Consider the following 72,089-nt stretch of genomic DNA (forward strand, 5'->3'; position numbering starts at 1 on the left):
CTTCTAGCTTTCTTTAGCAATACACTAATGGGTTAGCAAATGCTCAGCAATTCCTACCAATTCACAGATATAACTGTGTCTTTGCCCATTTAGTTCTTGTTGGTTGAGATTTAAAAGTAACCCAAGCCAATCCTGAACTGGCACTCTAAAATTAATGGCTTGAATGAGCAGGCTGGCAATGCTTTAAATGGCTCATTGGGAGGATTCAATTGTTAGAGTTCTCCAAATCAAGAATTTTAAGATAAAATGAATATTCTCTATCATTCTTTGGGAAGTTATTTTTTGGGATGCACCAATGGGCATGCTTGCTTCAAGCTTGACCAGCATAGCTCTTTATGGTAATATTGTAGTGTAATTTAAACTTCAACTCAGTGATTGCACCTTGCTGGCAATATTCAGCAATTGTGATTTGAAGAGTTGCCCTGAGAGAACTTTTCCCCCAGTAACAATATTGGCAAAATGCAGATAAATGCCAGCTGTTCTAACAGGCTGGCAGACTTTGGCTCTTGGCCACAATGACATAGGGAGAAGTAGTTTATCAGAGTTGAAATAAGGTGCCCAGGTGGAGAACACTTGGCAGGCAGCAACATTGGCAAGGTGGCATTTGAAGAGCAGGTGGCACTGTGGGCACAGAGAAAGGCAGTCAGGAGAAGCTGGCAGAGAGAAGTTGGAACAGAAGAAAGTTGCACCAGTCTATCAGAGTTGAAATAATATGACCCCGATGGAGAAGGATTGGGTAGGCTCATATTTGAGGAGCAGAAATTATAATTATAAAATGCACTCACTTACTGGACCACTGCAGCCAACAGACTTCTGAGTCACTGTGGCACTGTATACACAACGAAAGACTGACTAGAAGAAGCTGATAGAACAGGACTGGCAATCAGAGATAACTATGACTTCTTGTTCTAAGCAGTAGCAATATCAATAGCACTCAGACTTATATGCCACTTCACAGTGCTTTACTGCCCTCTCTAAGCAGTTTACCAAGTCAGCAAATTGTTCCCAACAATCTTGGTCCTCCAACCTTGGAAGGATGGAATGTTGAGTCAACCTTGAGCTGGTGAGAATCAAACTGCCAAATTGCTGGCAGACGGCAGTCAGCAGAAGAGCCTGCTCTGCTGCATTCTAACTACTGTGCTACCACGGCTCATAGTAAAGTAACTTTAGTCAAGCCATTCCCAAGCAAATGTGTTTGGCATCAAAACCAACATTCTTGACAAAACCCTCTCCTAACTTTAGCAGATTTGTAGATATGAGAGCCATTGCTCTAATCCTACTAAAACAAAGTAAATTGTTCACATCAGCAATTAAGAGACATTCACAGTTCACACACCATATTCCCCTTCCTGCTTATCAGCAATACTATACATTTGGGACCAATCATTCACTCAGTGATAAGAATTTTATCCCTTCTCCAGACATGCAAAGAATACTCTTTCTATCTTTGACATTTTTTAAAAAAATGAGTTTCGTTTAATGAACAAAATCAGTCTGCAACCTCAGCTGAAGTCCGAAAGCATTAGCAATGGAAGCAATTCAGATTCCAGGGAGTAATGGAGTAATACAACATTGCCTACCCTATGGAATTCATTCTCCCTCCCCTTCTCTTTTGGCTGTCCAGCACTACGAATAATCAATGGATGCAATCTCTATGTCTTGTGATAGATAGGTGCAATGGAGGCTTATATATTATATGCCTTCTTTGTTTGGATTCCAAATTCTAGTAAGGGATGCTTCAATCTCCTTCTTTGTGGAGTTGATAGTGTTTGTAAATTGCTGCTGCAAAATAACCTTTACTTGCCATTGACAACTTCTGAGAGTTTGGTCTGAATAGTCCCTGCTGGGTCTGTGGCCTTATAAAAGAGTTGCTGGGTTTCTTCTCTTTTGCCTATTGCCAGTCCTGTACTTTTCATGTAATCCTGACTATTTCATCTTCCTACTGCTTCAGAGACTTTCAGAGTCTCAGAGCTGCACTTACACAAATTCCATTTCAGATGAGGTCATTAATGTTAATTATGTATAAAACTTTCCCCGAAACATTGGCTGCAGTTGTCTCCAATTCCATCTTTCAGTCACCAAAGGTTAGTGCCTTTTCCATAAGGTAGCTCTCCATAAACCACTGGAAGGCTTCAGAAAAATCACGTGGCTGAGGAAGACAGTGCAAGTGTTACAACGTTGGTGGCCTCATAAAATAGTCTTCACTGTGGAGTGGCTCACTCATACCAATCACTTCAATCAAAGCCACTCGTGGATTTCTAATCTAGCCACTTGAGCTCAGATACATGGAGTTTTACTAAATCATCAAATCCTTGAAAAGTCAGTGCAGAAGATGTCCTACCACTCCCTGTTTTCTCCACAGCTACAAGCTGATAATGAGTCTTGCTGTAATGTTGATCCATGGTTTAAAAATAAGTGGTCTAAGTATTAGATGGGCATGAAGACAACTGGTTACGTTGGACGTGTCACTCTGTCCCAGCCCTAGGAAGGACAAACAACGGCAAACAATGCCCGAAAACATTGACAAAAAACTGCAGAAACTGGTCCAGGGTGTCACTAGGAATCAACACTGACTCGAATGCATAAAAACAAATAATGCTAGATGCTACAGTTTTCAAGCATACTTGTTCCTTAAGCTGGTTTTCTAACTCACCTGATCTGATTGTTTTATCAGATCAGGTGAGTTAGAAAACCAGCTGTAACAAATATTAGTGTTATTGTTTGTCACCATGAAACCATGGAAAGCTTCTCCAGCCTTGGAGGCTACTTCTCTATAATATGGTTTACAGCTCACATATGGTATGGGATCCATTTATCATTTTGGCATATAGAAGTGCCCATTGATGGCTTGTCTTCTGCATTCCAATATTTTGCTCACCAAAATCCTGAGGGAAATATGTACATGACCTCCACTTCTGCTGCTCCAAATCTCAAGCATGAAATACAAGAATGTGCATAGCTTTGCTAGCAGCAATATCTTGCTTAATGACTCCCTGCTTACAGTGAACAAGGAGATCAACGTTGTTTGACTAAAGATAGTGCAAGAGAACATAGTACACTCAGGAGCAATTATCTCCATTAGATGAGAAACACTTTTTATCAGCTTATGCCAGCATCCCTCCTAACCTTTGTTAAGGGGATTTCTCACATTAGGCCTTCCTCTTTATATATAAACTACAAGGCTCACGATGAATAGAAGAACATTGCTCCTCATAGATGCAGGACTCAGAAGGGAATGGTTTGTTTGTTTTTTGTTTACTATGGAATGTATAAAGTACCCAACCCAACCTAAATCAAACATGAACTACAGCAGAATGAGCTACATTACCAACCAGAGCCAGTACACAGGAGAAAAGACAGGTCTATAAATGACTAATAGGATTGGGGCCAGCCAAATCTCAGGGGAGAATTTGCTATTATATCCCCTCATTATGTTATCCTCTTCTGTCAATTGCTGTTTCTTTATCATTGATATGATCTTCCCAATGGAAAACTCCTCTTCTTCCCTATAGACAGACAAGTAGCAGAAAACAGAACAATCTTTTATTTTTATTTGTTGTAGAATGGGAGTGCAAAGAATTAGATGGGAGAGAAATAAAAGGGAATGAATAAAGTAACTAGAAGACAGAAGAAGTAGTGTTACACAGAGGCAAATCTTACATTATGTGATAAACAAATAGGGTTTTAATAATATATGGAAGAGATAGGAGAACAGTGATAAAATGTCAGTGTTAAAATCCACGCTTTAGGGCATAGTGAATAGCTCAACAAGCCTATTACTGAGGCATCAATTGACGGTACAATAAAACATATAAATACTAATCTCCGGGAAAAGAATTGAAATCACTGGGAAATTTTATAACTATTTTATGGATATCTCCTTATCCTTATATGCTAAAATTATTTTAAAATGCCTTAAAGGGAAATACTGTCCCAGATTACTAGAAACAATCTTGAATAGTTCTTCTTTTAACTATAATCCTCCTTAAGATCATTTGCAGTAATTAAGAATCTCACTAGCATTCTTGCAAGGAAAATAAGATGTATATCTTCATATTGCATACCTTCAGATTAATCTTGGCAAATAGCAAATCCTATTGGGAGAGCATTTAATTGCATATATTTTGCCAGAAAGATAAAATATCCTCTATTCTGATATCATTGGATGATGATACTAAAGACTTTGAGGTGCTGGTATGAAGGTATTGAAAGAATTAGTGATAGCTCAACAGATGTGGAAGAAATTTATCCATGTATTACATTAATTATATATCCATAATTAAAATGTATAGCTACATAAAAAGGGGGTCCAGTGGAAACAGAATCACCAAGCAGGATATCCCATTATCATCTTTACTGTTTAGGTTTGCAATTGAATCCTTGGTAAACAAAATTTGGTTGAATGATAATATTCAGGAAATTAAGCAGTAATTGTCTTATTTGTCTTATTTGCTGATAACATGCTTCCTAACACCCCTTACTAAAACAGAAAAAGTATGATTCTCTCATGTGGGTCTTTAGATATGTTTTCAAATCATCTGTTCAATAACAAAAAATATACAGATCTTTATCACTGATGACTCATAGAATTTGTATATATATAATATACTATTCGTATCTGTGTGCAAAAATTCTTAAAGCTATCAATAAGACTTTTAAGATTAAATAAATCTCTAATGATATTAACAGATTAAGAGAATAAACTTAATAATTGGGTTAAAATTGTGGCTACCATTGTAATGAATACTTTCCCAAAACTCATATATCAATAATATAATTGCATAGCATAATATCAATACTTGAGAACATGATGTTTATGATCTTTACTATTGTAAGGATAAACAACAGACAATAATGGTTTAAATATTTTGATGTTTTGATTCCTAGAAAGGAATCTGATCACTTATCCTCATTCCCTCCTCATTACACTAATCAATACAAATAAAAAAACAATATTCATTGTTCAGTAATTCATTCAGTAATTCTAATTTATTTTCAGTTTTACTGGAAAAGGTACTGTAAGTACAATGAATGCAATGGGTTTATGGAGTACAACAAAAATTCAGCAGTTTACTTGGAAGTAAACTTATTATGCAGACTATCTTGGTTTAATTTCTTTCCTTGTTTTTAGTGGATTATTCATTCTAATACCATAGCATAAAAAGCATGCATTTTGATCAAAGTAATTATTACTTAATATGACTGAGAAAGAGATATAAGTTCTTCTGCATCCTGAGCTGATAAATAGCTTACTATAAGAGGATAATTTATTGATGGCAATTATATTAAATAGCATCAAATACAAGCCATTTGATGCAGAAAAGCAAATGCTTAAAAAACAAGGAAGAGTCATAAACATTCTCATAATGCACATATATGAGAATTGTAAAGGATTATACATAGAGAGATAAATCGATAGCATTATGCTACTTCCTGGAGAATTAAAATGACCAAATCTCTTGTAGGACAGGCAACCTCAGTTCAACAAAACTCCTACAGCATAAACAACTTTAAATAAGGACAATGGCAGATTTATTCATAGTGGTTCTCAATCTTTACTTTCTTGCAAATTTCTTCCTCTGCCCCTTCGATTATGACAATGAAAGTAAACAATCACTTTCTGGAAACAAGTAGAAATTATTTTTGCTGGCTCATGGAAGTTTAAAGTTCTCACTTGGCCTCTTGACCTATTCCCTTGCAAGTAATTGCCTTCTAATTTTTTGCTTTTATTATATTTACCGTTGAGAAATACATATATAAGTATTTGCAAAGCAGACTGTATTTTAACCCAAAATCTTAACATGTGAAAGCCTAAAATAAGAAAAGCCAAATACAACTGTGGGGGGCTTTCTTCATATCACTTGGGTCTTAGTCAGAACCTGCTTAATAGCAGCAATAGCATTTAGACTTATATCCACTTCATAGTGCTTTACAGCCCTCTCTAAGTGCTTGAAGCATATTGCTTCCAACAATTTGGTCCTCATTTTACTGACTTTGAAAGTATGGAAGGTTTTGAGGGTAAAACTTTCCTCTGCATAGTAGGCAACAGACCAGACAGCAAAGAGATACGTTGCTGGTTAAACACACAGATACTCACAGACTCTGAACGGTGAAAAAAAAAACATTCTTTACTCTTAGTGAAAAAACAAACTTGGTTTCTCAAAACAATGATAACACGTCTTCAAATAATCACTCTCCAACACAAAACATAGTTTGCTTATGGTTCTCTTCAGTCATACACAGTTCCTCTTCAGGAGATCAACCATCAAATACCAGGAGCGGGAGCTCCCGGGCTTCCTGTCTACTTTTATGGCTGCCTGATAATAGCACAGCCAATCATTCTTCTTATAACATTTAAAGTCACAAACATAGTTTTTCTATAAGTTACCTACCCAACCGTAGGATAAATATCCAACAGAAGGCTGAGTCAATCTTGAGCCAGTCAGGATCAAACTACTGGCAGTTGGAAGCCTGCAATACCACTTTCCAACTACTGCGCCATCACAGCTCAATATTCTTAAGCCATTGCAATGTGCTTTATATGTAGGAACTTAAATAGTTATGAGTACATTTTGATTTGACTAGATGATATCACTATTTCAAAAGCTATTATGATCACCAGTAGTTTCAGGATACACTTCAAGGAGCTGTTGTTACCTTTTAAAGTCTACATGTTATCTTTAAAAGTTTTCATGCCAGGGTCCTGAGTTTCTGCAAGACTATCTACTTTGTACTTTCAATAGTGTCTATCAGTGGTGGGTTTTCCCCGGTTCACACTGGTTCTATAAAACCAATAAAAAACCAGCGGGAGGCTCCGCCCACCGACCCCGACGTCATCAGAACGCTTCTGGGCATGCACAGAAGAGTGCATGCACAAGCAAAGCAAGCACGCACATGCGGCCCCGTTGCGAACCGGTAGTAAATGTAAGTAGAACCCATCCCTGGTGTCTACCTGTACAATAACTGAAAGCTCCCTCTCTATAGGCTTGCTCAGAGAGAATTACCTGTAGGAATGCCCTATATGGAACAGTCTTCTGTTGGCGAGTTGAGGGTGCTATCCTACTGTTTATTTTTTCAGGAAGGCTATTACAACTTCTGTAGGCCTTGGTACTTGCAATGTTGCAAAGCTTTTTCCTATGGGTTTTATGTTCTGATTTTTGTTTACTTATATGTCTTTATATATCTATATCTATATTGATATCTTGAGCTATATTCTCTCTCTCTCTCTCTCTCTCTCTCTCTCACACACACACACACACACACACACACACACATGGATATGGTTCTGATTTTATTTTTGCTTTCTTATGTTCCAACCTGATTTACAAAAGTTGGATACATATGCTGCTTATTATCATTAGCAACTGAAATAGCTCATAAACTCAGTAAATTAATTAATTAATGACATTAAACCCAAACATTGCAATTAATGAATTGTGGCAGAATCAGAGTTAAGTCAAATTATTTTTGACTTGATTTTGATATATTGACTTAATTTTGATATATTGTAATTGAATATATCAGCCTAAGTGATATTTTACCCACCATCCCCTACTCTATCTTTTCTTGTGCTGTGGCTTCAAAACTTGTTTAGACAACATGTTCACATTGTTAGGAAACATGAATGTACACTAGATTCATCAAGATGTTTTGGCTGAAAAACAGGCCCCAACAAAGTAAATGAGAAAAATGAACAATCATTCAGGCATCAGACTTTCCTCCCATCCCTCATTGTGTGTTTTAAAAAATCCTTGATTGATAGAATGCTATACAAACAGTTTCTAGGTCCTGTTTTTAAAAGAGTTACCATCATTATTTTCTTCAATCAAGAACAACTGAGCATCTTTTCTTCTTTTAAAAAAAATTAGCCAAAAACAAATCCTTTGAGCTCTTGTGTTAAAACTTCATTCTAAGTAATTCTGAAAGGGAGTGCAAAGGCTGTAAATTTGAGCATAGTGCTTAAAACATAATAAAGCAGTTAAAAATCAATAGTCAGTCATTGTTATTCCAAACTTGTTTCTGTAAATAGACAGTTGTTAAGCCCCTTTTAAACAAAATTGTAATCCACAGTGATTGTCAGTTCATTGATGAAGGTTTATTTATATTTTCTTTTTCTATACTTTTTTTTAAAATACAAGCAGAATTGAAGTATGTGGCTTGATCCTTTATGTTTGCAAAGTACGACATCAGTTTTATACCATACAAGTGTGTTACTTCGAAATACACCTATGAACACCTATCATACACACATACAAAAACCCAATGTTCCAATTACAACATTGCATTGCACTGATTCCCAGTTTGTTTCCAGTGCGATTCAAGGTGTTGGTTGTTACTCTTTAATCCACAGACTTGGCATACTCCAGGCTCTTTGCATTAAATAATACAATTTATTGGAACATCAGAAGTGTACCTTCTCTGTCCAAGCACCTGCCCTCTGGAATGAGATTGTCCCTGAGATACAGATGATTCCCACCCTACTAGTGTTTCAAAGTCATTGAAGATCTTTTGAGTCATATGGATACAGGTAGTCCTCAACATATGACCGTAATTGAGCCCAATTTTTTGTTGCTAAGTAAGACATTTGTTACATGCGTTTTGCCCCATTTTATGACATTTCTTGCCATATTTGTCATTTTTTCAGTGCTGTTGTAATTTTGAATGGTCACTAAATGAACTGTTGTAAGTCAAGGACTGTATTTACATAACTTGCAATATCGTAGTCTGTTTAACTATTGACTCAACAATTTGCTGAATTCACGTATCTGTACATCTCCACCCGAGACCACCACAATGATACCCTTGATGTAATGTCTCGCTGCCTGGAGGCCGTGCGGGTCTGGATGGGGAGAAATAGGCTGAGACTCAACCCTGCCAAGACCGAGTGGCTGTGGCTCCCGGTGTCCCTATATAGTCAGCTGGTGCCATTGCTGACTATTGGGGGTGAATCTTTGCCCCCCACAGAGAGGGCTCGTAATCTGGGTGTCCTCCTGGATGCACAGCTGTCTTTAGAAGAGCATATGACGGCCGTGGCCAGGGGGGCTTTTTATCAGGTTCGCCTGATTCGCCAGTTGCAGCCCTTTCTAGACTGGGACGCCTTGCACACGGTCACTCATGCCCTGGTCACCTCCCGGCTGGACTACTGTAAAGCTCTCTACATGGGGCTCCCCTTGAAGAGCACTCGGAGGCTCCAGCTGGTCCAGAATGCGACCACGCGGGTAGTTATGGGTACGACTCGTTGTGCCCATGTGACACCTCTCCTGTGCGAGCTGCACTGGCTCCCAGTGGTCTTCTGGGTGCGATTCAAGGTGTTGGTCACCACCTTTAAAACGCTCCATGGTTTAGGACCCGGGTACCTTCGAGACCGACTTCTGCCACCAGTAGCCTCCCACCGGCCAGTCCGCTCCCACAGAGAGGGGCTCCTCAAGGTGCCATCGGCCAAGGTATGTCGGCTGGCAACACCCAGGGGGAGGGCCTTCTCTGTGGGAGCTCCTGCCCTATGGAATGAATTGCCCCCGGAATTGCACAAGATCTCCGACCTCCGTGTATTTCGCTGTGCCCTCAGGACCCTGCTATTCCGCCAGGCCAGGCTATCAATGTAAAGGATTTTAAATTGGGTGTTTTAAATTTTTGGGTTTTAATTTGGCCGAAATTATTTAATAATTTTAATTATTTTTAATTGATGTCTGAATATTTTGTGTTTTTAATAGGCTGTACACCACCCTGAGTCCTTTGGGAGAAGGGCAATATAGAAATAAAATTATTATTATTATTATTATTATTATTATTATTATTATTATTATTATTATTATTATTATTATTATTATTATTATTACCTGTACATCTCTTGATGTTCAGTTGTTCAGTTTGGGCACCTTTTGTTCCTTTTTTTTCTTTATGGTTGTATCATTTTACTGCTATTTTTCTGCATTTTTACAGAAGCATTTTGGGAACCATCCATAGGAGTCAGGCGATATGTAAATTTAATTAATAAATAGTGTTGAAAATGGTATTTTAACTATCTGTTTAAGGTTGATGCTCAAAGCCTACTCATACATAAATTTTAATGAAGTTTATTTCCAAGAAAAGATGGGTTGAATGTACATGGCAAGATATTATGTTAACAAAATCAAAGCTACCTGGTTCAGGCGATAAATATACTCAAATTATAATACTCCCTTCTACAGTATATTCTATATGGAAGTGGCTTTCCAAAATATTTTCTCAAATTGAATTATATTCTGAATTGGACTCCTTTCTTCCTTGCTCTAGGAATTTACATTTCAATGATACAGCAATGCTGTGTGTGTGTGTGTGTGTGTGTGTGTGTGTGTGTGTGTGTGTATGCATATTCTTTCTAGCCAGGTTTTACCTACGTAAACTAGGTTATTCTGCAGCCCTGGTTCTGTGAAATCTCATTCACAAGTTTCTGGGGCTTTTTTTTTTTTTTTTTTTTTGCTGACAAACTGCAACTCTGTGTTGCTCTCTGGGAGAGTTGCAACACAGAGTTGCAGTTTGTCAGCAAAAAAAAAAAAAAAAAAAAAAAAAAAGGCCCAGAAACTTGTGAATGAGATTTCACAGAACCAGGGCTGCAGAACAACCTAGTTTACGTAGGTAAAACCTGGCTAGAAAGAATATGCACATAAAAGCCTACGAAAAAGGAAAAAAGACATATATATATATATATATATATATATGTGTGTGTGTGTGTGTGTGTGTGTGTGTGTGCAATATGTGTGTGTGTGTGTGTGTTGAATGAAAAGTAATGCCACAAGCTCCATAACTAGTTTAAATAGGATTTTAACAACTGAAATATGAAAATAAACATTGAAAAGAGCTCTTTAATTACCTGTATTTTATGTGGTGAATCAGCACAATTAACTGCACACTTCTACCATCATGGACAAGCTCCTAAAAGCCACCAAGAAAGAATTCCATAATTTGTACCTTCTGCCACTTTCTGATAGTCCTTTCTACTTCATATAACTCAAACAGATGCTCATGAAAGTGGAAACCAATACTGGGTCTGGATTGTGCAGCATGTTGGATAAGATGGTGAGATCCAACTTTGCAACCATCTCTTGTGTACCACTATCCTATACCAACACAACTTCCTTTTTACGTCTCTGAACTCTGCTTAATCATATTTGTTTCAATCTCTTCAGTATTGCAATATTGTGTTTTAAGTTAATAGTGATACAAGTCAAGGAAAGCCATGTGAATAACACCATCTGTGTTCTAAACAAACAAATGAACCTATAACCATGAGTTTATCTGATGAGCTCCAGGTTTTCAATTTTTTTTTCTTTTTGCAGGTGCAGTTTTATAATAATATTTCATGGACTGATGCTTCATTTCTGTGTCATAATGATAAGCCAATTTTTTGTCAGCTGTCATGATGCTCTGAAGAATTTCCTCACTTTCATTCTTGTAACGTGAAGACAATTGCTGGCAAATTTCAATTTTTGAAGCTTTCATCTCTGCCATTAACATGCAAGGAACCTGTCTTTCACCAAACCTGATATTAAAGGACATCAATACTGCGATCCACATTTTTGCTTAAGCACACTGTCAAGTACTTACTGCAAACTTCTATTTCATAAACAATAACATTACAACCTTTTCGCACAGCAGCTTCCTGCCAATGGAAGTGAAGATGCTGAAGAATGCATCAGAGCTTCTAATATGTCAGTACTGCCATCTGTTGGCACGGCATTAATATTTCAATTCCCTTTAAATGATCTTGCAAAACCAACTTCAAGTCATATAGAAGCCCTTAACTACAAGTTTCTTTTTTTCTCTTTACTCCCACAATCCTGTCATCTTGACTGATGTCACTATTTAGTATTTCAAGAGCCAAAATAAACAAGAGAGGAGGCAGTGGGCAACCCTGTCTTGCTCTTTTTCTCACAGTATCTCACAAGGCCTTTATTAAGATCTCCATTAACAAATAATTGTTCACTTTCTGTGAAGTGTAAATCAATCTTACCGATTTTATAAAGTTCCCTCCAAAGTTCATATTTTTCAAAACTTTGAACAAGAAGGCCCAGTTCAAATTGTCAAAGGCCTTTTCTGCATCTAAGAAATCAAAAGCAAAACAAGAAACAAGAGCAGTAAATTGGTGTTTTGTGCATGAAACACCAAGGGAACTTAAAACAATAATACTATTTTGAGATATAAGAGAGACACATACAAAACAAAACACTAAGATGTTCATTAAAGAAAAATTTCAAAGTTAGTATTTTGTGAGCGTGATCATTAAAACAAATTGGCAGAAGCATATAACCGTAAGCCTGAGATTTTTCCCTTTCCTTTAATCCTCTTCTGCTTTTGGTTACACTGAATAGTTACAGCATTTAATTAGTAGCCCTGTTTGCCAAATAGCATTGAGGTGGGAATGTATTAAATGCATATGGTTTGCCTTGTCTGTGGCTCTATAGAAGTCGACAGACAGCAATGTACATATATCAGATTGAAAACAAAGCTGTCATTTTTCTTCTCCCATCCTCTTCTATTCTTTTGATTTTTTTCCATGTTCACATGATGCTTCTATTCAATTTTTGTTTTAACCTGCACATCTTTTCTTTTTGAAATTTAAGAACTTCTACATTTTTTTTAAAAAAAGATGAATTTGCAAATGCATCCTCCCTAATATACATTTGGAAACAGATACATGTTTTTTTTTTTAAAAAAAAAAACTGCTATATGGGAGAAATATGCAAATTAAAGGCTAACTTCATTCTAGTTGTGTATCAGTTCAACAAATATAAACTATGAATAAATTAAATATTTCCCATCTTTAACTCTCTAGACTCCATATATGTAGAGTCACTTTGATATAAAGGTTAAGACATCAGTCTAGAAACTGGGAGACTAGCAGTTCCTTGGGCACAAAGCCAGCTGAGTGACCTTGGGCCAGTCACTTTTTCTCAGCCCTAAGAAGGAGGCAATGCACTTCTGAAAAATCTTGCAAGAACTGCAGAGAATTGTCCAGACAGTCTCTGAGAACTGGACACAATTGAACAGAAGAAAAATATATAAATGCAATATGACTGCTATCTGAACAGACACAAGTTGAACTCTGCTAGTAATCATTTAGGTTTGGTTACCAAAAAGGAGTTAAAAGGAATCCATGCATCCTAATTGTGAAATAATAGTTGCAGTCTGTTTTGGACAGATGCAGCTTCAGATAAGTTTTCTTGATGGATCACTTGTACAATTTCTCCATTTAAAAATGTTCTGATTAACCTCATCCCCCACATCGATGATAAGCCATTCAGCTCCATTCAGTTCAATGCATCATCTTTCTGTCTATTTTTAAACCAGAAGTAGCCATAGAAAATGGCAGGTTGGAATAAAATAATGAGAAGGTTTCTTTTTTCTTAGCTATATTGGTTTTAAATCGATTACCATAAGACCTTTTTCTCACAAAGAAAAAAAAAATGTGTGTTTTAATCAGTACTTCACTGTCTCTTGCTCCTCCCTGTTCATTGCAAGCTGCTTTGATTTTTTAAGATCTCAACAGAAACATGTATCCACAAGCCTTATTTGGTTTTGTTTTCAGTCATCCCAGCATAAAAATGCATGCTTTAGAATTTCTCAGTAGAAACTGAAAATAAGTAAAATTGTTCAGCTGATCTAGAGAGCTGCAGAACACTAATAACTAAGTTTTGTGTGAACTTTGTCAGCTTCCCAGTTTCCAGAGGGCTAATTCCACTGTGTTGTTTCCAAGAGACAGAGATTAATTGGGCACTTTTATCCAAGCATTAGCGATTAGGAAAGCATTTCTCTCATCCATATCTTCCATCATGGGCTCTATTCGCTCAATAAAAAGATGTGCCCCAAACCAATGTGTTCATTTTTCAATATAGTATTATGTGACAACAGGTTACTGCTTTTGTAAAGCTATTACTCTTACTGTCAACATGACTGCTCTGATGGGCTGTCTCATTAGAAAGGGATGCATTGGAAGTGAGTAAAGAAACTAGTTTCAACAATAAATTGACCTCCAGCAAATATGTGTGATCTTTCTTGCATCAGAGACATATCAAACTAAACAACAGTAAGGAAGCTCCCAGTATGTAACTATGCTGCATGTTGTAAGGAATATACAGACACAATTCAAAGAAACAGACTCTGGGAATGTTTAAAGAATTACTGGTATCATGGTCAGTACTTGCCATTTCAATATAAATGCCAAAAGATTGTTTTGAGAAATATAAACACAAACTTTAAAAATTAAATAAGTAATTGATAAAAGGTAGATTTAACCATGTATTTCCCACAAAAACAGATGTTGAAAGGACAGTTCCTGTGATAATGTATGTGAGACAGAGGAATATTCGATTATTCTGTTTTGGGCTACTGCTCTTAATTAAGTCTAGTTTATTTATAGGCTAAAAAAATATGTTTTAAACATTACGGCCAAATAATGATTAATTTGTGTAAGAGTTGAAGCCTGATGGAGATAGCCTTACATTTATTAAATTGTTGGTTGCTTTCCAGGCAGTAAAAGTTACAGAAACAAATGCCCAAATTAATGCATGGACAATTTGATTATTCTTCTGAGAAGAATTTGTGTCCTACACAATAGTTTTGTATTATTAACTGAATGATTTTATATTACAAAATTATTGCTATCATATACTGCTTGAAAATTGAAATTGACAGCTAGATTGTAAAAAAAGGGAAATTTTAATTTATTTATTAAAGTTGGCTTTGAAAGAGAAAATGTGTGGGAAGAACAGAGCCTAAGGTAGAATTAGGACTCCTGGTCTCCTAGATTCTAGCTCGGTACATGTAGTGATATAATAATAATAATAATAATAATAATAATAATAATAATAATAATAATAATAATAATAATAATAATAATAATAATAATAATAATAATAATTATTATTATTATTATTATTATTATTATTATTATTATTATTATTATTATTTTATTTCTATACCGCCCTTCTCCCGAAGGACTCAGGGCAGTGTACAGCCTATTTAAAAACACAAGACAAAACAGCAATTAAAATTTAAAATGATTAAATAAATTTGGCTCAATTAAAACCCCAGAAATTTAAAATACCCCAATTTAAAACTATTATGTTGATAGCCCGGCCTGGTGAAACAACAGGGTCTTCAGTGCGCAGCGAAACACCTGGAGGTCGGAGATCTTACGTATTTCCGGGGGCAGTTCATTCCACAGGGCTGGGGCTCCCACAGAGAAGGCCCTCCTCCTGGGTGTCACCAGCCGACATAACTTGGCTGATGGCACCCTGAGGAAACCCTCTCTGTGGGAGCGAACTGGTCAGTGGGAGGCTATTGGTGGCAGAAGACGGTCTCGAAGGTACCCGGGTCCTATGCCATGGAGCGCTTTAAAGGTGGTAACCAACACCTTGAATCGCACCCGGAAGACCACTGGGAGCCAGTGCAGCTCGCACAGGAGGGGTGTCACGTGGGCACAATGAGTTACGCCCATAACCACCCGCGCGGCCGCATTCTGGACCAGCTGGAGCCTTCGAGTGCTCTTCAAGGGGAGCCCCATGTAGAGAGCATTACAATAGTCCAACCGGGAGGTAACAAGGGCGTGAGTGACCGTCAATCTTTGAAACAATTGTAATAACATTATTGAGCTTTAGAGGTTTATTGTAGTTCTGCAGATCTGCCGTGCTTTGTAAAAATGTAGTTTAAAACTAGAAAAAGGCCTTGTTTATTTAAACTGCCTGTATTATCTTAATATTCCAGTTAAAATGTAATATTTCCCTAAGGGAAAATATTAATTCATTTCATTTCAAGTAATATGTCTTAGAAAAGGCCAGCTTTCTTTCATACAAAATGATCTAAATAATGTTTTGCAATCATCTGAAATGCCCCATGGAAAGCAAGACATTGCTGGCTAAACAAGTCTCTGAAAGATACAACCAAATGCCTCCAGCTTCTCAATATAATTAGTATTTTTTTTTCTTTTCCCACAAGGCACTATATTGTTAAATTGTATATATATTGTAATCTATATATACATTTTATAATAAAGACATCATTTATTACTGTGAGCTCCAAACTTAATGCCTCCCCCAATACTTTGTCAAAAAGTCTTGTTTTCCCCTCCCATAAGGTAGGCAGTGATTTGCAAGTATGATAACAAGCTGGTCCACCAAAAAGAAGATCCCCATTGAGAAGGGTCGACAGAAAGTCTCTGCAGGGAGCTCATCATATGGGATGGGACACTCATCTGACCTCTCACTGATCTCACCGGATGGGTAAACTCATTTTAAAGTAAGTGATCCCTGAACACTTTAAGGCTTTAAAAATAATGAGCATCACTTTAAATTGCACTTGAAAGCTGGATGACCATGAATGTAATTCTCAAGGAAATGGTGTTAAACGGGCATATTTATATGTACCCATAGCTATCCAGGCAGCAATGTACTAAATTTAAACATCAGGTTGGTATTTAAAAGGGAAGCCAATGTTATTGCTATAGTCAATTTTTTATTTTTTTATTTATTAAGAAAATCTATATGGCTGCCCAACTCATGGTGACTCCAAGTAGTTTATGGAATAAAAATAAATACAAATATTTGTATGTATAAATATAGTAATAGCAATAGCAATTAGACATATAGTGCTTTACAGCCATGTCTAAGCAGTTTACAGAGTCAGCATATTGCCCCCAACAATCTGGATCCTCATTTTACTGATTTTGGAACGATGGAAGGCTGAATCAACCTTGAGACTGGTGAGAGTTGAACTGCCAAATTGCAGACAGCCAGCAATCAGCAGAAGTAGCTTGCAATACTGCACTCTAACCACTGTGCCACCATGGCAGGTTTTTTATATATAAAACCCTAAATTCAAAACCCAGTGCGCCCTTATCCCACTAGTGACAACAATTAGACAAACCATTTGATGTGCTCTGTATCATCCTGAGGTTTTCCCACTGGCCCCAAGTCATGTAGGGTTTTAAAGATGAGATCCAGGACCTTGAATTGGATTGGAAACAGATTGGCAACCAAACAAGTGACATGTGTACAAATCTAGACTTGCACAAAACCATGTGGGCTGTCATATTTTGAATCAATTGAAACTTCTGGATATTTTTCAAGGGCTACCCCATGTAAAGCACATTAGAATAGTCAAGATGGGAGCTGACTAGGGTGGGGATGACACTAAACACAACCTGCAGTTGTGCAAATTCATTCCTGGCCACAACTGCCACCTCCTGCTCAAGCAGGAATTGCAAGTCCAGGAGAATCTCCAGGTTATGCATCAGGTACATCTGGTGCAGTGCAACTCCATCCAAGACCAAATATGACAGTTCTTTATGGGCCAAAGAATCCCAACCCAAGGCCATTTGGTCTTCTCAGGACTGGTTTCAGCCCACTGTTCCCCATCCAGTCCTTAACAGCATCCTGGCATTGTGTGAGGCATATTGTCAAGGCATATTGTCACCATAGGCTGAGACATACAGCTGAGTATCATCAGCATATTGATGAAATTTCACCCAATAGTGACATAGATGGATTCTACTTACCTTTACTACTGGTTTGCAATGGGCCCGCGCGCATGCGCAGAAGCATTCTGATGACATCAGGGTCGGTGGGCAGAGCCTCCCGCCAGTTTTACTACCAGTTCTACAGAACCAGTGCGAACCGGGGGCAACCCATCACTGGATCTCACTCAGCAGCTTCATGTAGATCAGCGGCCCCAACCTTTTGGGCACTAGGGATCGGTTCCATGGAGAGAGGTTTTTCCACAGACCGGAGGGGTTATGGTTTAATTTACTGTCTGCATTCCCTGGATGGGGTGTCACTTGTTTGTGCAGCCTGGTTTCTGGCATTCTGAGGTCCGGTGCCGGTCCACATATGGGGGTTGCGGACCCCTGATGTAGATTGTGAATGATAACATCTGACAGGTTATTTAAACTTAAACATAAAAAGTTTTGATTCATTTACTCAGTGCTTCTGTGAGTCTTTGGGCACATGTTATTTTCATCACAGGTGCTATTTATATATCACCTATCTTTTTTAATAACCTGAAACATAATACCTCTTTCATTTCCATTAGTAAAACATTGTAAACAGAATTAGTATTACTGAATACCATAATTAGAAAATTAAGCATTTGATCATCATCAAATGTCTACCTAAAGAATAGTGTAAGTGTGTTGAACAGTCTTTCATAGAAAAAAAAAAATCTCATCTCACAATTTTAGCAATTTATAGAGGGGTACATTCTAAAGATTAAGCACCCATTAGGCATATTGAATTTAAAAACAAAACAGATTTGTTGTTGTGTTGGTGATGACAATTGTGTGTTCCATTTTAGTTGTAAAACCCCAGATATATTTTTTTTTAAAAAGACATCAGTTCACTTAATGCAATGTTCAGTTAACAATATAGATTCTTGTTTTTTTTTTCCATCAGCACTAAAGATAGAAACTGAAAGAAAGAATATTTGATATTCAATTTTGTACTTATTTATCTTCCTAGGATTTTAAATTGTCAAGATTCTTTGCTGTTGGATAAAATTAGATTGTCAAGATTCTTTCCTGTTGGATAAAATTTATATCATCATGAACCGTGAAACATGATTCCCACTCTCTACCTCTTGGGGAGGGTATAGCAATTTACATGTAAAATGCCTGTTACAAATGTAATAACAACGAGACTGTCATCCATAAAAGTTTGCTGTACTGTTCTCTTTTGAATCTCCAAATCAAATAAAAACCTGTGATAGAATAGGAGACAGGTATTTACTTTGAATCTCATGGAGAAAGTTTTATATCATTCAAGACTTTTTTACACTGTACAGTTTTACAATATGAAAAGGATGACTTCAAATTTCCTTGCACATCTTTGAAGCACACCATTTTTCATAATTATAAACATTCTCAAAGTCAATTAGAGATCTATTGTCATATGCATGGAAATTAATTCCTTTTGATTTCTGAGAAAGCACAAAAGTAGTTGTATATGTCATTGCTGTTTCCATTAATAAACAAAGAATTCACTTTCTTTTCTCATTTTTCCTCCTTTTTAATTAAAACATAGCTTAACAGTGACAAAAATTGTTTCTATAATTTACACCAATTGCTTATTATCTACTTCCTTTCTGTAAATCTTTTTTTTTCAAGTGAAACACACTTTGTCAGTGTAGATTGTAATATTTAGGTGTCCTCCTAGGCTCACAGCTAAGATTAGAGCAACATCTGACAGCTGTGGCTAGGGGGACCTTTGCACAAGTTCGCCTGGTGCACCAATTGCAACCCTACTTGGATCGGGAGGCTCTCCTCACAGTCACTCATGCCCTTGTCACCTCACAGTTAGATTACTGCAACACGCTCTACATGGGGCTACCCTTGAAAAGTGTTCAGAGACTACAGTTGGTCCAGAACGCAGCCGCGCGAGCTATCATGGGTGCATCTAGATACACCCACATTACAACAATTCTCTGCACTGTTTCCTTATTGGTCTCTGGGCACAATTCAAGGTGTTGGTTATTACCTTTAAAGCCCTACATGGCTCAGGGCCAGGTTATCTTTGAGACCGCCTTCTACCACATAGCTCCCAGCAACCGGTAAGATCCCACAGAGTTGGTCTCCTCTGGGTCCCGTCAGCTAAACAATGCCAGCTTGCAGGCCCACAGGGGAGGGCCTTCTTTGTGGCTGCCCCAGCTCTCTGGAACCAGTTACCTCCTGAGGTCCGGACCACCCCCACCCTATTGGCCTTCCGAAAAGCGGTGAAAATCTGACTTTTCCAGCAGGCCTGCGACCGTTGATCTCACTGTTGCAATCTTGTGAGAGCCAGCCATGAATGGTGTGAATGGGTTTTAATGTTTTAATTTTAAAATGTTTTTATAATGGTTTTTTTTTAAATGCATTATAAGCCGCTCTGAGTCTCCAGAGAAAGGCGGCATATAAATTGAATTAATAAATAAATAAAATAAATATTTCCTTTTCTTAGGGACAGTAATACAATTTCATAAATGTTAAGAGAGAATAAATTGCAACATCTCCTTTTCTGATGTTTCTTTGATCTCTAAAGCAGTTCCCACTGAATCAGATTTTTAGAACATTCAACATTCATTTTGATTCTGGAAGAAATCAGAGATTTGTCCCAAAGTGAGAAGAGCAGGTAAGGATGGGAATAAAGTTTGCATGGCCCAGTCTCAATTTCTTCACAGTAGCTAAAAAGGTAGGACAGATTATGATGATTATGATTTTATACCATGAAGTCATTGTCAACTCCTAGCAATCACATAGATAAATGTTCTTTATGATGATCTGTCCTTGATCCTTCAGCTTTAGTTCAATGTTGCACTCATAATTTCTGTAACTGAAGTGTTCTGTAACACTTTTCACATGGTCATTCTCTTCTTTTTCCAAAGACCTTTTCCAGCAATAGAGCCTTCTCCAGATATTTGCACAATTTGTCTGAAGTAAGATAACTTGAGGCTGGTCATTTGTGCCTAGAGTGAGAACTCTGGGTTGATTTGTTCAATGATCCATTTGTTTGTTTTCTTGGTTGTCAATGATACTTTCCAGAATCTTCTCCAACACCCAAGTTCACAAGTGTCTGTTCTCTCAGCAGGCATTTCTTTCCCAGCAGCTCCGTCCTAGCCCCTCCCCAATATTGTGTGGATGCTCCCTGAAGAACTCAGGGAATGGATGTGTCATTTTGGATGCAGAAACAGCTTATGAGATGGAAATATATTACTGAATTCAATACATTGTCAGTATTATGTCTAGAGCAGCTTCATACACAAATGAATGAACACATGATAGTATAATAATTGCAGTTAACATGTAAACAGGGGTGAAATCTAAAAATGTTTGCTGCTGGTTCTGTGGGCGGGGCTTAATTAGTGGGCGGGGCTTGGTGGTAAGGTGACTGGGAGGACAAGGCTTGTTGGTCAGGTGGGCGTGGCCAAGTCAATGTCACTTCTTTGCCCTTTTTTAACCTACAAAACACAACACAACACAACTGGCTCACTCACAATATAAAAGCAGCTGTGCTAGACCCAAAATGGCCCCTGAAACAAGCAGGAACCTCACACAGCCACAAAAAGCCCAAAAAACCAACTTTCACACTTTACACACACAAAATTCCACATACAGCTTTGTGAGATTTTGTGTGTTTGTGTAGTTAGAGTGAAACACTACAGAAACACACTAAATCTCAGAAAGCTGCACAAATATTATTTCATTTTTATTTATTTTTATTTTTATATAAAAGCAGCTAAATTTAAAACTTCCTAAACTTTAAATGGCTAGGTCTAAAAAAAGAACAACTAAAAAAAACCCCAATTAACTATTTTTTTAAAGCTCCCAAAGGGAGAAAAAACTTACCCAATAGAACAGGGGTCTCCAACCTTGGCAACTTTAAGACTTGTAGACTTCAACTCCCAGAATTCCTCAGCCAGCTTTGCTTTGCTGGCTGAGGAATTCTGGGAATTGAAGTCCACAACTCCCTGCCTGCTTGATTGCAGGCAGGGAGATTCAGTTGCTTGCTGATGCAATGGATTGCAGGGATTACAGCAAGGCGTTGCGACCAGCAGCTAAGGTAAGCAATCATCAGAGCCATTTAAAAGGAAAAAAGTTTTTTTTTCTTTTACATGGCTCTGGCGATCCAAGCTGAGTTGCCTGACTAGCAGGCAACTCAGCTGGGATCGTCAGAGCTTGGCTCATCAGAGCCATTTTAAAGAAAAAAAAAGGCTCTGATGATCGCGCGGCTCAGCTGGGCATGGGGGGCAGGGGCAGGGATTTTTGCTACCAGTTCTCCAAACTGCCCGCCGCCATCACTACCTATTCGCCTGAGCCGGTCCGAACAAGGAGCATTTCACCCCTGCATGTAAATTCAATGTTACCATCAAATAAACATAATTTTATTTCAAAAATATATTCCATCCAAAGATCACTAGTGATATAGCTAATAATTAGAAAATCGATTGATCATTTATTCATTTTATTTTCTTTGATTTAATAAATAATGGACTATTTTGTTTCTCACAGAAAAATGGGTTCAATCTTGCATTCACTCTATTTACAACTTTTTAAGAGATGAAAACACACAATATGCTACAAAGGGATTAGCTTAATACAATAATTCTACTAACGTTATAAACTGTTGACGTACAAGACTCGCCAATCTTTTTTGAAAAATTATACCATTTTCACACATAAAGATTTATGTGTATCACACATTCATATTTCATTTTTTAAAAATCAGAAAATGTAATATGAGGGGCATGGAATCCAGCATTAAAAATGTCAAACTTGTCCCCACCCCAACAACACACCCCATCCTTTAATTAAGGTAAAGACTTTGATCTATAAAAATGAATAGCAAAATATTGTATGTACCAATATAATAAATTATCTCTACTTTAACTTTCAAGGAGTGTTGTTTGTGTCCAACACTGACCTAAAAGTTCAACACCATTTCTAATGCTGCCCCAATGCATCATGGACAGTTTCGAGAAAGGAAAATGCATACTGTTTTTCACATGCTTTAGGTAACTTTTTAGGTCACAGTCTTATCTGCCACCTTCAATTCTACATATAAAAACACTAGTAAAATTGAAAGGATTTGATTTGAGCTAAACTGCCCTGAGGCAAGCATCCTAACTTGTTTGTCAATAGAATTTGACTGACATGTTGACTGGATAAATTGTTCAGCATTGCAACTTCCTAGCCTATGGAGGACAGAAAAAAAAACCTCCTACTCTTTATATTACCCTGTATTTATACACTCTAAGGGCAGGTTAATGGCATTCTCAAAATGCCTCCAAGTTTGTATTCCTTAAATGTAACAACAGAGTATTGGACACTGCCGAAGTATTTATTATTTTCCTTCAATAAATAATAATAGCGCTCATCTGTCTAGTTCCCTTTGTCCACAATGTGGAAAAACTGGCCTTAAAATTCCAAGCATTTCCATCATTTCCATACCTCTAAAAGCTCTTGAGGAAATGTATGGGGGAAGGGGGAAATTGTCCAATTTATTTATAGTACCTGTGGTGGAAGGTAGTCTGGATTCCCAGGAAAGGAGTGGGGGGGTGTATTCCAGAGGAACATGGGACAGCAAAATTTAGTTTTGTTGGGAGGAAGGGGGGTCAAGAGAGCTCTTTCCTCGAATTCTCAGAGTATTCCTTTAATGATATATGTAACATCCTTTAGATTAATGAGTTTTGTCTATAGGTGTGAAAGAATAAAGAAAACTGTTCAGAAGAATCTCAGCATGTCTTTCTTGATATCTTTGGAAAGAACCTCAGTACCTCAGAGTTTCACACACAATATTCTTCTATTGAATCTTAATAACAGATTGTTGGATCAATACAACTGAATATATGAAATATTCATATATTTCATTTCATATTTCATTAAGATAGATACATTTATCACTTTTCATTTATTTATTTGAATCCTGCCTTTACTATTTTTTACAAATAACTCAAGATGATGAACATATCCAACATTCTGTCCTCCCTCTATTTTCCCCACAAGAAGCCTGTGAGGTGAGTTGGGCTGAGAGAGAATAAGAGGCCCAAGGTCACCCAGCTGGCTTTCATGGCTAAGGCAGGGCTTGAATTTATAGTCTCCTGCTTTCTTGCCTGGTGCCTTATTTCACTCATGTATAAATGTTTGCTCATCACTTTGATTCTTGTTGTGATATTTGGATGAGAAAATGTCCTATCATATGTAGCAAAGCAGGGCACTACCTCCCAGTTCAGGAAGCAATGGATTTGGACAATAGGGAGATATAGATGGAAGGAGGGTGGATCAGGGGTGGGTTCTACTTACCTTTACTACCAGTTTGCAGTGGGCCGTGTGTGTGTGTGTGAGTGAAGCAACGTGTGTGCATGCACGCACTCTTCTGCACATGCGCAGAAGCATTTTGATGATGTTGGGGTCAGTGGGCAGGGCCTCCTGCCAGTTTTACTACCAGTTCTATAGAACCGGTGCGAACTGGGGGCAACCCACCACTGGGGTGGATTCAATTTAAAAATATACTTCATGCCAGAGCGGTTGTAGATACACTGTAGAATCAAGTGAACCTTATAAACTTGTTTAAGACATGGAGAATTTCATAAAATTCTAAATCAGAATGTGTTTAATGGGTGCAACAAGAGAAATAGATCTTTTTAATGGGATCTAAGAGAAATAGATCCAATTGCATCTCTCAGATGGGAGGGAAAAGAAGAAGAAAAAAGCCAAAACAGCCTGTATGAAAATTCCCATAAGACCTGTGGTGGAGCAATGGTTAGAATGCAATATTGCAGGCAAATTCATTACTCACTGCCAGGAGTTTGATTCTGACCAGTTCAAGGTGACTCTGCCTTCCATCCTTCCAAGGTCGGTAAAACGAGGACCCATCTTGTTGAGGGCATATGCTGACTCTGTAAACCACTTAGAGAAGGCTGTAAAGTACTATGAAGTGGTATATAAGTCTAAGTGCTATTGCTATATATTTTTATGATTATATCCTTTCCCCACCCCACCCACCCCACTTTCTTTTCTATTTTGTATGCTATGCATATTCTTCTGCAAACGTTTCTTAGAATTCCTAGCAATATTTTTTAAAAATATTCCTTGAATTTTTTCTGTAAGTTTCATTATAACATTCTGAAAAATGTTTCCACTGTTGGTCGTGAATGTGGTTGCTCTTCCTCCTTCCAGACTGATGACTTGGAGATTTTCTTGGGCTTGCAACTATTGCATAAAGAACCAGTCACAAATGTGTGTAAGAGTGCCTTTACACATGTTCATTTTGTGCACCAATTTACCCTTTCCTCAATGGGAGGCCTTGGATACGCTGATCACTGCATGATTGCATTACTGCAATGTGCTCTCCATGGGGCTGCCCTTGAAGACTATTTGGAAGCTACAACTGGCTCAAAATAGTAGTTGGAAGGTTTTCTAAATGTGAGTTTAGGTTTTGGTAAGACTTCCATGGAAAGCAATCAATAACAATGATGTGCAGTAAGCTATTTAGAATGTCTATATACTTTACTGCTGATGCACAGAAGAGATGATATAGAGACCCCCTCATTTTAATTGTATTAGTGAAGTTGAAAGCATTCACTTACAATATGAATTCCATCTCATAATAGACAAATGTAATTTGGGATATTCATCTTTGCCTCTGAAATCTGGTTTCTTCCCTGTAATTTTAGAATTATGTTACATTAGGTATATGCAAACTTTTCAAGAGTACTATTTCATTCAAGGAAACTTCAAGCGAAAAACCCTTTGGAAAGTTCTTTAAGAAATTTCAAAAAGTAAAGTAAACTTCTATTATTTTTCTTTATTCTTTATTCTTGTTCTTGCGGTCTCCTCCAATACTGATCAATAGCCCGCTGGGACATTGCTAGAAGAGATATTCACATATTAATGGATTGTTCAAATTGACTTGAACATTTTAACATGTCAACAAAAGTTAAACCTATCCAGATTGAATCTGAGTGGGGGAAACAAAACATAGCCATCAGCAGTGGTTTCTTCTTCCTTTTACATTCTCTCCTTATGTTCAAATTCTAATTGTATATAAATATCTACCATAAACCTGATTATGTTTATAATCTTATCTTACTGTCAATCAATCATATTAATATATAAATTATTGGTAAAAATTTACAATATCAGAGAATCCAATCTTGGTCAGTCACCGGGACCGAGCTTTCAAACTCATGCTGAAGCCCATCCTCAGGAAACTTCTCTCTAGCAGAATGTGTGCTTTGGACTAGTCTATGTGTACATAGATATTTACAACATCACTTATCTAGAAATGGGTCTCTTCTCCTTTTGAAAAAAACCTGGAAAATATTCCGGGAGACACATCAAAGTCACAAGTGCCTCCTCTTGCAGATCAATGATACAATAGTTGAGGATATTATGAAAGATGATTATTTCTTTTTCAGCATGTGATTTGGATGCTGTGATTTGGAAGTGCGAATCAGCTAATCAAGACACAAAAAGTTATCATATATGGCATAGATACAAGAATGGAAAGTAAACGTTGCACTTTATCTTGCTTAAGGGTGGTAGAATTCTGCTGTCAAGAAACAATATAATGGAAGCCCTTAAACAGATATAAAACAGCCCCCTCAGCTCTCAAAAAAACCACACTCCCTCTAGAATACAAGTACTAAAGTGAAGCAAAATCTAAAACATAAATTAATATTATAAGCCAAATAAAGTGGTCTGACATGTTAGGGAAAATGGATTACAGAATGACAGAAGTGAAAGAGTTAGGAAGATAGCTGACTAGCCAAAGAGTTCATTTGTTATAGAATTAATTTATATCTTTGAAGCATGGATGACTCATTGCAAATCCAATTGGAATTCTGAGTCCATTCAATAAAATTGATTCATTTAATATAGATCATTATATTGTGTCAATTAAGATTGGATTTTGAAATCAATTGGGAAAATACCATGCCCAGAGGCATCTGAAGTTTATGAATAAAACTAAAAGCATCCAATAATAAACAATTCAGCTAATCAACCTGACTTTCTGATTTGGAGATTCAGATACTTGTATTGGTCATTATATTGCAGTGTTTTTGCAATCCCTCTCACATTCTAGATGTTTCAAATTTGTATAATATCAGGGACCCCATTCCTGGTGCTTTAGCATTCCCATAAGTTATCATCTAAGAAACTTCCTCTGAGTGTCACATGCATCTTGAAAGAAGCTGATTTTCATCCCACTACATTGGGAAGAAGGAATAACCTTGAGGAACAGAATAAGAGCTGCTACCAACACAACGGCCAGATTTAAAAAAAAAAAGTCTACAGCAAAACTGAGAAAACATTCAGACAAGATCCTAGCCTAGTTTTCACAAAAAAAGGGAGGGAGGGAAGACATTCAGATCTGAAAGATTCTGTTTCCATAACTTTATAAGAAAAGTAATATTGACTGCATGACTTTGGTTTCCTAGTCTTGTCGATCTTGAAGGCTGACATATACTCTGTTTTTTGTCTACTAAATAGTAATAGGTTTTGAACCTCTTTCTCTGCTTCAGCCACATCTAGAAACTTCCCATTTTTCAAACAGCTGTTTCTTGCCCATTTTGTTTATTAAAACAGATTGGTTCATGATATTATCTGAAAAAGCTGATGCATAACCCTGTTTCCAAACAATATTGTCAGAATATGTTATTCAGTACACGTGAATAACTTGCAACAACCATATGATTCTCATGGCTAATAAGTTTAAAAAAAAACCAAACCATTCAGTTGTTATATAATGGCTGACCAATCTACTGTTTTAAATGGGTTTACTCATTATTATCTAACTGATGTCATAAAGATGCTTAGAATCAAGCCATTCCTAAGGAAATTATGTTAGTCTTCCCTTTGCAATGGAATATCCCCCTGTAAGTATTCATTCATCAAATGCTCTTCCAGTTACTTCAATGACTCAGATGACTCCTTTGAAGAAATAGAATTGTACTGTCATATTCCATTCCCAGGTCTGGTACCTTACAATACTACAGAATAATACAATAAGAAATACAGTAAGTATTTCTTCCTTCATAAATGCTCACCAAAAGTGTTCCTTAGGTGAATGTTCCATGAATCCTATCCCTTTACTACACATTCATTCTTTCTCTTATCTTTTCTATCCAACTTTCTTTCCTCTTACTTTCTTTTTCTATTCCTTTTTCATGCCATCATTCTCTTTCTCACCCTCTCTCTGTATTACCAGCTCCAGAAAAGTGCCTCTCATCTCTTTCAGATAAATTGTAGCATTTTTTTTCCTTCTTTCACTATATTTCTTATTATTCCCAGACAGGCTTCATAGGAAGCCAATAATTTCTGAATGATGCTAAAAATGTGGACATTCCTATATCTATCACTTAATAAACATATACATATTCAGTTTATTAATACTTCTTTCTACTATTTAGGCATGTGAATAATATGAGCTAAACAATGGGCAGGAAATGACTGAATATGAGAATATGACTTTTAAATTAGTAATCATTTAGATTACTCATTTCCTAAATAGGAATAGGAGTATACAGACTATAAACATACATTCTTTTCAGGAGGAAAATAAGGTATAATACTTGAGATTGTTATGAAGAAAAACTATACTTGGAAATAATTCCCTGAATATTTCCTACAGTGGATTTTATTAAATGAAATTAACCTTACTGTCACACTGAGATGGAAAATATTAAAGAGCATATTCCTCTTCTATAATAGTTGAAAAGCAACTATTCAGGTTCAGGTTTATAGCCATGTGCTCAGAATGCAGGCCTGCTAATCTCCCTGAAAATATCTTTTAAAGCCATAAAGGTATGATAGAAACAAAAAAATAAATAAATCTTTATCTCTGTGTGTATGTAGAGAGATGTGGGTGTGTGGATGGATGGATGGATGGATGGATGGATGGATGGATGGATGGATGGATGGATAGAGATAGAGATGGATACGATAGAAATGGATATAGATGTATGCATACACATACACAGAAACTCTATAAACCTGTGTATGAAAAGGCATCCTCCAAGGAGCATGCATACAACAGAACGTTAAAGGGTCTTCTCTATGTTCATTATTCTGGTTATTAGCTATTCGCTTTACAGTTTTTGCTTTCTTTTATCGAGCTGTAATGATTGCTAGGAGAATAGTGCCAGCACTCTTCTTGTCTTGTTACAACCTCACAATCGTAACAGCTCCTTAATTACTACTCTCCTCAGAATTTTGACTGCAGAGATTTTCATATGGCCTATTATGAAAAAGCCTATAAAAACTATCATCCTTGGTGGATTAGACACAAGATGTGGAGAGAGAGTTTTTTTAAAAATAATTTTCATTTTCTTCAAATGTTGGTAGACTATTCGAAAAGTAAGATCATTATATGTGAATTCAAAATGTAAAAGTAATCCTTCAAGGAATCCTACATGTTTCAGAGTCATCACTAGTAGCATACAGCTGAAAATTTTCCTCAGTTCACAAATTGGACTCAAAAATGCCTACACCTGACAAAATGTCATGCAAAAAAAGGATATATTTTGTCATGTTGTGTTCAAAACACAAAGCATTGGAGAAAGTGTCATTCGGCAACCATACTTTCAGATGCTTGCACATACAAAAACATAAATTTGGGATAATGAAATAAAACCAGAACCCCCCCCCCCAAAAAAAATGGCAATTCTTATAAGGATGAAAAAAAGCAATCTAGTCTTAATTTTCAAAGAATTATGCAAGTACTTGCAATATTTAAAAGACTGCTTTGAAAGCATTGGGGTGTGAAAATTCAAGTGATTGTTTATTTTGATACAATGTCTTATTTAATAACTGTTGGGAAACTTGACAGGACTTTCAGTGCAGTCCTGTCTACTCCAATTTCCCCATCTCTTAAGCTATGTGAGCTAATATTATTTATTTCAAATATTTATATTCTCCCTTTCAGAAAGTGCCTAAAACAGCTAACAATCCATTAACCAATAACCATAAAATATATAACAGAACCACAGAACCATATAGCAATGGAAAATATACTAGACTACAACTAACAGTATAGGCATATATTTTAGATCACTATTCCATGGCTATTTGTTCCTTTAGAACTGATTTATTTCTTAAGGGAATGGAAAGAAAGACTGCTTCACTGGGATCTATGATTACAAAGAATATTCTACAAGTGACAACTGAACTTGAGTAGAAATTCTCTTAGATTTTGGCTCTCCAAATGCAATGTTTCTAAGTTGGAAACATTGAGCATGTGCAGAGAATAATGTTACTCTATGGCATGGGTCCTCAAACTAAGGCCCGCAGGCCTCATGTGGCCCACTGAACCAATTAATCCAGCCTACATAGATCCACGAGGTTACCCCACCCACATCACCCCACCCACCCTTCAGCAGAGCGCAAGACTTGCCTTTGGGAGATCTGCGGGCTGGAACCAAAAGGTAAGCTCAACAATTTTAGCCTGCAGAATGCTTGTGGAGGTCGGGGGGGGGGGGGGGGCGTTAGAAGAGGCAAAAAAACCCAGGCAAAAATGGTCCATTTTTGGCCAGAAAATGAGCCATTTTTGCCTGGTTTTAGCCTGCAGAATGCTTGTGGCGGTGGGGTGTGTGTGAAAAGGCAAAAAAACGGGCAAAAATGGCCCATTTTTCACCTTCACTGCCTCCACAAGATAGAGAGAGAGAGAGAGAGAGAGAAGGAGAGAGAAAGAGAGAGAGAGAAAAAAGAGAGGGAGAGAGAGAAGGAAAGAGAGAGAGACAAAGAGAGAGAGAAAGAGAGAAAGAGAGAGAAAGAGGTGGAGAGAGAGAGAAAGAGAGAGAGACAAAAAGAGACAGAGAGAGAGGGAAAGAGAGAGAGAAAGAAAGAAAAAGAGAAAGAGAGAGAGAAGGAGAGAGGGAGAGAGAGGGAGAGAGAGAAAGAGAAAGAGAGAGGGAGAGAGACAGAAAGAGACAGAGAGACAGAAAGAGAGAGGGAAAGAAAGAGAGAGAGAGAAAGAGAGAGAAAGAGGTGGAGAGAGGGAGAGAGAAGGAGAGAGAGAAAGAGAGACAGAGAAAAAAGAAAAAGAGGGAGAGAGAAGGAAAGAGAGAGAGACAAAGAGAGACAGAGAGACAGAGAGAGATTTCTCAAGCTCCTTGGGGCTGAGAAGAATTACAGCAAAACTGAGTTTCCTGAAGTGGACCACTAGACTCCTAAACAACTGAAAAAATGATCCAGTAAAAAGAAAAGACAACCAAAAGAGCAACATACAAACAAAAGCAAATAAAACACCCCCAGGAGCAAAACAAATTAAAGTTTAATTTGTGTGCATTGTTCAATGGACTATTAAATTGGCACATCTAGTCACATGACCTAGCCATGACCACCTAGCCATGCCCTCCGAGCTGATTCAGCCCCCAACAGTTTGAGGGACCGTGAATTGGCCCCCCGTTTAAAAAGTTTGAGGACCCCTGCTCTATGGTATAAATCTATCAGATTGCAGTTCTCAAATCTTTAGGTCAGTAATTTTAAAAAATCAGCTACTACTTGAAATTTTAGAGGAATGATCAAACTTCATTCTTAATATGGAATTAATGGAAATATGTGGGGGGGTGGAGAAATAAATATAAAGAAATAGATGCTGTATTAAGCCAGTGGACTTTTCCTTACTTCCTGCTTGCCTCAGCATTAGTATGAACTAATAACCATTTTGTAAGCATGGAAACACTCAATGTCATCTTCAACTCATCTCCCAAGCCTGCTACCAAACCAAGTACCCTCTACTCATCTTTTATTGCCCCACATCAAAAATGGTCTTTTCCTATTGATATCAGTTACAAATTGCACTGTGTAGTTTATTTATTTATTTTATTTTATTATTCATATTTCTATGCCGCCCACTCTCCAAGGACTCTGGGCAGCTTACACCAAAGACAGTATACTAAATAGCATATTGCCCCCAACAATCTGGGTCCTCATTTTACCCACCTCGGAAGGATGGAAGGCTGAGTCAACCTTGAGCCGGTGAGACTTGATCTGTTGATCTGCTGAACTAGCAGTCAGCTGAAGTAGCTGCAGTACTGCACTCTAACCACTGCGCCACCTCAGCTCATTATCCTAGTTCATCATCCATGGAGATGATCTTGGATAAACTATTTAGAGACTGATGTTTCAACATCTGCAAAAATATGCTTTGAACACAGGAAAAATAAAGTGTTAAGAAGAGACCCAGCTTGACTCCTGCCAGTCCCACTGGGGTATTAGACAGAAGAAAGAGAAAATGCAAGATTCTGTCACAATCGGGTTTTTTTTTTTAAATATATATTTTATCTTCCTGTGGCCCTAATATATTTCTCTCAAATGGCACTCTGTAGTTACAATCAGAATCACAGTCTGGCTCATATTACCCTTATCTTTTGTTTTATAAAACCCACCAATTTTCTGCACTCTTTAATAATAAATAATAATAAACTTTAGTAATAATTTAATAGTAAATAAATGTTTCTGCAAAGTTCTGGTTTGTTACTTTAATTCCAATTTGTTAAAAAGCATTTTCATCAAAAATAATCTTTCAAAATAATTATCCCCTTAGTTTTAAATTTTTTTACATCCACTCATGGTTAAGCTTTTTGTCAAATTTTTAAAAATCTTTAACTCTTCCCAACTTTTTTTTTCTTTTTTAATCCAGAAAAATATTTATGCATCAACTGGAATTTTCATATCCCATAGCTTAAAAAATCCCTCTTTAGGTATAAATTAATTGCATATAAAAGTGTTTAAGAAAATGAGACTTGTGCAAACCTTGCACCTATATAAGCTACAGTATGGCTGTGAGCTTGAATGAAATCTCTTGACTCCCAGCCATTCATCTCATGAACTGGCAGCAAAAATCTCAGTTCCTGCTATTTACTTGTGAGGAGCAGTCATCTGGAATGCTTCCAGGTGATGATTTATGGCAGACTATATGTCCTTGAAGAAGTGGGGACAGTACTATGATAGAGATCAGAGGCCAGATGCTGAATTCTGGTTAGCGCAGTCGTTCTAGATAAAGGAGACATTGTGAGATTGCCTTCCTATGGCTAAATATTTTCTTGTAGGTCTTTGCTTCCTATAGTTAAAAAATAGCATTCCACTGTGTCTGTAAATGATTGGGATCTGAAGCACAGGTTGTAATTTTCAGCTATCTGTAATAATGTCAAGGGTTCTTTTCTTTTCTGGTGTTATTTTTAGGGACAACCACCAGTCCCTGTCTTAAATGCCTTACAAGCTACCTCAGGTTTTTAATTCTGACACATGAAAGACTATCAAAGATAATGAATTAGGAATCTAGTCAATGACTTAACAATAATTCCTGGAGTTGTCTAACAAGCAGAACTGCCACTCTGCTGTTCTGTAAGAAGTGTTAGGTTGAAGACAATTTGAACAAGACATAGCTTTTCACTCACCTTTTCAGAATTGAGAAATCTGTAGAAGGAGTTTGATAGTAGCAGGTAGTTTGCAAAAGGAAAAAGTTGCTTGGAAAGAGTTATGTAAGGACTTTTGTATCATCCATCTAACAAAATATAGAAAAGGGTAGCACATTGTTGCTATCCTAGTAATAATTAGTTTTAAAGGAATGTGAATCTCTATATACCATAAACTATAAATATGTGAGGAACAAAAGTGATGAAAACATCCTTTCTTTTCACTGCCTGAGTATCTATGCAAAAAGAAATCAGATTGGAAATTTAATTTTATTTCAGCTCAATTGATAAGTCAGTATCCATCATTATGTGCAAGAATCTCAAAGCAAGTCAGGTCTCATACAACACAATTTCAGCATTTAGTCTCTGCTGCCTATTGGAAGGGAAGCATCTCCTTAAAAAGGAAAAAGAAACAATAGTTCAGATTTAGAAAAAGAGTGTTCTAAAAAAAACCCACATCACATTGAAAATTAAAAGGGGGTATAATGTTTTCAGGACAGAAGATGAAACAGGAAAAATGAAGATTTGGGCGAAGTAGATTTTTTTTAAATCAAAAGTTTCCAATATAGAGCTTGACTTGCTTCAGAAATATATTAAAATTACAGTATGATTTCTGACAATATGAAGTGTCAAATACAAGAGCGTACAATATATTGAGTCAGAGTTTTGGTCACTATAGTTCAGTGATGTGTTCCCTAGAGCCAATAAGTTTAATAAATAATAATTATTATTATGCTCTGAAGCATATGGAGTCTGAATTCAGGGTCATTTAGAATACCTTTCCCTTTACAGAAGGAAAGTTGATAGCTTTATTTCACCCTCTAATTTGTATCATGCACTGTGTATAGCATTGTGGTTACCCTATTAAAACAAAAGGGAATCATTCAGCTTGTGGAATTTAAAAGGAAAAGTAAGTTGTATAACACAACACAGTGGTAATAAGAGGGAAAAGGAGAAGGATTAAATTCAGTGATGTACTATATGGATATCTCAGCTCAGATTAACTGTGTTCAACCTGCTAGCACTGTAACTATCATTGGTAACCACCAGATTTGGCATCAGGCAGTTTGTCTCAGACTGTGTGAGAACTTACTTTTAGACTGGCTCACAAAAACACTCTAGTAAAATCTTCTAAAATAAAGCTGACCTAACTTTATGGGTTAAATGTCATGTTAAATTTATGTTATATTAAAATTATAACTTCCATAGCAACTATTATTCCTTCAATCTACATGATTATTTTTACTATAAAAAGTTAAGTCAGACTTTCTAAAATAGCCCAGATCTGAACCTTACTACAATGTTTATTTGGTTATGAATTAGTCACATATGTTAAAATAGTGTTTTCCAATATACGGTAGTACTAAGTTAACTTGAAATTATCTTTGTTTAATGTGATTTCAACTTGTTTGAAAATCTTTATCACCTTTACTGCTCCCTTTTCACCTCATGCATGATGGGAAATAGAATCAAGTAGCAAATATGTGAGAATGAATCCAGGACTGCAAGCCTGCAACAGAGCAGTAATGCAACTAAGAAAATGAGAACTGACGTGCTGCTGATTACTAGACCTTCAGTAAGACATCCAAATTACTAGGTTTTAGTGAACTAGATTTTCTGGCTACCTGTAATATGTACAGTGTTTTTCAACCTTGGCAACTTTCAGATATGTGAACTTCAATTCCCAGAATTCCCCAGCCAGACATTTTGGGAGTTGGCTCACACATCTAAAATCTGTCAAGATTGAGATACATGCTGTAATATATCTAATACCTTAACTTTTTAATTTGATCATAAGATAGGCTGGCAGAGAGAAGAGACTAGTAACAGCATTAAATTCCGTCCCCAGAGAAATCAACTGGTATCTGTGAGCTCGTAACATTTTGAAGCCAATGATGCTTTTGAGTTAATCAGATAGTCATTTCTGTATCAAAAACTAAGCAATATGCAACAAAGAAGATTAGATGAAGCTTTTGAGAGATGTTTGTAAAATTACTGAAGCAAGTGAAATCCAGGCCAGTTCAAAGGAGTAAGATCTGGCAACAAAAAAATAAGAAAAATAAAATCCTAAAAAAGAGGTACACAAAAGTAAATGTGTAAAAATGAAAAGGTAGAGAAAAAGAGAGTGAGACATACATGCATTTCTCTAGTCCAATATTACCTACATAGAACAATAGGTGGTATAACAATAGGTGGTTCTTAGACAAAAATTTATGTAAATGTTTGTATGTTATGTAAATATAAAGATGTTAATAATCAGCTGCAAGTTTTTCTGTTATTGATAGCCTCACTCTAATTCACAGGAAAGCAGTTTGAATGGAAAGTAAGAAATCTGTGCTGTATGTATCAGTCCTTTATAGGAAATTGTTTCTTCTTAATAAATCTTACTAAAGAGATTGCAAGGATTATGTCAGAAAACTTTGTCTAAAATTTTCTGTTTTAGGCAGATGCTAAAAGACCTGACAGACTTAAACTTAGATATTTGGTTCAGTTAAAATTGAGTCCTCCTATGGTTAACTAATATTGATATTAACAGAGGGTAGAGGTGTATTCATAGAGATGTTTTGCTCTCATTATCACAACTGATGTGTTGTTCTATATATTTTATTGATTTGAGGAAACCACAGCCCACTTGTTATGGGGGAAAAAAAGGATTTTGCTTGTTTTCTGGTATCTGAAAAACCCCAGTTAACATTTTTGAGTGCATTAAAAAGTTGTCCCTATGTTTTACAAAGGAACAAAACTAAACAGACTGTTTAACCTTTAAAAAGAGCATGGACCTTTTTATAGCATTCAGAACTTCTCCCAAGGTCTTTAATATTAAAATAAAATCCACTCAGGGAAGCTGAAAATGTCTATCCTATGGGCAGAAGATGATTGCATTGTTGGGAAATGAAAGATGCCCTAAGATTGTTTAAAACTAAATCAACCAGTCTCCAAACTAGAGTGTTTTTACTCTAATAGAGTAGAGTAAAATCAGGGGTGAAATCCAGCAGGTTCTAACAGGTTCTGGAGAACTGGTAGCAGAAATTTTGAGTAGCTCTGAGAACCGGCAAATACCACCTCTGGCTGGCCCCAGAGTGGGGTGGGAATGGAGATTTTGCAATATCCTTCCCCTGGAGTGGGGTGGGAATGGAGATTTTGCAATATCCTTCCCCTGCTATGCCCACCAAGCCATGCCACCAGAACCGGTAGGGAAAAAATTTGGATTTCACCCCTGAGTAAAACTCATCTTTTCTCATAGAGATGAGAAAATATATTTATCACCAACTCAGACTTACACTTCTTCCATTTAAACTGTGTTGTCAAAAAAAATATGCCAACTCAGACTTACACTTCTTCCATTTAAACTGTGTTGTCAAAAAAAGAATGGAATATCCTGTCAATGTTGCTTTCATCAAATTTAGCTTCTTACCAACTGCAAATTTGAATTGGCCCTCCTATTGTAAAGCAAGAGTCTGGTAGCACCTTTTCTGTCAAATCTCTATTGACAGATTTGTATGAGAAGATTTGCTTGAACCTTTGTATTTCCATTATTTATTGACATAGTTACAGTACTTCTTAACAATAATAATAGCAGCAAATTGTAGTATTTATGTTAGGCATGAGTAAGAGTCATTGTTGGATAACTGCTAAGGACCCATCACTTCACACACTGCTGTCCTTGGTTCCTATTTCCACTATTTCAGTGAATGCAAGGCTGCAGTCATCGTAATAGCTTACAATACGTTTCAGAACTTTTTGTTATACCATTGCAAAATGGAAGATGCTCAGCATGGTTCAAAGAATGTTGCCTCTTGTTTCTTTTAAGCAAATGTACATATGTCCACCCAAGGCCAATATGATCTTGAAAACTATAAAAATTCACAGCAATACCTGTGCTTAATAATTCATTAAAAGATTTGTTTTATTACCCACTGCAAATCCTTATTGTCTCCTTTTCTTCAAGTCATGTTGCTGATTCTGAATAAGAACAGGTTATATGATAGAAATGATGAATGAAGGGTTGGATTCAACAGGTAAACTGAATGTTTAGCCCAATTAGAAAATCTAAAGCAAGTATATGCATTGATGTATATATATACTTGCATTGTAAGACAATATTACTATTTTTTTCAGCAAGTAATGGTAGGGAATATAAAAAGATTTTTTTAGTGATAGTTAATCAGTTTGTTAAATCCTTTCTTATTTTAATATACACATTCTAGATTTAATTTTTCAGCTGTGTGTAAAATTAAACTATAATAATGTAACAACCACAATTTACCGACCCAACTGATAACACAAATTCATGTCCTGGACATATGAGGTTATGTTATAATAACAAGTTATTTCTGGAGTTCAAATCCAATTTTGTTTTTAAAATATTAGCTTAAATGGAATAGGTAGGAGATTAGGAAACATAATGTATATTCACACATAATTCGCAATATTAAATTCAAGAATGGGGGATAATATTTTTCCAGTCTTGACAAACAATCCTAAGACAAACTAATAACCTAATGTAATAATATAAGCTCCTGAACATGTATTTTATTCATATCTTCCAATGCAGATATTCTTGTATGAAAAAAACCTTCACCCTGTGGCTCCATTTGGGAAGTGGGGGAGGGGTAATATTTTAATTGATGTTTCTCTCCGTGGATTGAGAAGGCTCTTTGTTCTAGTGAAAGCTTTCAGCAATGTAATAGGGAGGGGAATAATTTTTATTTTCTTCTTAAAAGTCTGTAGTACAGTACTAGAGATGGTTCAGAAGAAGGAAATCAACAAGAATTGTCTATCTTCCATTTCATGGTCAGTTGCCTTTGCACTGTCAACCAGAGAATGGATAATGCTAGTTAAAACCATTTCAAACAGATATATAAATAATAATAATGTGAAAAAATAGATATGAAAGTTTTTACTATGAAAATTTCTTCATTGATACTTACTCTATTTTTACTCATTTTCCAAAAGAAAGAGCAAAGGCCTAAATCATAATAATGCCCAGAATTATTTTAATATTTAATAAGTTTCTATTTTGACTGAAACATATACCTTTCTATGAAAAATATGCTCTCTCCTTATAACTTGATAAGAACAAGTGTGTGTAATTTGTGGGATTGCTTTCTAGCGTATATCTTATGAGCATTAGCACTAATATATACAATCTCTTCTCTAAAAAGCAAACTTTATTGTTGGAATAATTCAGATGCCTATCATTAAAAGAATAAGCATATGCATTTAAGAAATAAATATATGTTATATATGTATAAAATAATGTTGAATTGATTTTTTTCTTTGACAGATGATAAAGAATTTCCAACTAGCATTGTTATTGGCTAAAGATGGAAATTCTGACACATCTGGAGTTCATTAAATTATGGAAGACGGATGTAACACTTGGCATAGCTCACATACAGTTTGCTTAAATAAATGTAGAGATTTGTTCTCTACTGAATGATTGTGTCTATGTTAAGGACACTTTAAAAACCAATCCTTATTAATTTATTATTATTGTGTATGTGTGTATGGAAAAAGTAAATACATTTGTAAGATGCTATTAGAACTAATAGTTTATTAAGATAAATCATTATTAGTAATTATCCAAACAGCAGGTGTGCCATTTCATTTTCTCTTTGAAAGAAAGAAATGGTAGATCCAAAGGAGAAGAAAGAAAGAAAAACCAATCTGCAAGATATTTAGAGTGCTTTTTCATAAGGGTGGCTATTGAAGCTGTATTATTTTTTACATTTTACCTGAGATGTGAATTGTTGTCTCCTTTTAGCTAATATGTAATGATCATTATACTTTGCAATGCCTTTGAAATAAATTTCATAATAACGTGTAAGGTTGATATATAGAGGTGCTAATAAGGCCCCGAAGGGAATGAGCATTTGTAGTAATAAGTGTCAGGTTTCATTTTTCTTTTCCTTTGGTTATTGTGGGCATGTTGTGGGCATTGTGCAAAAGCTATAATGGAGTCATTTTATATGTCTTTTTCACAATCATACAGTCTTACTTCATCTCCAGCTTTGATATCATTATGAATTGTGCATTTATAAAATATCTTAACCAATGATTGGACCTGTAATAGGACAGAGGAAGTTTTCCATTTCATTTTCTCCCTTATTCAGATTTTTTAAATCTCACATTTGCCATCTGTTTTAGAAGTTATGTGTGGAGGGGGGGGGGGAGGGGGGGGAGGAATTAATTCTCAAGAAAGTCTTAGTGTAAACTTGTTCAATCCCAGAGACAACAGTTAAGAGACCCTACAGAGGCCATTGCAATGTCAAATTAATTGGATTAATTTTGGACAACAGATAATATTCACTAAAAATACTCACCCAAGCCAAGGAAAGGGGATGGGGTAAGAATGCACTCTTTTTTAAAATATATGTTTTGCAGTTTTTGCTGCATAGATTATCTGCACAAAGGACCAGTTTAATAAAGAGATGAAATAATAGACACAAGTCATCTTAAATCTGTCTTCACTGACCTATTTGTTTATCTATTTACAGTACCTATCTATAAAATTTGCTTTCTGCCTGACTCTTGATGATTCTGAGGAGTTCATAACTACTAAAATGAGAAAATTTTATTTATAACAAGTTCAAAAAAAAATAAAAGACAGTGAGAAGTACAGGAATAAAGCAAATGGGCTCCACTCTTTCTTGCCAAAGGCCTGGTGGAGGAGCCATGTCTTCAAGGCCATTCTAAAGAACAGTAGAGGAAGGCACCATCTGGATCTCAGATGGAACCTCAATCTTGGGAGGAACCTTGCACATACTGAGGTCCTTTGGCTGACATATTTATCAGGCTATAACATTTATATGGCAATATCACATTGTGGTTCCTACTGATTCAGTTATTTTTATTTATATACAAATGCTTGTTCTGGAGCAATCTAGCATAATCCAGCATGGTTTAAAACAGTGGTTCTCAACCTTCCTAATGCCGCGACCCTTTAATACAGTTCCTCATGTTGTGGTGACCCCCAACCAAGGGTGGGTTCTAAATATTTTTACTACCGGTTCTGTGGGCGTGGCTTATTTTGTGGGTGTGGCTTGGAGGTCATGTGACTGGGTGGGCATGGCTAGCTGGTCATGTGACCGGGTGGCCATGGCTATATGTATAGGGACTACTCAGAGGGCTGAAAAAAGTCATTTCTGACAGATCCTCGCACTTTTGACTGGTCCTCACACTTATGACCATCCTCACATTTATGCCTCTGCAGCATTCTTAACAACCATGTCACTCATTTCACAACTGCTTCTCTTCAACATGGTATAAGATAGTGCAAAAAATGTAAAATGTGAGGACAGTCATAAATTCGAGGAGAGGTCAAAAGTGTGAGGACCAGTCAAAAATAACTTTTTCAGCCCTCTGAGTAGTCCATATGCATAAAAGGATACAGCAATAGAGAGGGATGAAGGAAGGGAAGGGAAATTAGAGTAGGAGTGAAGGTAAGAGAGGGAGGAAGAGAGGAGGAGAAAGAGAAAGAAAGAGGAAGTAGGGAGAAGAAGAAGAGTGGGGAAGAGAAAGTAAGAAAGAAAGAAAAGACAGAGGTGGTAGATTTGAGGAGAAAGATTGCTGTACAATAAAAAAGATGAAAGGGAAGAAAGCCAATCCCAAACAAATATTAAGATATTAAGATAAAGAATGAATTGTTAAACTTTAAAGAATAAAAGAGAACAAATAGCAATAAATAGCAATAATTAGAAACACGCATACAAACATACAACGTATTTTCTTTGAACAGAATATTTGGCCGGTTCACAAATTTAAACAGTTGTAGGAGGTTAGCACCCACCCCTTTCCTAGAAGAATGAAATATTTTGGGAAATATTAAAAAGGCAGAATATTATATTTCCCTACCTGGATGAGAAATGGAGAAGCATATTTTACAGACAAAGCAGCTCCCACCTTCCTGCCCCCCACCCTTTGTTAATGGGCCAGAGGAAGAAAGTCAATCCTTTGTCAAAGGACATTTGCAACACAATAGCAACAGAAACTAACACAATGGGCCCCATCAAGCCATATGATCCTGTCCACCATTAAACCATCTTTCCAAGCAGTCTCCATGTTTCCAGTGTCTTTTTCCCCACTTGGAGCAGAACCCAGAAGGATATTTCTTCCAACACAGTATTTAGTCATTTCAATTAAATTTACAATTTCTATATTTCCTTTTTACCATATTTATTCCTCATCTATTTTTTTAAAAAAATAATATTACCCTTCATCCTCATCTCTAATCTTAATCAAATTCAATTTTTCCCTTCTATTCTATATTATACCCCTTCGCATTGTCATCTATTTTTATATCCATCCTCGCATTGGTTAATTATGTAATACAGTTGTTTAATACAAATTCAACATTTTAATATAAATCAATTAGTTATATAACTATCTTTTTTGTATATTAATCAATATGAACATGAATATTCCAATTATTTCCATGCAATCCAATTTCTTACAAATCAATTAATTATATTTACCAATAATAATAAACCAAATAATTTCCCCCATATATTCCTCCAAACCACAACTTAACCAATTAATAGTATCTCAATTATTACAATTCCCTAGTTAAATAGAGCTTTTTTTTCTTTTGTGTTTTAAAATCTTGAACTCTCCTCTTTTGCCCTAAATTTCCCATGTTTGCACCTACCTTTTTTGGTGAGGAAAAAGAAAAAGAAATCTCTCTGCCTCATTTTGTCACGTTGCAGCCTGCTTACTTTAAATTTCGCTTTTTCAGCATAGCTAGAGGGAAAAAATTCTGCTCCAGGAATTTACCTCTTTGCAGCTAGCTCTTTGAAGCCCCGCGGCAAGAATTTAAAGTTTTTTTTCCCTCTAGCCATCAGCTGGGACTCCGGAGGCAGCAATAGATTGGGAGTGGGCGGGGTAAGCGAACGGCGACCTGGCGATCCAACAGAGGCAGAGGGTGAGGGTGAGTGAAGGCGTGGGGGGGGCGAGAGAGGGCTTTGGCGACCCCTGTGAAATGGCCGTTCGACCCCCAAAGGGGTCGCGACCCCCAGGTTGAGAACCGCTGGTTTAAAAGAATAATTTTAACAAATCTTAGAGAAAACTCTTAAAAATTCTAAAATAAAATAAAACAAAAATGTAAAATAAATGTTATTTGTAAAAGAAAAGTTATGCTATCTTTAAACTGAGTTGAAACGGAAGCTCCTAAACTGCCTGAGGTCTTTGTTTAGTGGCAGCTTTAGCATATGATATGCAGTTCTTTTCTTCCCATCTCTTTTCTTTATAATTTCTGGAAAACGTCCAAAAGATCTATGAAATTAAAATGGGGATCTAGTACATTTCTATAACTGTCTTTATTTGCTACTACTATTAATACCTATCTGAACACTAGAAAAGTATCGTTGCTAATCTTATATTATTTTCTCTATTGGACTGCAATACCTTTTTTTTTTTTTAATTTGATTTTTATTATAACATATAGTGATACAATCGGTACATTTTCAGTTCATTGGTGCAATTATATACATATATACATCTACATGCATTATTACTTGTCTTTTATTTGATATTGTTTCTTAAAGCTAGATTTAATTTCAAAACACTTAAAGATAATAGTGCTCAACTCTCTAAGACTAAATATAATACTATTCATATAGATTTTGTTAATTAGTTAATATTTAATCTCTATTTCCTTCTTTATTTCTTTTCCCCATCCATTCGTACCACATGTCCCACACACTATAAAATTCCGAATCTTCTCTGTCATTAATTTCTGAAGTCAATTTGTTCATTTCGGCGCACTCCAATATTTTTCCAATAACATGTTCTTGAGGTGGTATTTGTTTTTCTTTCCAATACTGGGCAAAGGAAATTCTAGCGGCTGTCAGAATATGTATAATTAAATACTTTTTCTTTTTTGCATATTCAGTTTTCAAAATTCCCAGGAGAAAGGCTTTTGGGTCGAAATCAAAATTTTCTTTTATTATTTCTCTAATCCACATCCATATCATCCTCCAGAATTTTTGTGCCTGATTACATGTCCACCAGCAATGATAAAAAGTACCCTGCTGATGGTCACATTTCCAACATTTAGGGCTCGAATTGGGGTAGATCTTCGCTATCCTAGCTGGGGCCATATGCCATCTATAAAATAGCTTGTATTGGTTTTCCTTGTAAGCCGTCGCCTTTGTCATTTTAAGATTATTATTCCATATTGAATCCCATTCGTTCAGATTTATATTCTGTCCTATATTTTTGGCCCATGCTAACATCGGTTCTTTAACTACTTCCTCTGCCATATCATACTCCAATAAGTAATTATATAATTTAGCTAGAATTTTGTCGTCCGTACCCATCCATATCTTGTCAAATCCATTTATGCTCGTTTCAATGCCAAATTCCTCCTTATCTTTTTTATATCTAGATTTAATTTGGTTATATGGCCACTAATCTATAGAAATACCTTGTTCCATCAATTCTTCCCTTGTTTTAAGGTTCCCTCCCCCATCTAATAATTCATTGTATCTGACCGTTTTACCCATTTCTAATATATTTGGATATATTATAGCCTCCATGATGGAAAGCCACCTTGGAATTTTCCTATAGTGCTTCTGTCTCATCTCTCCCCATATTTGTATCAATATCTCCCTTATTTTATGTCTATGGAAATAAGTTTTTATCTTCTTCCCAGTATCCCAGAGATATGCATGCCAACCCTTCTGGAGATCATACCCTTCTAAAGTTAACAGTCTTTTTTTTTTTTATTTACACTTTATTGGGTTTTTTTTTTACACAAATAAAATATAATAACAATTCTGTTTGACATCGGATTCGCAGTGTTTATACATATATACATGAAAAAATGTCTGGTGTCATTTATACTATACATTTCTAATTAATTTCTAGTTAATTTCTGTACCTTTTACTCCTTCCTTAATTCTAATTGATTTCTACACCTTTTTCTCCTTCTTTGATTCTATCATTTATCCATTTGTACCATCTTCCCCACACAGTATCATAGTCTGAATTTTCATCATCATTTATCTCATGTGTTAATTTACTTATCTCTGCACACTCTAATATTTTGCTAATTATAAGGTCGTCTGGTGGTGGGTCTTTCTTTTTCCAGTATTGAGCATACGCCAGTCTGGCAGCTGTAGCTATGTGTATTAGGAGGTGGACCTTTTCCTTTCCATACCCTTTCTTTGCCATTCCCAGGAGAAATATTTCTGGATTCAAATCGATTTCTTCTTTAATTATGTCTTTCAACCATCTCCGAATTTTGCTCCAGTATCTTTTTGCTTCGGGGCATGTCCACCACATATGAAAGAAGGTGCCCTGACCATGGCCACATTTCCAACAATTTGGGTGTACATTGGGGAACATCTTTGCTAATCTCGCAGGTGCTAAATGCCACCTATGAAGCATTTTATAATGGTTTTCCTTGTATGTGGCTGCTCTAGTTAATTTATAGTTTTTATTCCAGGCCTCTTCCCATTCGTTAAAGTTCAAACTGTGCCCAATGTTGCTCTCCCATGCTCTCAATTGGTTTCTGATTGTATCCTCATCTCTGTCTTCATCTAATAAGTAATTATATAGCTTGGCCAATGCTTTTTTTCCTGGTCCCATCAAAATTTTGTCTAATCCGTTGTTTCCTAGTTCTAAGCCATACTCATCCTTATCTTTCTGGTATCTTGATTTTATTTGTAGGTAAGTCCACCAGTCTAGAGTTATACCTTGGTCTCTCAGGGTGTCATTTGATTTGAGGTTTCCCCCTCCGTCGACATTGTCTTTGTATCTGCACAGTTTCTCCATTCCCCACCTGTTGGGGTAAATCAATGCCTCTACCGTAGAGAGCCAATTTGGGACTTTTGAGTAATATCTCTGCCTAATCCCCGCCCATGTTTGTATTAAGGAATCCCTAATTTTATGCCTGTGGAAGTAGGTTTTCTTTTTCTTGTCTTTGTCCCATAGATACGCATGCCACCCTCTCTGTAAGTCATGGCCTTCTAACGTTAGGATTCTCTTATTCTCCAAAGTGATCCATTCCCTTATCCATATCAGTTTTGCTGCTCTGTAATACGTTTCCCAATTCGGGAGTCCAAATCCTCCCACATTCCTTTTTTCCTGTAAGATTTTGAGTGAGATCCTTGATTTTTTTCCCTCCCAAACGAATTCCCTGATATTCTTATTTAATTCTAAAAAAAAAAATTTTTCTCTAAGGTCACTGGTAAATTTTGATATAGGAATAGCATCTTGGGGAGGATGTTCATCTTAATTGCCGCAATTTTGCCTATAAGTGACAATTTAATCTTTTTCCATCTATCCAAATCTTGTTTTAGTTTATTAATTAATGGGGTATAATTATCTTCTTTTAGAGATGAACACCTTTTGGTTAGCCAGATTCCTAAGTATTTTATTTTTGGGACAACCTGTAGGCCCAAAGCTCCTTCTATCTCTTTCTTCTGGGTTTCAGTTACGTTCTTAATTAGTATTTTGGTTTTAGATTTATTCAGTTTAAAGCCAGCCACCTCTCCATATTTACCCAATTCCTCTAATACTTTTTGTCCGGATATTAATGGGTCTTCAAGTATTAGCGCCACATCATCCGCAAAGGCTTGTGTTTTGTAAGTCTCTTTTCTAATCTTTAGGCCTTTGATTTCCTCGTTATTTCTAATCTTTCGTAGCAACACTTCTAGGGCCAGGATGAATAATAACGGTGCAGGGGGCAGCCCTGTCTTACTCCCTTCTTGATTTGGAATGTTCTTGTCCTATCTCCATTTACCAAAATGCTCGCCCTCTGATTGTCATAGATATTCTTTATCATCTTTTCGAAGTTTTGCCCAAATCCCATTGTTTTAATTTGCTTGGTCATAAAATTCCAATTTAAATTGTCAAATGCCTTTTGGGCATCCAAAAAAACTATGGCCAACTGCTTTTCTGGGTGTTCTTCATAATATTCTAGGGTATTTAACACAATTCTCAAATTATCCCTAATTTGTCACCCCGGGAGAAATCCATTTTATGAATCCAGTTGTTTAATATTTTTTTGGTTCTTTCTGCCATTATACCCATGAATAGTTTGTAGTCAGTGTTTAAAAGTGAGATTGGTCTGTAATTTTGGATTTTTTTTGGGTCGGCACCTTCTTTCGGCAGCAGTGTGACATGTGCTTCCCTCCACGAGTCGGGGATTTTGGAGCCCATCAAAACCTCATTGAAAATTTCCATTAATTTGGGTTGTAAAATTTCTTCCAACTTTTTATATATTTCTCCTGGGAATCCATCTGGGCCTGGTGATTTGTTGTTTTTGAGTTTGGAGAGGGCTTTTTTGAATTCTTCAGTTGTTATCTTAGCATTTAACATCTCCTTCTCTTCCTCCGTTATTTGTGAGAGCTCCGCATTTGCCAGATATTGATCTATTTTTCCTTCCAAGACCTCCTCTTCTTTGTATAGTGATTCATAATACTCTCTCGCTCTTTCTAATTTTTCTTCTTCTTTATTTAAAAGATTTCCCTCAGCGTCTTCTAGTGTCTGAATTGTCCCTTTTTCATTTTCCTTTTTTAATTTATAGGCCAGCCACCTGCCCGATTTGTTGGCGTTCTCAAAGTAGTACTGTTTTGTTCTTTTTATTTTTTGGGCTAGCTCCTCTTGATCTAGGATGTTTAATTTATGTCTCCACACCAGCCAATTTTCTTTTGCTACAGTATCTCCAGGTGTTTTCTGGAGTTTCCTTTCTGCTTCATCTAGATGTTTAATAAGATCTTCCCAGGATTTCCTTTTTAATTTATTTTTATATGCAGAGTAGGATATTATTACCCCTCTTAGATAGGCCTTCATTGTGTCCCATACTATTTCGCGGGGAGTTCCTTGATTCTCATTTTCTATAAAAAAAGTCTTTATTTCTCCTTTCAATTTTTCTACACACTCTTTGTCGCATAGTAGTTTTGTGTTGAGCCTCCATCTCTGTTGCTTCTTTCTCTTTATGGTTCTCCATTTCATTTCCAGGGGGTTGTGATCAGCCCAGATATTTGGGCTAATTTCTGCTGTCTCTATTTCTAATCCCAATGTCCTGGTGACCCAAACCATGTCTATTCTCGACCATGACTGTTGCGGATTAGAATAGAATGTATATTGTCTTTCGTTTGGGTGTAAAGTTCGCCATATGTCAATTAGATTCATTTCCTCCACCAAATCGAAAAAAGCTTTTGGTAAAGTTGCCCGTTTATTTTTATTCAATTTATTACTTTTGTGGTCATTGTCTGGGTCTACGATTCCGTTGAAATCGCCTATCATGCAAATTTTATTATATTCCATTTTCCCTAATTGTTCACGAAGCTTTTGGAAATATTCTCCTTGTTTTTTATTTGGGGCATAAATGCCCACAAGTAGTATTTTAGTGTTTTCTCTCGTAATTTCAACCATGAGGGTTCTTCCCTTTGTGTCATTATATTTCAATTCTGCTTCAATTCCTTTTTTAACATAGATTACTACCCCTCTCTTTCTTTTTTCAGCTAATGAGGTAAATAGTTTACCATTTTTTATACTCCAAACGTTTACCCTCATCCTTTTTTATATGGACCTCCTGTAAGCAGATTATATCCATATTCTGTTTTGCTAGTTTTGTAAGTGTTAATTTCCTCTTTTTACTATCGTTTAATCCATTAACATTTATTGAGATTAATTTCAAATCATTCATTCTTTTATTTCTCAGGGTTGCCCATTCTTTCAGCCATACTAGGTTTGCAGCTTTTTGATATAACTCCCATTTAGGTAATCCGAAACCCCCTCTTTCCTTCTTGTCCTGTAAATTCCTAATTGCTATCCTTGGTTTCTTTCCCTCCCAAATAAATTTCCTGATGATGCTATTGAGCTCCAAAAAAATTTTTTTATCTAATTTAACAGGGACTGTTCGGAATAGATACAATAACTTGGGTAATATGCTCATTTTTATTGCCGCGATTCTGCCTAATAATGATATCTGTAGTCTTCCCCACTTTTCCAGATCCTGTTTAATATTTCTAATCAATGGTAAATAATTATCCTCTCTGAGGGCCGAGCACCTTGATGAAATCCAGACCCCCAGGTATTTTACCTTCTTGGCGGTTTGGATCTCCATTGATTCTTCCAGTACTTTTTTCCTTACCTCCGTCATATTTTTTGTTAATAATTTAGTTTTGGATTTATTTAATTTAAGGCCTGCTACCTCCCCATATTTGCCCAATTCTTCCAGAATTTCAGTGCCTGATTCTAATGGTTCTTCCATGATTAATACCACATCATCCGCAAATGCCTGTGTCTTATATATCTCTTTTCTGATTGTCAAACCCTTTATTTCATTATTGTTCCTAATCTTTCTCAAGAATACTTCTAGTGCTAAAATAAATAGAAGTGGGGATAGAGGGCACCCTTGTCGGACCCCTTTTCTAATTTGAAAAGCCTTAGTTAATTCTCCATTCAGTAATATGTTAGCCTTTTGTTTTTGATAGATTGTGGATATCGTATTGACAAAATTTGATCCGAATTCCATTTGGATAATTTGTTGTTTCATAAATTGCCAATTAAGATTGTCGAATGCCTTTTGGGCGTCGACAAAGACCAATGCCATTTCTTTGTTCGGGTGTTCCTCATAGTATTCCAATATGTCTATTATCATCCTTGTATTATTCCTGATTTGCCTCCCAGGGAAGAATCCATTTTGATCACTGTGTATTAATTTATTCAAAATTATTTTTAGCCTTCCTGCTAAAATACCCATATAGATTTTGTAGTCCGTATTCAGGAGGGAGATCGGTCTATAATTTTTAATTAATTTTGGGTCTTCTCCTTCTTTTTGGAGGAGAGTAATATACGCCTCTCTCCATGATTCTGGAATTTTGGATTCTGTTAGGGCCTCATTATAAATTTCTAACAACTTTGGTAACAAAATTTCCTCCAAATCCAAATTTTTGTAAAATTCCCCTGGAAGTCCATCTGGGCCTGGGGATTTGTTCTTTTTAAGTTTTGATATTACCATCCTTAATTCTGTCATCGTTATTTCTTTATTAAGTATTTCTTTATCCTCTTCCCCGATTTTTGGAAGACTTTCTTTTGACAAGTATTGGACCACCTTTTCATTAGGAATTTGTTCTTCTGCATACAGAGCCACATAATACTCTTGGGCAATCTCCAATTTATCTTCCTGTTTATTGTTAAGGTGGCCTTCCGGGTCTTCCAATTGATGAATTATGCCTTTCTCTTTTTCTTTTTTTTAACCTATAGGACAGCCACCTGCCCGGTTTGTTTGCATTTTCAAAATAATATTGTTTGGTTCGTTTCATTTTGTACGCCAATTCCTCTTGATCTATAACATTTAATTTGTGCCGTATAACCATCCAATTTTCTTTAATAACCTTATTATCTGGTTTATGTTATAGTTCCCTCTCAACTTTCCCTAATTCTTCTATCAGTGCCTTCTGCCTCTCTCTTCTTTCCTTATTCCTATGTGCACTATACGATATTGCTAGTCCTCTTATGTACGCTTTCATTGTATCCCATATGATACCTCGAGATATTACTTCCTTTTCATTTACTTCAAAAAATAAGATTTAATTCTTTTTTTACTTTCTCAACATTTTGCTTGTCCTTTAGAAATTGATTATTTAATCTCCATCTTGTATTTCTTCTCTTGTGCGTACATTCCCATTTAACCTCTAATGGATTATGGTCTGCCCAAATGTTGGGCATGATTTCTGTTGACTTAATATCTAACCCTATATCTCTGCTTATCCACATCATATCAATCCTAGACCAAGATTTCTTAGGATTAGAATAATATGTATACTGCCTCTGATATGGGTGCAGAATCCGCCAAATATCCACTAGATTAAGTTCTTCTACCATATCAAAAAATGGTTTTGGTAAATTTTTCCTCTTTTTCTTTTTACCTTTGGTCCCCTTATAATCTCTATTTGAATCTATTACCCCATTAAAATTGCCAATTATGCAAATCTTGCTCTTATCCATCATGCTTAATCTCTCTCCTAATTTTTTATAAAAGTCTCCTAGGTTTTCATTCGGGGCATAAATTGCTGTTAATAAAATTGGATAGTTGCCTCTTTTAACTTCCACCATTAATACCCTTCCCTTCGGGTCTGCATATTTTAGTTCGGCTTTTATTTCCTTCTTGATGTACAATGCTACTCCCCTTTTTATCAGCTAGGGATGCATAAAGATTCCCCAATTTCTTATATTCCAAATATTTTTGATTTTCCTTTTTAATATGAACCTCTTGAAGGCACACTATATCCATATTTTGTTTAGCTAATTTTGTAAAAAAAAATTTCCTCTTTTTGTTATCGTTTAGGCCATTTACGTTAACCGATATCAATTTCCAATCATCCATCTCTTAATTTTTGTATACTATCCTAATATTTCTTGGCGCGTGTGACTCTTTGTGGCCTTTGGTCTTTCTTTGTCTCCTTACTATCCTTATCTTCCTCCTCCTTTTCCTTCGATGTTCCTTCTTTCTCTCTTTTCTGCTGGGTTGCTTCTTCTTTCGATGTTTCCGCCTCTAACTCCTCTTTACTGCTTTGATCCTCTTCAGACGCTCGTAATTGATCCAAGAACTCTTGAGCTGCTACTAAGCTATCTATCTTAACTTTATTCCCTTGCCACGTGATCCACATGCCTTCCGGTAAGATCCACCTGAAGAGAATATTCCTTTTGTTTAATTGAGTAGCCAAGAACCTATAATCTCTCCTTATCTCCCTTACCCTCCTTGGAATTTGTTTCAATATGATCACCTCCTTTCCCTTATACATGACTGGATCGTCTCTTGCCATACTATAGAGGATATCCTTTACCTTCTTCCTTGCAAATCTTATATGCACCTCCCTTGGCAATTTATTTCTTCGTGCATAATTTGTCTGGACCCTATACGCCTCGTCAATTTCCTTTATAATATCCAATTTATCTTGTTGCAACACCTCAGCAATTAATTCTGCCATCACCTGGCACAGATCTTCTTCCTTATCTTCTGCAATGTTTTGGAAACGGAGATAGAAGGAGGCTCGATCCATTTCCAATTGGGTAATTGAGTCTGCCAATTCCCTGTTCTGTTCCATCAGTTTTTGGTCAACCGTATCTAAATTTTTTTCCTGTTGTTCCATTTTAACTTCCATCTTTTTAATCTTCTGTGTATTAGTTTGTATCGATTCCTGTATACCAATCATTTTTTGATCTAATGCCCTAATATCTGTCTTCAATTCAATATGGTTACTAGACATTTTTTCTTGTAACATAATCATCGTGTCCTGTATTGCTGCCAATGTTGATTGCATTGCTTGCATTGTGGGTAGCATTCCTGATTTCTCCATTTTAGAGAAACCTTCAGTCAATTTCTGTGTAGCAGGTGATATCGTTGTGATCGTGGGATTTGAAGATGTTTTCTTTCCTGTTTTTGTCACCGTGGATGAAAAGCTCATCATCTCTTTTAATACCTTTTTCTGTTTTCTTGTTATATTTTCAATGTTTTTCCAGATTGTCATCCACCAATATTTAACTGCCTCTATCAAATGAATTTATATTAAATCGTTCCCTTCCGTTCCACTATTCAATATTGTTTAGTAATACAATAATTCAATAATTCAAATTTTTATCTGTTGCACAAATCTATCTTGTAATAAGTCACCTATTAATCAATTAATAGTTAAACTAATTTGAACTAAGGTAACCTTCTCACCTGCTACCACTACTTAAGCAAATTATCTTTACCTATCCTTATTTAACACTTAAGCACTGATGACTTTCTAATATATCTTGATCAATCTAAGTACACATATAGATAATTAATTATGCAATCTCAATATTCAATATTTTAAGTTATAAAAACCTAATCAAAATTAAGAATCAATAATTGAAAGAAGAAGAAAGGAGGAGAAGAAAAGGAAAAATCCAATTATAGAATATATAAGATTATAGCGTATATAAATTCCTTAATAAAAAAATCTAAAAAGTACTTAATAAATTTTAAATAAGTTCACAATTAATTTAGATTATCTAAAATGGAATATGTAATGTATATAATATTAATATAGATATATACTTGTAGATATATAAATTTTCTAATGTTTTTTTTTTGTTGTTGTTATTTGCCCAACTCGTTGATTGATTAATTGCTCAATAACTTCTCTCAGTCATAAAAGAGCAAAAGGGAAAAGCAACCAAAAATATAAAAGAGTTCTTTTACAATGATGCAGCAGGCACGCTTTGCTGTATGATCTGCTTCGCGTTGCTCTTAAGTTCAATCACTCTCCATTTGCATTGTCATTCAGATTTCATCAGCCATGTTATCTTCCCCAAGTGCTCCTTCTCAGTCTCTCAGCTCAAGACACTCTTATTATTAGTCCTGACAACTACCGCACTTCCAAAATCCAGTTCCTTTATTCAATTAGTCTATTCCACACTCTTAACTTTCAAAGTTTGTTTGCTCAAAACAAAGTATCAATCCAATCCACTGAAGGCTCCGTCTCCCTTTCTAAAAGTGTCCTCAATCTCACCGGCACGTCTGCGATTTCATCTCCCACCAATCTCCTCCAACCTCACAATCGCCGCCAATTCCTTCCAGGATCCTTCTTATCCGATGCAGCCAGCACAATCCAATTGAACTCACTCCGAGCGTGTTCAAGGGAGAGTAGTACGAATGATCATTGGCACCAACTTCACCAAAATCTTCTTGCTTCCTGTCTTTTGTTGGCTATCACAGCTTCAAGTCTGCCATTTAAAGCAGACGCGCCGCGTTAGTTTGACAGCGGTAGTCGGTCCAGCAGAGAGTGCTTGCTCCTCACTGCTCTGCCTGCTGACACCCCGCTATCGTCCGCGGAGCTCTCCGAGCTCCCATGCCTCGAAGGGACCCCAAAACACAACAAAAAAAGTGGCGCTGCAAGCAGCGATCGCTGTCACAGCGCCATATCGCTGGGATTCACCAACTGGAAGTCTGGACTGCAATTCCATATGGCCTTATTCGTTCCACACATTCAGTTAGTCAACCAACTTTTCCAGACTGCAAAAACATATTATTTGTGCTGCTTTTTTTCCCGAGGCAATATGAGATAATTCAACATATATATACAGTCTGAGAACTGCTTAAAATTAATGTGTGTTTTTGATTTTACAAGGAAAAATTATAAATATCAATTTTTTTCATGTACCTAAATTGTAGTGTGAGCTCTCTGCAGGGTCATCATGCATAATGGTTTGTCCTTCTTTTGGTGTGTAAGGAGGCAGTCTATAGACACAATAAATACTATTGTTTATGGTGCATAGTGTTAGTAACTATAATTAGGATGAGTTAGTGTCTTATTAGTTGAGAACAATGTATAAGTGATGAGATAGTCATAATACAGTCATCCCATACGATTGATGCTGAAGATGGTCCAGTGGTTCAAATCCTAGCACTGCATGACAGGGTGAGGTACCATCACTTACCTCAGCTTCTGTCCACCTAGCAGTTTGAAAGCATGTTCTATCCAAAGTAGATAAATAGGTGCCACTTTGGGGGGGGGGGACAAGTTGGTGTTCTGTGCAGGCAGTCATATGCCTGCCTGCTCTGAACCTTCCTGGTTGTGATAACCATTATTTGTTTGTTTGTTTGTTTGTTTGTTTGTTTGTTTGTTTGTTTGTTTGTTTGTTTTATCAAACATGTAAAAGATAACAGGTATAAGTATAAACATAAATATGAACATAGTAAATGGGTACAAATAAATGGAGACAGTAGGACAGGGACGGTAGACATGCTGGTGCACTTATGCATGTCCCTTACAGACCTCTAAGGAATGGGGTGAGGTCAACAATAGACAGTCTAAGGTTAAAATTATGGGGGTTTGGGGATGTAACAACAGAGTCAGGTAGGGCATTCCAGGTATTGATTACTCTGTTGCTGAAGTTGTATTTTCTGCAATCAAGTTTGGAGCAGTTTACCTTGAGTTTGTATCTATTGTGTGCTCATGTATTATTGTGGCTCCAGAGAAGGGAGGGAGCCTTGGATAACATTGCAAAAAGAGTCACTTGTCTTTCTTGCACTCCTGTGGTTCTCCTTGGGAAGCGCACAAACATGACCTACAACAGAGCTGGTAAATTGGTAGCCAAACTACTGCTGGCTAATGTAACGCCATATGTTCATCATCATCATCATCATCATCATCATCATCATCATCATCATCTACTGCATTCCAATTGTAAAGGTCCATATTATAGGCTGCTAGGGGAATTCTGGGAGTTGAAGTCCACATATCTTAAAGTTGCCAAGAAGCTGCCAAAAACAAGCCCACTGTGATTTATAATTAATTTTCTTTTTATTTCTTTGTAACACTTTGCATGGTATTTAACATGCAGCCTTGCCCAGTTTAGGGCTGCTTGCATTCTTTTAACTAGAAATTCAGTGATTACTGTAGTTGTTCATGCTGATAAAAAGTACTTCATTACATCTATCTCCAAACACTGGTTCCTTATTTAAGTGGACATTTTTCCCATAATAGTTCAAATGCAACAAAATGCAGCTTAGTAGAAAATATATTATAGATTTAATTACTGAGAATGACACAAACCCTAAAATGTTCAGGGGAAAAATATGTAAAGGCAAACATAAGAATCCCAATAGGATTAATTGCTGTGATAACTCTCATTTCTTCATTTTAAGGGCAACTGCTTCATGAAGCCAACACAATATATTTCTATTGCTAAATATATACTTGAGACTTAGATGCTTGGTAACAGTTTGGAGATAATTTGTTATGTATATAATAATGTAAAGCAAACCGCTTCCATGCAGGCTTATTTTCTGATAAACTGATTTAAATATTTTTATGCAGTTCTATATTACATTTAATATTAATTTAAACATTGCATTCATAACTTATCAAATGTTTTGTCACATCCAGATAACCTACATCACAAATGATGTAACCAAAAATAAATTTTATACTAGAAATAGTATAGAATACTATTAATGTAAATGAAGCGGGCTCTGATAGATGACCACTGGATAACTTTCTATTCACTCTATTCTAAAAAGCAATGCATCCAGTTGGAAAAAGTACAAACTCAGCCAAAATCCTTTTGGTACCTCTAGGAGGCCTCTAAGTTGTCAGAAGAAAGGAACATTCTAATGACATACAGCTTAAAGGTTGGTTAGGTCAAGGGGATCCACATGAGTTAAAAGTTGTCTATCGTCAGAAGATGATTTGAGTCTATGCTTCAGTAATCTACAAAAAGAATTATAACTGTTTTGCAAAGAAACTCAGTAATTAGGAAATGTCAATTAAAAATGACAAATGTATATGACCATATGAACTGCTGAGTTAACAGAATCCTTTGTCTAGAAGGGTATAAAACCTTTGTACCTAATTTCTGTCTTTGTTCAACGCTTCATGTACAGAGCTTTGAACCTATTGTGCAATATACAAATTGTCTCTGATTAATCCAAAAGTTGTGTTTGTCTTATTAAATCCACAACACTATACTATAGAAATAGAAATTTGAAAAACTCAAGTGACTATATAATGGTATGTTTATATTCTGAAAACATTGAGATTTATTTTGTAAGCAGTATCCATGGTCTAAAATACTTCAATACTTATAATTAAACAATCACTTTTTAAATAGTGGCCTCAGTGAAAATTAGACTGTATTATTTAAACACCTATGGAGGCACAATTTTTAAAAAAACATCACCAAATCTTAAATTTGCATATACAAAGTCATACAGTTAAATATATAAAATAAATATAACATTCAGAGGCATATAAATATGCCAAAATATTGAGCATGGATATTCAGGATTGGCAAGTACAGAAAATCAGTGAGTATTTCCAGCATAGGAAATAATGTTTTAACATTGAAGTTCTGAAAGTTTTAATTTTATTTCTTGATGCACAGGAATCAAAGTTATGGAGGCAGGAAGTAGCCAACAGGCTAAAAAGAAATCCAATACTTATTTATTTATTTATTTGATTTTTATACCGCCCTTCTCCAACAGGACTCAGGGCAGTGAACAGCCAAGATAAAACATAACATATAAAATTTAAAAGCAGTTTAAAAGACATTAAATAATTTCGGTCCTCAATTTAAAACAACCCAGTTAAAACCAATTTCAAATTAAAACCGAAAGGATGGGATCAAGCCAGCTTACTTATGAAGAAATAATCATACAACACAAATATTTAGGTGTCATCAACTGTGAAAGTAAAACCTAATAAAACAATCCATTGTACACCTCCCAGACACCAAAAATTAAACAGTTAAAAATTAAACCAAAATCTCAGGTGGCAGATTGCTACCTCATCCAGTTAGTAGCAAAGCTAAGGTGACCAGATTTTAACATTGGTAAAGCGGGACACCATTGTGGGCGTGGCTTATTTTGTGAGTGTGGCTTGGAGGTCATGTGACTGGGTGGGCGTGACTAGCTGGTCATGTGACCGAGTGGCCATGGCTATGTGTATAGGGACTACTCAGCGGGCTGAAAAAAGTCATTTCTGACAGGTCCTCACACTTTTGACTGGTCCTCACACTTATGACCATCCTCACATTTATGCCCGTGCAGCATTCTTAACAACCATGTCACTCATTTCACAACTGCTTCTCTTCACCATGGTGATAAGATAGGGCAAAAAACGTAAAATGTGAGGACAGTCGTAAGTTTGAGGACTGGTCAAAAGTGTGAGGACCAGTCAAAAATAACTTTTTCAGCCCTCTGAGTAGTCCATATGCACAAAAGGACTAACCAGAGGGCTGAAAAAAGTCATTTCTGACAGGTCCTCGCACTTTTGACTGGTCCTCACACTTATGACCATCCTCACATTTATGCCCGTGCAGCATTCTTAACAACCATGTCACTCATTTCACAACTGCTTGTCTTCACCATGATGACAAGATAGGGCAAAAATGTAAAATGTGAGGACAGTCGTAAGTTCGAGGACTGGTCAAAAGTGTGAGGACCAGTCAAAAATAACTTTTTCAGCCCTCTGAGTAGTCCATATGCATAAATGGATACAGCAATAGAGAGGGATGAAGGAAGGGAAGGGAAATTAGAGCAGGAGTGAGGGTAAGAGAGGGAGAAAGAGAGGAGGAGAAGGAGAAAGGAAGAGGAAGTAGGGAGGAGAAGAAGAGGGTGGGGGGAAGAGAAAGTAAAAAGGAAAGAAAAGAGAGAGGTGGTAGGTTTGAGGAGAAAGATTGCTGTACAATAAAAAAGATGAAAGGGAAGAAAGCCAACCCCAAAGAAATATAAAGATATTAAGATAAAGAATGAATTGTTAAACTTTAAAGAATAAAAGAGAACAAATGTGAATAAATAGCAATAATTAGAAATACACATACAAACATACAATGTATTTTCTTTGAACAGAATATTTGGCTGGTTCACAAATTTAAACAGTGTTTAGTCATTTCAATTAAATTTACAATTTCTATATTTCCTTTTTGCCATATTTATTCCTCATTTATTTTTTTAAAAAACCAATATTACCTTCATCCTCATCTCTAATCTTTTTTTTTATTGCAAAAGTTTTACAATTACATTTTCACCCCTTTCCCCCCCCCCAACCCACCCGAACTTCCCAACCTCATCCTCCCTAGCCCTCCCTAACCCTCCCCTCCCACGGACTTCCATACAATATACTCAAATCAAGAAAAAAAAAACCCTTTGTATAAAACTTGAACCCCTCCCTCCCCCTTATAGTTTTTCATCCTCATTACATTAAAATATTTCTATCTTAATATACCATTTTCAAATAAAAGTTATTTGATACTTCCTGGTTTGATATTTGTTCTGAACATAATCTATCCACTTTTTCCATTCCCGTTCATAAGTCTCTTGTGAACAATCTTTTAAATATGCTGAAATCTTCACCATCTCTGCAAAACTGGCCATCTTCAAAGTCCATTCCTTGATAGTGGGCAAAGCTTCATTTTTCCAGTATTTACCTATCAATAATCTCGCTGCAGTTATCATGTACAGTATCAACTTTGTTTCACCCAATGTAAAACCCTTAACTATACCCAATAAAAACAGTTGTGGAGAAAATTGAATTTTTTTCTTTAAAACATTCTGCATAACCCACCAAATTTTTATCCAAAAAGCCTTAACTTTCTTACAGGTCCACCAAACATGATAATATGTAGCATCTAAACAATCACATCTCCAACATTTTGGCTGAACATTAGGGTACATACACGACGATTTTTTGGGGTCTAAATGCCATCTATAAAACATTTTATAGAAATTTTCCCTCAGGTTCTGCGACTGTGTGAATTTAACGTTCTGAACCCAAATTTTTCCCATGTTTCCAACATCACTGGTTCTTCAAAATTTTGTACCCACTTGATCATACAATCTTTAACCAATTCAGTTTCTGAATCCCTTTCTAACAAAACATTATAAAGCCTTTTAATATGCATTGGACCTTTCTCTTTTATATGTCTAACCAATTCTTCCTCATGCAACATAATACCAGTTTTTTGGTCCTCTTTCCATCTCAATTGAAGTTGATTGTATTGTAACCAAGTTAAATTAATCCCTTCGTCCAACAGTGTCTCTAATGTCTTCAACTGCCATCTGCCCACATCTGTAAAAAGAACCTCTTTATATAAACCCCCCCCCCGAGTGACATTATATTTGTATTCCACATAATATGACCAAGATCCAACCATAGCGATATTTTGTAATCCCATTTGAGTCGGTGCTTCTTCCAAACCCTCATCAAAGAGTCTCTAAGTATATGGCTTTTAAATACTTTATCCACTTTGTTCTCATAAAATAAGTAGGCATGCCATCCAAATTCAAGATCAAAACTTTCTATATTCAATATTCCAGTCTTTTTCCTTCCAAACCAGTCGCTTGCTTGAGTCAAAGCTGCTGCTTCATAATATAATTGTAGGTTTGGAAGTTTAAGACCTCCCCTTTCTGGAACATCTTGCATAATTTTCAATTTCACTCTCGGTTTTTTCTCGTTCCAGACAAACTTATTCACTCCACTTTGCCACACTTTGAGTTGTTTATCACTTTTAAGCACCGGAATCATTTGAAACAAAAAAAGAAATCTTGGCAAAATGTTCATCTTAACTGCTGCTATTCTTCCGAGTAAAGACAGTTGCAGTTTTTTCCAAGTCTCCACATCTTTCTGCACCTCTCGCCACAACACCTTATAATTATTTTGAAACAGTTTCATATTTGATTCTGCAACCTGAACTCCTAGATATTTTACCTTTGGTACAATCTCAAAACCTGCCCTCCTTTCAAGCTCGTATTTACGATCTTGTGTCATATTTTTAACTATCATCTTAGTTTTTTTCTGGTTCAATCTAAAACCTGAAACTTTACCATAGTCTTGTATAATGTCTTTCATCTGGATTATTGATTCCATTGGCTGTGTTAGGGTAACAACCAGGTCATCTTCAAATGCCTTTATTCTGTAGTCCTCTTGCCTTATCATTATACCTTTCAAGATATTAGAGTCCCGAATTGTATTTAGCAAGACTTCTAGTATTAAAATAAATAGCAATGGGGATAACGGACATCCCTGTCTTGTTCCTTTTTCAATTTTAAACTCTGTTGTCAAGCTTCCATTAATAATAATCTGTGCCTTTTGCTCTTGGTAAATTGCTGAAACCGCCTGTATAAATTGGTCCCCAAAGTCCATCTTTTTTAAAGTCTTTAATAGAAAATTCCAATCCACTCTATCAAAGGCCTTTTCCGCATCCAAAAAGACCAGCACTGCAGGTACCTGTTTATTCCTCTCAAGATATTCCAATAAGTCTATTACTTGCCTTACATTGTCCTTCATGTATCTGCCCTCGATAAATCCCGCTTGGTCATCATGAATCACCTCTTGGATTACTGGCATCAACCTGTTGGCTAGTACTTTTGCATAAATTTTATAATCAGTATTCAGAAGAGATATTGGTCAATAATTCTCCGGTTTTTTAGGACCTACTTGCTCTTTTGGTATCAAAGAAATATAAGCTGTTGTCCATGATGGGGGTATTTTACCCCCTTGTTGAATATTGCAAAATAAATCTCTAAGTTGTTGCACCATTTCTACTTGCAAAGTTTTATAATACACTGCAGTCAAACCATCCGTTCCAGGAGCTTTGGCTGTTTTTAATTGTTTAATTGCTATTATTATCTCCTCCTCTGTTATAGGATAATTCATTCTTTCCTTTTGTTGATTAGTAATTTTTGTAACTCTTTTATTATCTAAGTATTTTTCTATAAATCCATTCTGCATATCATCTTTTGCATATAGTTTAGTATAATAATCCACAAAAGCTTCTTTAATTAATTTTTGTTGAAAGATTTCTTTCCCTCCAATATCAATACTATCAATAGTCCGTATACTCTGCTTCTTCCTTAATGTATAGGCCAACCATCTGCCCGGTTTATTGGCATTACAAAATGTATTGTGCCTCGCATATTGTAGGTTTGTTGCAACTTGTTCCGCCATAAGCATTTGAAATTGATCTTTCAAAAGTTTTATAACACCACGTGTTCTTTCATCTGTTGGGTTTTTAATAAGTAGCTGTTCTTTATTCTTTATTTCTGCTTCCAATTCAGATCTTTTCTTTTGTCGATTCAGTCTATGTTTAGAATTCATATAAATGAGTACCCCTCTCATATAGGCTTTGCTCGCATCCCACACAATTTCAACTGGGGTACCCTTATTCAAGTTCATTTCAAAAAATTCTTTCAACTGCTTCTTAAGTTCTGTTATATTTTTTTCATATCTGAACAAGTTTTCATTTAATCTCCATGATCGTCTCTCAATTTTACCCATCTCAATTTCTATCCATACTGGGCTATGGTCGGTCAAAATTCTTGGAAAGATCTTTGTTCTTTTTGTCTTAACAAGTAGATCATCTGACAACAAAATAAAATCAATCCTAGAGAAGGATCTATGTCTATCGGAAAAAAAAGTATAGTCCAATTCTTTCGGGTTATGTATTCTCCAAATATCTTTTAATTCCAAATCTTCTTTCATATCAAAAAAAGTCTGTGGTAGTCTAATCCTGGATTTCGCCAAACTCTTTTTATCTAATTTAGAATCAATTACTCCATTCCAATCTCCCATAATTAAAATAGATCTATAGTCCCATTGCAGTATTTTGGTGTGTAGCATTTTATAGAAATGATCCTGTTGTTGGTTGGGAGCATAAATTCCAATCAAAAGAATTTGGCCATTTACTGTAAGCAATTCAATTGCTATGAACCTACCATCTTCATCTGCTTCTATAATTTTAGCTGTCAATCTTTTGTTTACATAAATAACCACACCATTCTTTTTTTGCAAAGTTGAAGCTATGAAATGTGTTCCTAATTTAGAATTTATCAGGTATTTTTGATCTTGAGTTCTAATATGAGTTTCTTGTAAACAAATTATATCATTATTAAATTGTCTCAAATATGCAAATAACTTCTTCCTTTTCTGTAATGAATTCAACCCATTCACATTCCAAGATAAGCACTTAATTGTCATCTTTATCTTTTTGAAGCGACGAGCAGAATAGCCGAAGACCTTCCGAAATCTTCGGTTTTGCTCCCCCCATGGCTTCAAACTCTTGTGTAGTACTCTTAGCTCCCTTTTTGTATTGTTTTTCCTGTTGCTGCTTTTCTTTAAGTTTCTTAGATTTTGCACGAGTTATACGCTGGTCTTTGACTTCAACCATCCGAGCCGGGTCCAAGATTGGAGAAGATTCTATCAGGTGCTCCTCCAGAAAGCCTCCTACAGCACCCTGCATTTCCTCTGGCTCCACCTGCTTAGACTGTTCTTGTAACTCTTGCTGGAGTTGCTTCTTATCACTCTCCTTAATCTCCAGCACTGTAGACATACGTGGAGATGGCGTTCTTTCTTTAAGAATAGTAGAGTAAAAATGTTCCGCCTTCTCAACAGTGTTCAAGCGATGTCTTTCTCCATTGTATTTTAAAATTATACCAGTTGGGGCATCCCACCGGAATGGTATCTCTTGTTTTTTCAATTCATTTACTAGAAAGCCAAAATCTTTTCTAGCTTTCAACATTTTGGGTGGCAATTCTTTATAAACTCCAATTTGAGCCCCCCCCACTTGCACAGAGGAGAGAAAAGATTTTTGCAGGATATCATTTCTTATTGCTCTGTCTGTAAAATATATCACCACATCTCTAGGCAGTTGTCTTTGTCTGGCCACCCAGGAATTCACTCTGTAAATTTTATCTATTTTATAAAAAACCACTTCAGGGTTAATTTTTAATAACACAGCCAAAGCATCAGCACAAATCTGTCTCAAATCCTGTCTGTCATCCTCTCTGATTCCTCTGAGCCTTATAGCGAATTCCATGGCCCTGAATTGCATCATTACAATTTCATTTTCAACTCTCTGCATTTTATCATCAACATCAGAAATTTTATAATCATTGTCCTTAATCTTAACATTGACTTCTGATTTGAATTCTTCCACTTTGGAGTCCACTTTAATAATAAATTCTGCGAGGCCAGACGCCACATCCGATATTTTTTTAGTCACCTTGCTATAGTCCTGTTTCACCATATCTTTGATTTCATTAATTTCCTGCATAATTTCCTGTTGAGATTTTTGAAGTTTATCATCTATTTCCTGTTGAGATTTTTGAAGTTTATCATCTATTTCCTGTTGAGATTTTTGAAATTTATCATCCAAAGCCTGAGAAATAAATTCTTTTAAATTTTCAAAATCAAAATCTTTTTTCTGAGTCTGTTGGGTGGGAGGAGGCTGTGGTTCATGTTTGTGTGGGGGGGATCCCCCCCCCTGCTGCCTTTCCTTCCTGCTTCTTTGAAGCCATCCTGCCACGTAAGTTAGATTTTCTGAAAAGGGAAATCCTTTTTCCTTTTCCACCTCCACAAAGACTTCTGAAAAAGTCCCCCAGGTTTAATCAAATAGAAACTAGACTGAAGCAGGCTCAGATTTTAAAGAAAGAGTTTTTTCCTCTTCTCCTGTTCCTCTTTATTACAGGCAGAGCAACTTTGTAACAGATCAAAGTAGCTTCACAAGATCACTCTCGCTAGCTCGTTAACTCTGCTGCTGGGCGCCATTTTTTTTTCAAATCACTTTCACTCGTTCGTACTTTCTCTTAAGTTAAAAAGTCACCAAAGCATTAATACTTGCGATTTCCAAGTTTGAGGGTTCAAGTTGATATATCCGCTGTTTGTTAAGGTTGGTTTCATTCAATTTAGACGTTTGCAGCAGCCGGCTTGTTCTGCAGGAAGCAGAATTGTCCCACGCCGTCCAGAGTCTGGCAAGTTGAAAGGGAGCCGCGCCTGTTTCCTCCCCAGCAGCGATTCTCTGGGGGCTCACAGGGGCTCAACCTGTGCCTTGCCTACTCTCCTCCTGCAATCCTGAGGATTTCAGAGTTTTCAAGCCACTTCTCGATGTTGAAGCGGCTCTACAGACGGCGGGGCTGGCGGTCCTTAAGAAGAGACCGTCTTCGCCGGAGGCAAGCAAACCGGAAGTCCTCATCATCTCTAATCTTAATCAAATTCAATTTTTCCCTTCTATATTATACCCCTTCCCATTGTCATCTATTTTTATATCCATGCTCACATTGGTTAATTATGTAATTATGTAATACAGTTGTTTAATACAAATTCAACATTTTAATATAAATCAATTAGTTATATAACTATCTTTTTTGTATATTAATCAATATGAACATGAATATTCCAATTATTTCCATGCAATCCAATTTCTTACAAATCAATTAATTATATTTACCAATAATAATAAACCAAATAATTTCCCCCATATATTCCTCCAAACCACAACTTAACCAATTAATAGTATCTCAATTATTACAATTCCCTAGTTAAATAGAGCTTTTTTTCTTTTGTGTTTAAAATCTTGAACTCTCCTCTTTTGCCCTAAATTTCCCATTGTTTGCAGTTTTGCACCTACCTTTTTTGGTGAGGAAAAAGAAAAAGAAATCTCTCTCTGCCTCATTTTGTCACATTGCAGCAAAGACCCTGCTTTACTTTCGCTTTTGCTTTTTCAGCATAGCTAGGGGAAAAATATCTGCTCCAGGAACTCTTTGCAGCTAGCAACAGAACAGAGCCCTGCGCAAAACAGCTGAGAGCAAATCAGCTGAGAGTGGGGAAGCCGAGCTAATCAACTTGTGCTAATTAACCTATGCGGAAGCTGTAAGGGGCTGTTTTTTCTATTTTTGCAGGCATCGGTCTACTCATTTGTTTTCTTTTAATACTGATCAGTTGTAGGGCGGCCCTTTGAAGCCCCGTGGCAAGAGTTTAAACAGTTTTTTTCCCTCTAGCCATCAGCTGGGACTCAGGAGGCAGAATGAAAAATCGGACTTTTTTAAAACGCCGTGGGACGCGGGACAAATTGCTAAAAATCGGGACTGTCCCGCCAAAAGCGGGATGTCTGGTCACCTTAAGCAAAGCATTCATCCCCTTTGAAGTCATAACAAAATTACCGATACAGTGGCAGTGGTCTATAGTGGTTCCATCTAAGCAGTTTAGTATTGAAGAGAAAATACAGTGAAAATACAGATATTATCTACCACAGCATCAAGATAACTGACACAGACTTATTGTCCTATTCTTGTGAATGAAGTAAATAGAGTATTATTGATAATTTAGCATTCAGGAAGCTGGAGAATTAGGAACAGCCACACGGAAGCTGTGTTTCTGTGTGGGCTGTGTGTGTAAGTGTCTTTGGCTTTTATATTTATAAATTAAATGATAGTGCATCTTTGCAAATCTGTTTCTGTTTTTAAATGAAAGCCAAAGGCTGTCTTTTGGCTGGATATCTTAGCTTAAGGTTCAGTGCTTCCAAGTTGAAATTGCATAAACAAATCAAACGTGTATACTACACAGGTAATCACACTAGATAATCACATAACACCGAAGCTATGCCCTATGCACTTAATTATAAACTTTTGAGTTGTTTGTGTTAGTGAATGACTGAAACATAGTAAAGAGATCAGCAAATTGTATTACATTATGAAAAGCCCAAAGAAAATTGCAGTAGTAATAGTGCTTTGAAACAATGGTTCACAGGCAATACATATATATTTTTCCCATTGAAAATCAAGGTTAGATAACGATAATCACAATTTTCTCATGACTAGTGAAAATGCTCAGATTCTGTACCTATATAGAAAAGATCACAGAGAAAAAAATATAATTGATAAACCACAATTTTAAACTTCTAGTATTCTTACAAAAAAAGTATTGTGGACGTTCCTTGGTAGTTTATCACAGCCAACATTCTAGAACAGAGGAAAGGAAAAAGAACTTGAACAGCTCTTCTAAAACTGATTTCTTGCTGAGATTTTGCTGTGCAATAGTTACATTGTTTTTATAGGTTCTCTGTTTCACATACTGTATTTTTGATCCTAAATGCCAGAATAAAACTGTTATATACATGTGTTTTCATGAACAGATATGTTTCAATAAGCCAAAGACAACTTAATCTATATATTTCTCCCACCAGAGTGTTCGTAGATTAAGATTTTACTTTTGACATAAACATGCGCTGCAGTTCATCAATAACAAGGTCAGATGGGATAGCCTGATACATTGAGCAGTGATGCAAGTTAATTTTATGCCTTCTATCTGGCAGAGCAAATTGCCTCGCAACACTACTAGCATAAATTAATTGTGCCTACAATAGATTTAATTTACACTTTGCAATTTAAGGTCTGACCTTTATTTTTTTTCACTCCCCATTTTTTTGACCAATAAAGTCAGAATGAAGGAAGATGCTTAAATTGAATTGTTGCTCTATGTGGAAGCTTAGATTTATTGTAAATTGTATTGTTTTCCATTTTTTCCTTTATGCCTCATGTCAGGATTGGTGAGAAAATATGACTGGTGCATGAGATGAAATAGTGAGGGAAAAGCTAGCCAATGGGATTACTATATATGGCTCTGATTAGATAAAAACATGGATCACACTTAATGTAAACTCATTCAAATCTATGGGTCATGATGTCTCATGTACCTTAGATTCAACATATCTATTATAAGCATGAATCAATCTGGATTCAGCCCACTGAGATAAAATTAAATCATGCTTCCAAACTGCTGTATTTTGATACAATTATTCTACCAAAATAGTTGCAGATAGCGAACAGTGTGAACATATAGTATCTAAAGAAATATTGGCTATCCATGACATTTTATTCTGTTTTACTTTCTAGGAAAAGCAAGAGCAGTCATATCCTGTTGTGGGCTTCATTAGATAGGACTGGTATGACCCAGCATGGTACATTTTATCTTCTTTGAAGAACATGCTAATTTGGCTATATCTTCCAAAATGCCTTTTAGAAGAAAAGACAGCATTAAGCATTTGAATAATCAGTAGTTTGCCATTGAAAACAATCACATATTTTATTTTAATGAGCAATTGTATACATAATGGTATTGCTTTTATTTATTTATCAACTCATAAACACAGATTCTGTCTACCACATTGACAAATGCATTCACTTGGATTTTGTCGCAGGTGTGGACGCTTATGAAATACAGCATGATTTCTTTCTTCTTGTGACTTCTATTGCTTTTGAACAAACTGTATATGTCATATACCCTGGGTTCATTATTATCTATGAAATCATATTTAGCTTTCTTTAATACTCTGAGCTTATCTTGTCTATTTGCCATACTCTAATGTTATACAATAATGCCATGAAATTTATGACCCAATATTCTCCTTAATGTTTTGTTGACTAGTTTAATAAGCCTAATTATAATAACATTTTATCTCCTTCTAGAGTACATAAATGTATATCTCTCATTTCAACAATTTCATCACCAATTATGTCAGGATTCAGTTAAATGCCATCTTGAATTTGCCATGTTCAACCTATTTTTATTTTTTTTTACCAGTCCTTATGAGTGCAACCTTATCCCAGCAATGCATCATACATACAGTGGTCTCAGAAACAGAATTTCTGCTGTCAGTACCATTTGTACAGCTAGTTATTCCACCTGTAATATTCTTTCACTTCCCACTTTTATTTCATGAACAAGAACACTATCCAAGTCCACCCAAGTGAGTTTCCTTGCTAAATCATCAACATCCATGGTGAGATGCTTGACATTATTTTGGCAGCATTGTTTTTCCATGCACAGTGTAGCAAGAAGAGAGAATTTTCATAAATTAGTTATACTATTCCTGATCCATGCTCTTGGCAGGCATCAGACTTCACAAGCGGATAGATTCAGTCTGTATGTACTGAATGTCTTCTTCTATTAATTAATTCCCAAGTACCACAATATGTTTCTTCTTTCTGCTGTGTAAAGCTGCATTCTCTCTGGCCTTCAGAATATATCATCCTGTTTCCTGTTCAGCTGTACGTTTTCTTCACTCACCTTTCAATTGGATGGAGATCTTTACTTAAAGTTCAGTGTTGCAGAGTTCCAACAGTGCAGAATGCATTCTACATTTACTTGTTTCTAGTTGTCATTTTCGTCCACTGGTCTTTTTCCTTTGTTTGAATTTCCTTTTTATGGATGGTTGCTTCTTCACTTAGCTTCCTGTAGAGGAACTTCACTTCTTTGGCCTAATAAATCTCCATTCTTTCACATAAACTGAAGTATGACCATTATTATTATTATTATTATTATTATTATTATTATTATTATTATTATTTAATCTTTAGTGAGATTCACAGCCTTTGAGGCTGGTTAATAGCTCAGCAGCTCGAGTCCTAACCAAGACCTAGGAACTGTTAAGGTATCGTTAGAGGATGTAAGCTGTTCCGAGTAAGGTGGTTTTTTGTAGAGTCAAAATGTTCAAGTCCGGCAAATTTAGAATTTCTAAATAGCGGGGTAGCCCTTTGGGTATTGCTCCAAGGGCTCCAATTACAATCGGGACAACACACGATTTCTTTTTCCACAGTCGCTCAACTTCAATTTGCAAGTCCTGGTACTTTGTGATTTTTTCTTGCTGCTTATCTTCAATCCGTGCATCACCAGGTATTGCAATGTCAATGAACCATACTTTTTTCTTTTCAACTATTGTTATGTCAAGTGTGCTGTGGACCAAGTGCCTGTCAGTCTGAATCCTAAAGTCCCACAAGATCTTGAGTTTCTCATTCTCTAAAACTTTCTCAAACTGATGTTCCCAGTGGTTTTTGCTGTACTCAAATCCAAACTTCTGGCACAATTTCCAGTGAATGATCTTAGCAACACGGTCATGGCATTGTAGGTAGTCAGTTTGTGAAATTTTGCTGCACCCACTGGTCAGGTGGTTGACTGTCTCATCTTTCTCATTGCAGAGGCGGCATTTGCTGTTGGTGGTAACATGTTGAATTTTTGCCTTCATGCAGTTTGTGGCTAGGGCTTGTTCTTGAGCTGCCAAAATAAAGCTTTCTGTTTCTTTTTTCAGTACTCCTGATCTTAACCAGTTTCAAGTTAGTTTCTGGTCATCTTTGTCTTCAATACTTTTCAAGTATTGGCCATGCAGAGCTTTGCTTTTCCAATGTTCAGCTCGCTGCTCAATTACTTCTTTCTTATATTCTGCTTTTGTTTTAGTTGTCTTTAAAAGGCCTCCTTTATTTACTTCCTTAATCATTGGTTCTTCACTTTTCTGGATGTAATCATTCAAGCTGCATTTTTCTTCTTCCACAGTCTGCTTTACTTGTAGGAGTCCTCGACCACCCTCTGCTCTTGGTAAATATAATCGGTCAACATCACTTTTAGGGTGCAAGGCATGATTCATTGTCATAAGCTTCCTTGTTTTTCTGTCCAAATTGTCTAACTCCATCTGGGTCCAGTCAATTATTCCTGCAGAGTATCTAATCACAGGTATAGCCCAGGTATTTATGGCTTTTATGATGTTTCCTCCACTCAATTTGGACATTAATATCTTACGAATTCGCCGAATGTACTTGGCTGAAGTTAATTCCTTGACTTTATTATGCATTAAGTTAGAGGCTTCTAAAATCCCCAAGTACTTGTAGCCTTCTTCTGATTTTACTGCCTTTATCATTTCTTCATTCTCTAGTTCTATTCCATCCTCTTCTATGATCTTGCCTGCTTTGGTTGCTATTGTTGCACATTTGTCAATTCCAAACTGCATACCGATGTCTTGGCTGAATTCTTTTGTGTTTTCAATTAATAAATTCAATTCAGCTTTTGTTTTACCAAACAGCTTCAAGTCATCCATGTACATCAAGTGCGAGATTTTCAGTCCTTTCTTTGCAAGTTCGTATCCCCAGTTCATCTTCTTCAAAATGATTGTCAGTGGTAGCATTGAGAGTATAAAAAGTAGGGGTGAACGGGAATCACCCTGGAAAATGCCTCGTTTAATTTCAACTTCACCCAGTTCTTCTTCATTAGCCAAAAGTTTCGTTTTCCAGAGGTTCATTGAAGATTCCATGAATTTTTGTATGTTGCTGCTGATGCCTAAGATTTCCAGGCATTTCTTGATCCAGCTATGGGGAACTGAATCAAACGCTTTCTTATAGTCTATCCAAGCCATGAACAGGTTGGTTCGTCTTTTCTTTGAGTTCTTTAGGATTAGCTTGTCGATCAGCAATTGATCCTTTGTTCCACTTGAGTTTTTGCAGCATCCTTTCTGTTCTGTTCTATTTCTTTCTAGGTATCCATAGATTAGGTTTGCAATGATACCAGTAAGAAGCTTGTATGTTGTTGTTGGCAAACAGGTGATTGGTCTATAGTTTCCGGGGTCCTTTCCTTTTTCTTTATCTTTTTGGATCAAAAATGTCCTTCCAGTTGTCATCCATTCATCATTTTCAGGTGTTTTTAGGATCTGGTTCATCTGGGTTGCCAATCTTTTGTGCAGACTTGTAAGTGCCTTTAACCAGAAGCCATGCAGCTCATCCGGTCCAGGTGCACTCCAGTTCTTCACTTTTCTTGACTGTCTTTGCACCATTGCTTTTGTTATTTTCACGTCTTCCATTTTATGCACTTTAATAGAGTCCTCAACCTGTTTGATCCACTTTGCATTTCTGTTGTGCTTCTTGTTGTTTTCCCACAAATTCTTCCAGAATTTCAGAGCTTTCTCTTTATCAGGCTTTTCATTTGTTGTTACTCCGTCTCCATTTTCTAAGCTCTTATAAAACTGGTGCTGATTTGCTCTGAACTGTGAGTTTTCCTTGAACTGAGATACTCGGTTTTCATACCTTTTAATCTTTTCAGCAATGGCAACAACCCTCTGCTTCAGCTCTTCAATTACTATCGCAATCTCCTTATTCCTCAGATCGTATCTTGCTTCCAGGCTGCTTTTGACCTGCTTGTTCTTTAGCTGACCTTGCCTTAGGTTCTTCAAGTTGCTCAAATCTCCATGTACTTTTTTGATCTTCAATTCTAACCGAATTTTCAACTTAGGCTTCCCCTTCTTGCCTCTTTGGTTCTTTTGTATTTTCAACCCCAGTTCTTTGGTGGTTATGACGGCTGCTGCATACATCAGTTGGTTTGTTTCGGCTAATGTAATGGTTCGAATAGTTTGCACAACCTCATTGACCTTTTTTAGTACATTTCTCAATTCTTTCCAGTTCACTTGGTTCAGCTTTGGCAAACGTGTTCTTTCAGCATCTTCCCTTTGGTGCTTTATTTTTCCAGCTAATGGAGCACTATCTGTTGGTGTTTGTTCTTTAGTGCTTCTTTGTTCTTTATCTTCATCCATTTCAGTATCCTCTTCTTCCCTTTCTTCCTCAATTTGCTTTTGAGTCTGGAAATCATTCTTGATGTTACTCTTCTTTGTTGATGTACTCAGACCATTAATTGCTTTCTCTTCTATTGTTGTTAATTCTTCTGTAGTGAAAAATTTGTGGTTTAGGATTACATGTTGTTGGTCCATTAACCTTTGTTCACTGGTGTCACAGTCTGTATGGTTCGTCTTCCAAATCTGATACATTCGTTTTTGAAATCCATGTTTTTCTGGTTCAGACTGATAGTAAGTTTCCATCATAGAAATTATTATTATTATTATTATTATTATTATTATTATTATTATTATTATTATTATTATTTATTGGAGAATATAAGAAAGAAGTAATTGAGCAGCGAGCTGAAAATTGGAAACACAAAGCTCTGCATGGCCAATACTTGAAAAGTATTGAAGGCAAAGATGACCAGAAACTAACTTGGAACTGGTTAAGATCAGGAGTACTGAAAAAAGAAACAGAAAGCTTTATTTTGGCAGCTCAAGAACAAGCCCTAGCCACAAACTGTATGAAGGCAAAAATTCAACATGTTACCACCAACAGCAAATGCCGCCTCTGCAATGAGAAAGATGAGACAGTCGACCACCTGATCAGTGGGTGCAGCAAAATTTCACAAACTGACTACCTACAACGCCATGACCGTGTTGCTAAAATCATTCACTGGAAATTGTGCTAGAAGTTTGGATTTGAGTACAGCAAAAACCACTGGGAACATCAGGTTGAGAAAGTTTTAGAGAATGAGAAACTCAAGATCTTGTGGGACTTTAGGATTCAGACTGACAGGCACTTGGTCCACAACACACCTGACATAACAATAGTTGAAAAGAAAAAAGTATGGTTCATTGACATTGCAATACCTGGTGATGCACGAATTGAAGATAAGCAGCAAGAAAAAATCACAAAGTACCGGGACTTACAAATTGAAGTTGAGCGATTATTATTATTATTAATATTATTATTATTATTATTATTATTATTATTATTATTATTATTATTATTATTATTATTATTATTATTATTATTTGAATTTCTATACCGCCCTTCTCCCGAAGGACTCAGGGAGGTGAACAGAATAAGATTTCATATATATATAATAATTTATTTATTTATTTTTATAAACAGTAAATAATAAATTGAGTCAACTTAGTGTATCTGCTAAGACCTTGGCATAGAATTTAGATGTTTATGCTAGCCCTGCTTGTTGAAACAGAAAGGTCTTCAGGGCACGTTGGAAACTGTGAAGATCTGGGATTATGCGTATTCCAGGGGGTATTGTTCCAAAGAGTAGGTGTCCCCACAGAGAAGGCTCTCTCCCTTGGAACTACTAGACAACATTGTTTTAATGATGGTACTATGAGTAGGCCTACTCTGTGAAAGCGTATTGGTTGGTGGGAGGTTATTGGTTGCAGCAGGTGGTCTCGTAAGTACTCAGGTCCTAAGCCATGGAGCACTTTAAAGGTAAGAACCAACACCTTGAAGCACACTTGGAAGGCCACTGGAAGCCAGTGCAGTTCGCATA

Source organism: Pituophis catenifer, unplaced genomic scaffold (assembly GCF_029215685.1).
Source record: "Pituophis catenifer annectens isolate HBS135680 unplaced genomic scaffold, rPitCat1.0.hap2 SCAF_7, whole genome shotgun sequence".
Taxonomy (NCBI): Eukaryota; Metazoa; Chordata; class Lepidosauria; order Squamata; family Colubridae; genus Pituophis; species Pituophis catenifer.